The 54,227-nt window shown below is 45.8% G+C and overlaps 1 protein-coding gene across 4 annotated transcripts; it reads right to left on the bottom strand.

Annotated features, from left to right (window-relative positions):
• Positions 1–1,299: 1,299 nt before the first annotated feature.
• On the bottom strand, positions 1,300–48,132 carry PPCDC (phosphopantothenoylcysteine decarboxylase). Of its 4 annotated transcripts, XM_054042118.1 has the most exons (7): positions 47,645–48,015; positions 34,926–35,102; positions 27,746–27,841; positions 11,854–11,982; positions 9,242–9,410; positions 2,914–3,008; positions 1,300–1,856 (listed from the first exon to the last, which is right to left on the bottom strand). In XM_054042118.1, exons 2-6 carry the CDS (start codon positions 35,076–35,078, stop codon positions 2,923–2,925), a joined length of 633 nt encoding a protein of 210 aa, XP_053898093.1. In that variant the 5' UTR covers positions 35,079–35,102; positions 47,645–48,015; the 3' UTR covers positions 1,300–1,856; positions 2,914–2,922. The 4 variants fall into 4 exon arrangements, with proteins under 4 accessions (XP_053898093.1, XP_053898091.1, XP_053898092.1 ...); XM_054042116.1 differs by lacking the exon at positions 47,645–48,015 and adding an exon at positions 48,095–48,132 and having other exon boundaries at positions 1,300–3,008; XM_054042117.1 differs by lacking the exon at positions 47,645–48,015 and adding an exon at positions 46,148–46,269 and having other exon boundaries at positions 1,300–3,008.
• Positions 48,133–54,227: the final 6,095 nt, after the last annotated feature.

Consider the following 54,227-nt stretch of genomic DNA (forward strand, 5'->3'; position numbering starts at 1 on the left):
GTGCTCTCCACGCTGGGCAAACAGGAAATGAAATTCAAAAGTTCGCGGGGCTTTTCCTGTCTACCTAGTCAGTGCATCTGAGTTGAGAGTGCTGTCCAGAGCGGTCACAATGAAGCACTGTGGGATAGCTCCCGAAGGCCAATAACATCAAATTCCGTCCACACTACCCCAAATCCGACCCGCAAAGGCCGATTTTAGCGCTAATCCCCTCGTCGGAGGTGGAGTACAGAAACCGGTTTAAAGGGCCCTTTAAGTCGAAAAAAATGGCTTCGTCATGTGGACGTATCCAGGCTTAATTCGATTTAACGCTGCTAAATTCGACCTAAACTCATAGTGTAGACCAGGCCTAAGAAGTGTTCCCTCAGGTTTCCAAGTAGTGATCATGCAAAGAATCACACAATGGCACACTAATGTCTGATATTGTACCACAGGTAAAACAGAGTGGGGTCCTTTAAGAAAAAGCTCCATCCTTTATTTTTCAAGCAGTTCTCTTTTACTTCCTTAAGTGGTCATCTCACTGTCTGCTCATATTTCCTCATGCTATGGATCAAGTTCTACTTTAATATATATCTATACAACTTCATTGACATAATCTCCACTGGATTCTCTCTTTTGGCTCTGAAATTGTAAAATTCCTTTTATTCAATGATCTGTAAGTGCTTTGCAAGTATATTAGCCTCACAAGATAGTTTTGTGGGTTTTGGGTTTTTGTTTTTTGTTTTTGTTTTTTGTTTGTTTGTTTTTTTACAGATGAGGCAACTGCAGCACAGAAAGGGTAAGTGATTTTTCCAATCCCACAGAGCAAATCAGTCGCACAACCAGGAATAGAACCCAAGAGTCCCAATTCCCATTCCATTATAACCACCAGCAGAACACATTCTCTCTTCAAAGGTTCTGTAGTCACTCAGTGAGGGCCTGATCCAAAATCCAGTCAAGTCAATGGAAGTCTTTTCTAGTGATGTCAATGGGCTTTGGATCAGGCCCTGCGTCAGCATCACAAAGCTATTCTCAGACTAATAGTAAGAGACTTTTCCCACAAATATGGGGAAACCCCACAAGTCAGTCACCCTCACAATATAGCACTGCTAGAGGTAGGTCAGTGCTGGAGGCCAGACAGAGGACAACCACCGGGCCACCTCTATAAAACGAGGATTCTTACTGCTACTGTGGAAGAGTATCACCCAGCCAAACATCCCTGCTACTCTTAAGGCTGTGACATTAGACTCCCTTCTGTCCTTATCCCCAGCAATTCTGGGCCCCCATGGGGCATGCTCTACATCAGTAAAGAAGCCAAAGTGGGAAAGTTCAGAAGCCTTTTTATTTGTGTAGCATCGATAAGGAAACTAAACACTCCATGATAACCTTTCATGCTAAGGAGCTCAAAGGTTGCCTAATATGTAGGTTATGTACAGAAGGCCTTATATTTGATTGTGACTAGTTAAAAATAAACTCTAGTATCTGTAAACAAACCCTGTGGTCTGCTGACTGCAGCACCCTCCCCAGTCCACTCCGGTCCCCTTCAGGTAGAAGGATCGCATTTCAAAGGAGGAGGATGAACTGTGGGACCCTCGCAGGTCTAACGGCTGGTGTCCATGGTCAGGATTTCACAACTTCCTCACATCATGCAGTTAATTTTCAATTTGAAAAGGAGTGTTAAAGTCTCTTGGGAACAGCTTCTCTAGGCTTTCCAGAGTGGCCAAACGTGTTGATTCTAAGACCTGCAGCACACCATCGGGCAGAGCCAAAAGTTCATTTTGGTTTATGTTTGACGTCTGCGTCTCCACACATCAATGGATACAAAAGGGAAAAGGTCAATACAAGGCCTTGGGTGCTCTCTTTCAATATATTTTTTTCTCCTGTGATGTTAAAAAAACAACAACATTCAAGTGATTTAGAAACTGCACATCAGGCACCAAAAACATGCAAAGATGGAGTCAAACCGCCTTCAAATGTAGAATTGCAGCCTTTTCTCATTATAGTTTCTTGGGGAAATATCGATAATATAGGGACTCCTGCTGAAAAGGTGAAGACTAGAGCAGCTTCTGTAGGAGCTTTCCAAAACCAGTGCTCTTACAACATTCACTACAGTGACTTTTAGTGGGAGAGGCTGGGATCATTCCCATAACAAATGTTTTTACACCAATGGTAGGCAACCTGCGGCCCGTCAGGGTAATCCGCTGGTGGACCGCAAGACAGTTTGTTTACATAGACCATCCGCAGGCACGGCTCCCCACAGCTCCCAGTGGCTGCAGTTCACCGTTCACAGCCAATGGAAGCTGCGGGAAGCGGTGGCTGGCGCAGTTCGCCGTTCCCGGACAATGGAAGCTGTAAGAAACGGTGAGGGCCACTGCTTCCTGCAGCTCCTATTGGGCAGGAACAGCAAACCGTGGCCACTGGGAACTGCGGGCGACTGTGCCTGCAGACTGTTGATGTAAACAAACAGTCTCACAGCCGCCAGCAGATTACCCTGACAAGCCGTGTGCGGCCCGCGGGCCACAGGTTGCCCACCATTGTTTTACACCGTTCTCTTCTCTGACTCCTCTTGATGCTGGACCTAGAGCAACTTAGAAATCCTCTTTTCAATGTTTCAAAAACTATTCCATATAAAATACTCAGGATCGAGAGGCCTAGTATGATATAAGTCCCTCACTATACAGATGTTTGTATGTGAACTGTGTTTAAGGTACGGCAGAGGGCCCCCAAATAATCATATACAGAAACCTGACTTCAGTTTTGGAAGATGTCTAATGATGTAAGAGGTTTTAATGTCAGAGCAGTTGATGGCACTGGAACCCAAACATCTTATTCTTTCAGCTTATGGCAGTGTTCTTGGAGGCACATGCCATCTCAGCTCCCTGTTGCTTTCATCCTCACACTGAAAAACTGTCAAGAAGGGGGGCAAATGTGATTTACATCAAGGAATCAGCTCTGTGTCAGCAAGTCCCGCTCTGAAAGGATCGCCTTCACCTTCTCCACAATGGTCCATACTTCTGCCATGGCACCTCGACCTGGAGAGCAAGGTCACACACACAGTAAAACTCAGGTCCCAAGGAGGCTGCACAACTGCTGAGCATTGACATACCACAAGTCCTGCTGAAATTTGGCCTTGTTCCTTCCCGTACACACAGCAGTGCAATGTGCCAGTGCATTTTCTAAGCAGCGCATTGCAGCAAGTTATACCAGAAATGTTGGCAGGATAGAACAAGCCTAGGGTACGTCTTCACTATCAGCGGGTAGCAATCGATTTATCCGGGATCGATATATCGCGTCTCGTTAAGATGCGATACATCGATCCCCGAACGCGCCTACCGTCAACTCCGGAACTCCACCAGAGCGAGCAGCGGTAGCGCAGTCGACGGGGGAGCCGCGGCCGTCGATCCCGCGCCATGTGGACCCCAGGTAATTCGATCCAAGATACTTCGACTTCAGCTACGGTATTCGCGTAGCTGAAGTTGCCTATCTTGGATCGATCCCCCCCCAGTGTAGACCAGCCCCTAGTGTGAAGATCAGCTCCGACTGCCAAAATCCAAGGGGCCAGACACTGCCACAAACTATGGATCCTCATGAATGGCCCTTGTGATTCCCATAATGGCCTGAATATCAGAAAGCAACTGTGTTCCATATGGGCAGGTGAAAAATACCCATAAACTAGCCACAGGGCCTCATCGGTTCTCCAGGGTCTATGTAGATTATGTGTCCTGGTTAAATGCCAATTGGTTGATTACAAATATTGAGTGGAAATGACCAAAACACATTAATGTGAGATAATTTTTTTCATTTCACTTCTCATTTTGAAACCCAGAAACTTTATTTTTGTTTGAAATTTATGCAAAATAGCCATTTTTTTCTATGTCAAAACCATGAACACTTTGTATTTTTGTACGCTTTCAATACACAATGAAATTAAGACTATTTTCAAGTGAAAATTGTCCTGACTTTGTTTTGGCTTGCATCCTGAACTAATTCTTGGAAATGTAACAAGAACAAAATGTAAAAACTCTTCCTTTGGGATTGGTTACTTGCCAGATGTGCACTAAATCTTTCGGTGGAGATGTTGCTTTCACTCCTGAAGTCTTTTTTCATAGATTCATACATTTCATAAATTTTCAGGCCTCAAGGGATCATTAGATAATCTAGTCTGACCTCCTGTTAAACACGGGTCATAGAATTTCATCCAGCTACTCCTGAATTTAAAGCAGTAACTTGTGTTTGACAAAAGCATATCTTCCAGAAAGGCATTCAGTCTTCATGTGAAGACTTCAAAGGTGGAGAATCCATCACTTTGCTTAGTAATTTGTTCCAAAGGTTAATCACTTTCACTGTTAAAAAGTGTGCCTTATTTCTAATTTAAAATCTAATTACCTAATTGCTAGTTAATTACCTAGTTCCTAATTAGAAATTAGTTACCTTAGACTTGTTTTAAGAAGGCCCCATAATTGTCAGCACCTGTTGGTGAATGATGGTTTTGAAAGAACAAAGGAACTATTTTCCTAAAAAGCAGAAAGAACCTTTGTTCTACACTAGGCTATTTCAGACCCATAATTCCGAACAGGTGAACTCCCACAGGTGGATTGCATTGTAGATAAGGAATAGGCAGGTTTGTGTGTTAATCTCCATGCTGTCTAACCCTGAACAGGTGGAACAGCACCCAACAGATATGGACAAGAGACATCCTCTTGGATTGCCTCCTTACCAGAGGCAACGTGTGGGAGGAGGGCACACGGGGTCATGTGCCCCCCCAGATTTCTGCCTTCCATTTCCAGCCAGGCATCCACCAGCACTGAGGGGCTTGCAGGGCAGAGTCATCGCAGTCCAAAGGGCTCAGCAGGAGCATCTGAGTCTGCAGCACACTGGGACTGGGCAAGGCCACTGGAGCAGGTGGTGGCAGCAGGCAGGGCAGGGCTGTTGCTGGTGCCTGGCAGCAGGAAGCTGGGCTAGGGGGGAACCAGCAGATCCATCCCCACCTTCCCTGAACCAGCTGCAGGTGCTGGGCGCTGCAGGGGCTTCAGCAGCCACGAAGCCCAGCCAGAGGTGGCTCAGCAAGGGAGGATGCCCCCTGCAGGAGGAGCGGCGCCACATGTGGCTACTGCTTTGGGCACAAAGCCTATTGGACAGAGCAGCTCCATGCTCCCTGGGGCCGGGGCCAGGGCCAGGGCCCGGGCCGAGCAGGGTGATGGAGGGGAAAAAAGGGCTCTAAGCCCCTGCCCACTGGGCTGCTGGGGAGTCTGCAAGTCCAGGGTGGGAACAGGCTGGAAATCAACTCCCCAGCCCCCACTCCAGTGCTTATCTGAGCAGCAGAGAGGCTCCCCCATGCCAGCGCTGCACAGGGCTGTGGACAGCTTTGGCACATGCAGGGCTCGTCTCCTCCTGGGCTACGCCCTGTGCGTGAGGGTCTTGGGCTTTCCCGGGGTGCTGTCCTGGCCAGAGGCAGAGGGGAAGGAAGGAGTCCGCCGGGCAGGCTGCAGGTGTTCTGAGTGCTCCCATCAGGGGCTGGTTCTCTGCATAGAGCTGCTGGGAGCGGGATACATCCCGCTGGCAATTTATGGAGGAGCAGCAGGGCTGGGGGTGGGGACAACAAGAGAGAGAGCTGCAGGAGGCGGCAGAAGGAGGAGAGCATGCAAAGGGGCGATGGGTGGGCAGCAGAGCCAATGCATGGGGCGGTCAGGTCCCCCCAACAAACCTTTAAATTGTGCCTTCCACTATCAACACCTCTGCTCCTTACAGTTCTGCATACAGAGCTATTCATCTTAATGATCCATAAATAACATTTCCAAGACCTGTCTGCGTTTTCCCAGCTACTTCCATTTCACCTTTGGCAAGTCATATCTGGACTGTTCAGCTGTGCAAAATCTTGGTAAGCAGTATGTCCTGAACCCACAAATTATTCATAAAGGGTGAAATCCACCCCAACACAAAACCTACGCACCTCTGAGAGATAATCACAAACAAAATAAGAAAATAAATAAAATAATCATGAAACAGAAGAGAAACACTCTTCAGTTTCACCACTATGAAAAGCTTAGCTAGATAGGCTCTACTGATAGCTCATGACACAGAATACTGGTTAAGCAGGATGAAAAGCGTAAGCATTAAGAAGTACTTTGCCTGAGCCAGCTGCTGCAGGCCAGTCTGTCTTACTGTCCCAGAAAGATTAAGCAATACAGTGATAAAAACACGTCAGCTCATCTGAGTTTTGTTTATATTACAGGCAGGGCCACCGAGAGCGGGTTCGGGCCCCGGTGAAAAAATTTTTTCGGGCCCCCCAGCAAGGGCGGACCGGCTAAACAGGGCCGACGAGGGGGGAAGTGGGGAGCCAGGGAAGCTGGGCCCCGGGCCCCCTTCCAGACCGCCGGCCCCAGTAATTTTTACCGGCTTCCCCCCTTTCTCATCGGCACGGATTACAGCATCCATTGAGGGAGCGGAATCTGTTGGGAATTACAGATCCAAAAATTTGGGTGTAGACATAGTTAGAGACTTCTTGGGTCTACTAGGGGAAAGAAATTACAAGGGAAAGTAATTCAAGCAAAGACTGTGTGCAGACGCGCTTGCGAATACTGAGGTTTTGTCCCGATTCCAGTCATCAGTGGCCTGTTATCAGTGTAACTGCACCAACACAAACCTGTAGAATAGACAGGCAAAACACTGACTGGTCCAAATTGCAGCTTTCTTTTGCTACTCTATGGGTTTTAACCTTGCTGGCATCAACCACTGGGATCAGAGCAAACTTCAATGTGGACAAGACCTAAAAATCACAACTGTTTCTGGAGATGGAGGTGTTTGATGGATGTAAGATATCAATGGTGAGGGATATACAGGAAGGATGGTCCAGTGGCTAGGGTGTTCACTTGGGTGACCTGGCTTCAATTCCCTGCTCTGCCACAGACTTCCTGTGTGACCTTGGGTAAGTCACGGATCCTCTCTGTGCCTCAGTTCCCCACCGCTACATTACGGATAATAGCACTGTCCCATCTCACAGGGATGTGTGAGGATAAATACATAAAAGATTGCGAGGTGCTCAGATACCATGATGTGACAGGGTTGGGACCCACCACAGCAGCGCCTCCCACTGGTCGTCTCAGGAATTAGCTCAGTCCAGTGGAGCGCCCTCTGCTGGTAGTGTCCTGTCCGTCATCTGTTCTCTGCTGGTGTCTGGACCCGTGTTGCTCCCCGCTCGGCAACATCCATTTCAGGCCACTGCCCTTCAGCAGTGCCCCCTAGTCCATCCTCACCCCCTTCCGGGGGGGAGGTGATCAGCAGTCTTTCTACGCCCCAGCCACTATGTCCAACCACACCCCAAAGTCTAATCCCTCCGGTCAGGGATCTGGCGTAGTCCGTGATGGCTGCTCCCCACGGCCGATGGCTGGGTGTACTGCAAGGAGGGAAAGGAGAGAGCCAGGCTTGCCCTCTACTCTGGGTCCCAGCCCAGGGACTCTCTAGCGGCAGCCTTGCTGTCCTCCTTCTCTCCCCTTGTCTGTCCACTTCCCTGGGCCGCTTCCCCTGTGGCCCCTTCCACCCGCTAGGCCCTTCCCTTCAGGGCCTGCAGCCTGGCAGGCTACGGGCTAGAGCTCCCTTCTGCTTCCCGAGCCTGGCCAGCACTGCGCTGTCCACGGTGCTAGTCTGCCAGCTCTGGAGACAGACCTTCCCCTGTTGAAGGTCTGCGCCAGACTGTCTGTGCCCTTCTTGGGCAGCCTTTAAATAGGGCCAAGCTGAGCCGTGATTGGCTGTCTCCAATCTTGGCTCTGAGTGGCCCCCAGTAAGCCCTTTTCTTATTGGCTGCCAGTCTGCGCAGGCGCACTGGCCTGCTGCAGCCCCCTCTAGCATGGGGGTGGGGCAGACACCCCACCACACATGGTAATAGTGGATCTTAGGTAAATAGATAAAGGAAAAGACAAAAAAGGGAAGGCATGTTGATCCAGATGGCTTTTCCCATTTTGCCAGTCTATTGTGTGGTTTGACCTCATTTGGATGTTTCCATTTATGGTAATCATGAACATGTGAGAAATTTGATGTGACGAGCTATAAGAACCCTAGCAGAACGGTTATGGCCCAGTGTGTTTTTACTGATTTAAATAACTTACAAATGTGTTTATCCAGCCATAAATGTATATTAGTATTAAGTTCCAAAAGGCCTCTCTTTTAGAGATGCACATTATTTAATTGCAACAGAGAGTCCTGTGGCACCTTTAAGACTAACAGATGTATTGGATCTGACGAAGTGGGTATTCACCCATGAAAGCTTATGCTCCAATACATCTGTTAGTCTTAAAGGTGCCACAGGACTCTCTGTTTTTTACAGATTCAGACTAACACGGCTACCCCTCTGATACTTGACATTATTTACTTGAGAGATCAGGAGGTGTGAAAGCCAACCCCTACTCAGCAACCACAAAGACTATTTTTAAACATGTCTTATTTTCCAGACAGATTTCTATGCACTGTGTCAATGCACACCATAGAGCTTGGTATCAAACTATACAGCAGAGTTATTAAAATATTAACACAGATGTGCTTGTTCAAACATGATTCTATATAGGTGCTACAGCTGATCTGTTTTTATGAATAACTTGATTACACATTTGTAAAATATGCCAAGGAAACAGCTTTCCTTCTCTATCCATATATGGCCCTCATTACTATATAGTATCTGAGTGCCTCCATTTTTTAATGTATCTATCCCTTCACAACTCCCCTGTGAGACAGGGAAGTACTATTCTCCTCTATTATCCCCACTGGGGCACAGAGAGACTAGACCAAGGTCAAACAGAAAATCTGTGGCAGAGCAGAGAATTGAATCTGGGTCTCTCAAGTCCCAGGATAGCATGCTAACCACTGGCCCATCCTTCCTCTCTCTCGTGTGCTTATCATGGATTACTAGTTGGCAATATTTACTTTACAAATCTTAGGTTGATTTGAGTTATTGAAGCTAAGTTAAGCCCCTAACCCCAAATTCCAACTCCTAATTCTGCTTTGGATTCCTAGCATTTCACAGTGTCTGCATGGATTTTGAAAATTGGCAAGAAAAGAAATATTTTCTTCAAGGCTGGTCTGAGACCCAATTGCAACACATTTCTGTAAACTTTGGCAATGGAGGGTTACAGCACAAACTGTACTTGTTCACCTCAGCGCAGCACACTGAAGTTCACAGGGTGAGAAGATTGTCTCACCATCAGTGTAACATTTCCATGATCATCATGGGAGAAAGCACATAGGAAAGTAGCCAGAGGCCATGCTAAAGACTGACCTTCATCCCCACACACCAGCTTCTTCACCACACAAGGGATCTCTGTGTAGCCAAAGTCCTTTAGTTGCTCCAGCTGCTGAGCTGTAATAGGATGCTCCCACATGGCTGTGTTCATAGCAGGGCAGAACAGCAGGGGTTTGGTCATATCCCATGCGCGGATGACACAGGTCTGTAAAAAAAAAAAAAAAAAAAGACAACAAGAGATCCAACCCTAGCGTTTGCCTTTCCTATTTGCATCTCCTATCACACTGCTGCAGAAGCCCTTTGCCAAGCCAAAGACCATTAGGGCTGGGGTACCCAAACTTTGCCCAGCCACACAGGAAACTTGTCAGCAGCTTCCAGGCTGCAACGAATTGGCACTAAATGGCATAAGATTGCAGCAGCCTCATTTCTAATAGGGAAAAGGGGGCAGGGCTACAAAGAGGGCAAGTCCCATCTTTTCTTGAGTCAAGTGAGCAGCCCACTCAGATCCAGCTGACAGTCTCTTTGGCCTGCACCTCCACAGTAAAGCTAAGGATGACCACAAACCATTCTGTAGAACTCTCTAGACCGTATTTGAGAGAAGTCAGGTGTACAGTCATTTTGCCTAAGTGCCGTGTCGACTAGATATGCCACTTTTGCCATCAAAAGAAGCATCCCATCTTCCATGGATGTAACTAGCATCAAGTAGAAGAAACATGTCTGACCTATTTCAAAACAAGCCCTCAGCTTCCCAGCCATCAAACAGCTCCTAAACATTACATCAGAATCTACAGTGACAGAGTTTGCAGATCATTAATAGAGGGCGCAGTCAGTTCTCTGTCTGGCTTCTTGAACCAGCAAGATATTATCTTGTCAGATAGGCAGATAGGGTTTGCTACAGCATTCTAAAGACAAAAAAGGACAAGAGGAAGTTACTCACCTTGTGCAGTAACGATGGTTCTTCGAGATGTGTGTCCCAAGGTTGGTCCACTATAGGTGTATCTGCGCCCCTGCTCCTCTAATCGGAGATTTTAGGTAGCAGTGTCCATTCAACCCACACATGCACCCTCCCTCCCTCGTGGTCTGCCTAGAGGCTATCTAGTACTGCGCAGGCGAACCCCCTCAGGTCCTTCTCTACCGCAAATCCCCTTATGGAGAACGCTAGAGGGAAGGAAGGCGGGTTGTGGAGCACCAACAGGGGGGCACATCTCAAAGAACCATTGTTACTGCACAAAGTGAGTAACTACCACTTCTTCTTCAAGTAGTGCCCCTATGGGTGCTCCACTGCAGGTCACTTTACAGCAGTATCCCCCATGGAGGGCCAAGGCTTCGGAGTGGCGTCTGTTACTATAGAAAGTAGTGTGGAGTCGAAGATGGAATCAGAGGCCGAATCTCCAGTGATAGCATAATATTCTGCGAAAGCATGGGCAGAGGCCCAAGTCGCTGCTCTGCAGATTTCCGAGATAGGGACATCCTTAAGGAATGCAACTAACGTAGAAATTAACCTTGCAGAATGCGTATGGATTAAGGACGCAGGCAACAGGGTAATGCTCCTCCTGCTAAGCCGACACTTCTAGAGACATTCTAGACAATCATAGGTGAAGCCTGTCACTCCAGCTGTATTTTACTCATTTACAAGCACTGTGGTTTTCCTTAGCACTGGGGTTCAGCCATTCAGAGTTTCTTGACCTGAATGGCACCTGTCCACACAAATTTCCTTTTGAGATTTTATGTGCCTACATCCCAACCCACCCTCAACTCATTTTTGAGGGGCACTGAACTGGTTTACGCCAGCGCTGTATGTGCAGATTTGCATTCTCTTTGAAGATTCCTTAGGTGTCTAAAATTCTGTGACCTTCCCTATCTAAAGAGCACCAATCTCTGGTCCCAAAGCACTTGGGTGTACAGGGGGCTCTTGGGTAGTCTGTCTTACCCAAATACAGGAGCTGACTCCCTTCTTCCACTCACCCCAAGCTACCTGAGGTACCAGAAAACGGCATTGCCCCCAAAAAGACCTCTGGCTGAAACTGGAAGATAAATCTGTGAGTGTGGGTGGGTGGATGTCCATGTTATGCTTTTAGGTGAGGGAGTGAGGACTAGCAGGAAGTAAACAAACTTATCTGATCTCACAGGTGTCTTTCTATACTGCATCTAAAACACAGAAAGGAAGAGGAACTGGAGAGTGAGAAAGTGTGTGTGTGAGATAGAGAGAGACAGAGAGATGGAGAGGCTTTAAGGTGCAGGAGAGGAAGAAGAATCATGCATCAGGAAAAGGAGGAGGAGGAAATATAAGGAAAGGGATAGCAGGTGAACATCATGAGAGAAGAGCCAGGGAGATGAAGAAGGATGTGAAGAGGAAGAGAGAGAGAGGTATAAGGAGGGAGCCAGGGGAAAGAGCAGGCATTATTTATTATTATTAGTAGTAGTAATATTTTAATGCCTAGAAGCCTTAGTCATGGATCCAGGCTCCATTTCACTAGGCGCTATACAAACACAGAACAACATAGTGCCTGCCCCAAAGAGCTTGCATGAAAAGGAAAACAGAATAGAGGCACAGTGGAAAAAATAGAGGGATGAGGAAAAAGAGCGTGAAAGATGTCCTCAGCCAGTATTCAGGGCAACTAATGGCCCAGATGCGGACAGTAACTCACCAGTAAGTTGTCACAGATGCCATTTGCTATTTTTGCCAGTGTATTTGCATCAAGAGGAGCCACTAGCATCAGGTCGGCCCAGCGCCTCAGGTCGATGTGGAGGACTGGGTCTGTACGCCCTTTCCACAGCTGCAGACAACAGAAGAGGCTGGATCACTGAACCCTCCTGAGACACTAACTCATACACAGAACACTTGACACTGTACCAACCCCACATGCATAAATGCCATGTCAAACCACGGGGAAAGAGTAACATCCACACGGAGCAAGGCCCAATCATAATGGGGCTCTGAGACAGCAGTGCTGCTGCTGCTTCATATTTAACCCTTCTCTTGCTTCACTCTTCCTATAGTTACTATTTATATTGTGGTAGCACCTAGAAACTCCAATCAAAGATCAGAGCCCCATTGTGCTAGGCACTGTACAGACAAACATCAAGGAAATAGACTCTGCTTCAGAGAGCACTCAATCTACATGTCAGACATCTACATCACCCTGCATGCCAGCACAGGCTTCCCCATCCCATTCACCACAGGGCATCTGTGAATCTCAGGAACCGTTAGAAAAGCTTCCTGAAAATTTTACCCTGGTGACTACGCTGCATTGAACAACCCCGGTCAAAACTCCATAGAATAGACTAGATGAGGCCAGCTAGGCCTTTCTCGCTCCATCCTTTGTAACTCTGATCATTCTGGTTTACCCAGAAGGTTTATGCTGCCCTGGAAATTCTCTTTGTGACAGACATGGTGATTTCCTGCAATATCCTGGGCAAACCTTAATTCAATAAGGTTTAACTTAATTCAGCAAGTTTAAGTATCTTTGGAGCCCACTGTATTAAAACCACAAAATGTATGTATTATTGTGGGATTCACTAGGGTGAAGACTTGTAAACCTTGGGAAGTGTTGTGAACTTCAAAGGACTATTTTAAACAAAGTTAGGTGGGGTTCCTAGGAAGTATCTGGGGGAAGGTGTATAGGTCACAGTTCAGTGCAACTGCCCCTGTATTCCCCCTCTATGATTGAGCAAAGGAAACCCACTCTCAGGCTTCCAGATCCCCAGCCACCACCTCTCTTGGATGGAGACACATGTCTCTCTCCCTCCTAACCGGGGTTTTTCCAGATTGCACAGCTCTCTTCCTACGCTGTGAGTTCCCCAGCAAGTCAGACTGCCTAAGCTAGCCTGCTTTGCCTTTGCCTCAGAGGCAATAAACAGTGTAATTGCCGATAGGTATAAATTACAAAACAGCTTGTCCTAAGCAAGCACATTTATTCTTAAGGTGAAAGCACTACAGAGAAAACATATTAAAAAAGTAAAAGAAACTACACGTGTGGCATACTAATCAGCTTACCGGAGATCACCTCAATTCCAGCAAGGGCTCCGACATGTGATTGGTCCTTCAAACTCCACCATGGGGGTTTTCTGTGGTCACAAGTTGTGACGCAGTAGGGAGGAGGGCGGACTGACTCAGGAATGTGGTCTAGTTTAACTGGGACTGTCTGTATTAGGGATGGGATCGCAGGGGAAGATTTTACTTGAGGGTTACCTGAGCTTGTAACCTGAGTCAGGAGGGGGGTGCTGCCATGTGACACCTTTGCCCAGGAAACTGAACAAAGGGAGGGGAGGAGCTGGGGGAAGGGGGAGAGAGACGGGTAGAGGGGGTTTTTGCTTTCAGTTTTGGGTTGGAAGGAGAAACGCAGGGAACCCCAAAGCTGGGGTCTAAGCTCCCTAAACCCCACCCCCAGAAGGACTTGACTGAGGGTCCTGGTTGTACCTACAAGCTCTGCTTGGGACTGTGTTCCTGTCATCTAATAAACCTTCTGTTTTACTGGCTGGCTGAGAGTCATGGTGAATCGCAGGAAGAGGGGTGCAGGGCCCTGACTTCCCCACACTCCGTGACACAAGTTCATATCAACTGTTAGTTCAGAACAAGCTCACCCTGAATCCGAGAGTCACCCTTTACACAGTTTGGTCTTTGATCTGCAGAGACCATGAATACTTAAGTAGCCAGACAATGGTCCCCTCCTCGGGATGAAGCTTCAAAAGGCTGGGTCTCTACACAGCTGGAAGTGGTCATTTGCATTTACCAATCTGCAGGTATTTTCTAGAACCCCACTTATATTTGTTTGTCTGGAACATTGCTTAAAATATTCCTCTGAAGCTCATAACACTTCCCAAGGTTTACACTGGCCAGGTCTCCCCCAGAAGACGTTACATACAAACCCACAATAACACACAAACTTCACATTTTAAATACAATAGACTGTAAACATACATTAATTCAAAAAGGTTTAACTTAATCCAATCAGGTTTGTCCTGGATATTGCAGGAAATTGCTATATCTGTCACTCTGACCTTGATGGAGCATCTGAGCTGGTAAAATGTCAAGAGAAGCAGCAAATGAGATGAGATGTCTTACCTCCAGAGGCCAGGCACAACCACAGGCCACTGAGAGGTGTGCATCAGGGCCACAAACTGCTCACTCTATGAGTCACACACAACCACAACAGAGAGGCAGCATCCGGAATAACTAGTGCTCCCCACCCTTCCCAAAGTAGGGCCTTCACTCTCTTTTTAGTTTTTAAGTACATTAAAGAGTCTCGCCTTCTTTTTAAAATAACTTTTTGTATTTAACTCTTCTGGAGCCAGGTACAATGCAAGCAGGAGATACGCAGGCTCCTCTCAGCCCTGGTCTACACTACGATTGTAGGTCGAATTTAGCAACGTTACCTCGATTTAAGCCTGGACCCGTCCACACGATGAAGCCCTTTTTTTCGACTTAAAGGGCTCTTTAAATCGATTTCTTTACTCCACCTCCGACGAGGGGATTAGCACTGAAATTGGCCTTGCTGGGTCAATTCTGGGGTTGTGTGGACGCAATTCAACGGTATTGGCCTCCAGGAGCTATCCCACAGTGCTCCATTGTGACCGCTCTGGACAGCGCTCTCAACTCAGATGCACTGGCCAGGTAGACAGGAAAAGGCCCACAAACTTTTAAATCTCATTTCCTGTTTGGCCACCATGGCAAGGTGCAGGTGAGTGCAGATCTCATCAGCAGAGGTGACCATGATGTAGTCCCAGGATTGCAAAAGAGCTCCAGCATGGACCGAACGGGAGTACGGGATCTGCTCGCAATATGGGGAGATGAATCCGTGCTAGCTGAACTCCGTAGCAGTAAACGAAATGCCAAAACATTAGAAAAAGTCTCAAAGGGCATGAAGGACAGAGGCCATAACAGGGACGCACAGCAGTGCCGCATGAAAATTAAGGAGCTACCACAAAACCAGAGAGGCAAGCGGAAGGTCCAGAGCAGAGCCGCAGACATGCTGCTTCTACACTGCATGACATGCTAGGGGGTGCAGCCACCACTACCCCAATCCCATGCTTTGACTCCATCAATTGAGAATCACGCAACATGGAAGCGGGTTTTGGGGACGAGGAAGATGATGATGAAGAGCTTGAAGATAACTCACAGCAGGGAAGCGGAGAAACCAGTTTCCCCAACAGCCAGGATACGTTTTTCACCCTGGACCTGGAGCCAGTAACCCCCGAACCCACCCAAGGCGTGCTCCCGGACCTGAGGGCAGACATGGGACCTCTGGTGAGTGTACCTTTGTAAATATTATACAAGGTTAAAAAGCAAGCATGTTTAATGATTCATTTGCCCTGGCATTCGCGGCCAGTACAGCTACTGGAAAAGTCTGTTAACGTGTCTGGGGATGGAGCGGAAATCCTCCAGGGACATCTCCATAAAGCTCTTCTGGATGTACTCCCAAAGCCTTTGCAAAAGGTTTCTGGGCAGTGCAGCCTTATTCCGTCAGCCATGGTAGGCCACTTTACCACGCCAGGCCAGGCCAGTAGCACATAGTCTGGAATCATTGCATAACAAAGCATGGCAGCGTATGGTCCCGGTGTTTGCTGGCATTCAGACAACATCCATTCTTTATCTCTGTGTTATCCTCAGGAGAGTGACATCATTCATGGTCACCTGGTTGAAATAGGGTGCTTTTATTAAGGGGACATTCAGAGGTGCCCGTTCCTGCTCGGCTGTTTGGCTGTGTAACTGAACAGAAACGTTCCCGGCTGTTAGCCACGCGATGGGGGGAGGGGTGAAGTGATCATCCCAGAGAATTGCGTGTGTGTGTGTGGGAGGGGGTATTTGGGTTTGTGCTGCACGCTAACCCGCAAACCGCAGTCTCTCCTTTTAAATTGAAAACCAATTTTAAATGGTCAACCCAATGGCCGCTTGGTATGGGAAATGAGGGCGCTGGTGTTTTAAACCATTCCCACATGTTAAGAAGGTTAAAGAAGCCAAAAGACTGTGGCTTACCATGGCTGCCTGCAAGCCAAATTCTGTTGCCTGGCACTGCGTGAGTGATCTCTCACACCAAACCGGCAGGCCCTCAATATAAATAAGAGGCAAAATGCGACCTTGTAACGAAAACACATGTGCTGTGTAATGTGAACAGCAAGGTTTAACGGGAAAGAGTGATCCTATTGTTATCTAAAATGTATCTTTTTAACTACCAATTCTCCCTTTTCCCCCACCAGCTGCAAATGCTTCTCCTTCACAGAGGCTAGGAAAGATTAGAAGGCGAAAAAACGCACTCGGGATGAGATGTTCTCGGAACTCCAGATGTCCTCCCATGCTGACAGAGCACAGCAGAATGCGTGGAGGCAGACAATGTCAGAGAGCAGGAAAGCACAATATGAACGCGAAGAGAGGTGGCGGGCTGAATGGCGGGCTGAAGAGAGTAAGTGGCGTCAGCTTGTGACAGAAGGCAAGAGTCGATGCTCCGGCTGCTGGAGCATCAAACTGATATGCTCCAGCATATGGTTGAGCTGCAGGAAAGGCAGCAGGAGCACAGACCACCACTACAGCCCCTGTGTAACCAACAGCCCTCCTCCCCAAGTTCCATAGCCTCCTCACCCAGACGCCCAAGAACGCGGAAGGGGGGCCTCCGGCCACCCAGTCACTTCACCCCAGAGGATTGCCCAAGCAACAGAAGGCTGGCCTTCAATAAGTTTTAAAGTGCAGTGTGTCCTAGTCCTTCCCTCCTCCCCCACCCCACCTGGCGCTTCCCTCCTCCCTCACCCCTCCCGGGCTACCTTGGCAGTTATCCCCCTATTTGTGTGATGAATTAATAAAGAATGCATGAATGTGAAGTAACAATGACTTTATTGCCTCTACAAGCGGTGATCGAAGGGGGGGAGGGTGTCTAGCTTACAGAGTGAACTGGGGGGGGAGGGGGTTCATCAAGGAGAAACAAACAGAACTTTCACACCCTAGCCTGGCCAGTCATGAAACTGTTTTTCAAAGCTTCTCTGCTGCGCACCGTCCCCTGCTGTGCTCTGCTAACCGCCCTGGTGTCTGGCTGCGTGTACTCAGCGGACAGGCGATTTGCCTCAACCTCTCACCCCGCCATAAATGTCTCCCCCTTACTCCCACAGATATTGTGGCGTGCACAGCAAGCAATAACAACAATGGGAATATTAGTTTCACTGAGGTCTATCCGAGTCAGTAAACTGCGCCAGCGCGCTTTTAAACGTCTAAACGCATATTCTACCACCATTCTGCACTTGCTCAGCCTATAGTTGAGCAGGTCCTGACTACTGTCCAGGCTGCCTGTGTACGGCTTCATGAGCCATGGCATTAAGGGGTAGGCTGGGTCCCCAAGGATAACGATAGGCATTTCAACATCCCCAACGGTTATTTTCTGGTCTGGGAAGAAAGTCCCTTCCTGCAGCTTTTGAAACAGACCAGAGTTCCTGAAGACGTGAGCATCATGTACCTTTCCCGGCAATCCCACGTTGACGTTGGTCAAATGTCCCTTCTTATCCACCAGTGCTTGTAGCAGCATTGAAAAGTACTCCTTTCGGTTTATGTACTCGCTGGCTTGGTGCTCCGGTGACAAGATAGGTATAGGGGTTCCATCTATCACCCCACCACAGTTAGGGAATCCCATTGCAGCAAAGCCATCCACTATGACCTGCACGTTTCCCAGAGTCACTACCCTTGATATCAGCAGCTCTTTGATTGCGTTGGCTACTTGGATCACAGCAGCCCCCACAGTAGATTTGCCCACTCCAAACTGATGCCCGACTGACCGGTAGCTATCTGGCGTTGCAAGCTTCCACAGGGCTATCGCCACTCGCTTCTCAACTGTGAGGGCTGCTCTCATCTTGGTATTCTGGCACTTCAGGGGAGGGGAAAGCAACTCACAAAGTTCCATGAAAGGGCCCTTACGCATGTGAAAGTTTTGCAGCCACTGGGAATCATCCCAGACCTGCAACACTATGCGGTCCCACCAGTCTGTGCTTGTTTCCCAGGCCCAGAATTGGCATTCCCCAGCATGAACCTGCCCCATTAACACCATGATGTGCACATTGCAGGGGCCTGTAGTTTGTGAGAAGTCTATGTCCATGTCTATTTCCTCATCACTCTCGTCACTGCGCTGTCGTCGCCTCCTCGCCTGGCTTTGCTTTGGCAGGTTCTGGTTCTGCATATACTCCAGGATAATGCGCCTATTGGTTATAGTGCTCATAATTGCCATGGTGATCTGAGTGGGCTCCATGATCCCAGTGCTATGGCGTCTGGGCTGAAAAAATACGCGAAACGATTGTCTGCCGTTGCCTTCACAGAGGGAGGGAGTGGGGGCCTGACGACATGTATCCAGAATCACCCACGACACTGTTTTTAGGCATTGGGATCTCAACCCAGAATTCCAATGGGCGGCGGAGACTGCAGGAACTGTGGGATAGCTACCCACAGCGCAACGCTCCAGAAGTCAACGCTAGCCTCGGTACTGTGGACGCAGTCCGCCAACTTAATGCACACTTAGAGCATTTTGTGTGGGGACACACACAATCGACTTTATAAAAACTATTTCTAAACAACTAACTTCTATAAATTTGACCTAATTTCGTAGTGTAGACATACCCTCACACAGCTCTGTCAATGCACCTCAATCCTGACCTGCAACACCCCTTGCCCAGCTCTGCCAATGTATCTTAATCCTGATCTGCAGCATTCCCTGGTATTTCAGTACTGCAAGCCCATACGGCACAGCCAATGCACCTCAATTCTGACCAGCAGCCCCCCTGCTATTCCAGACCTGGTCCCCAACAGAGCTCTGCCAATGCACCACAATGATCTCTGAAATAACTGGAAAGCTTTCTGTTCATTCCCACTAACATGCCTTTCTATGAAGGAAAGCAACATATGCTCGTGGGTGCAAAAACAGAGGACTGCTCACATGGTGATGAGCAGGTCTTCTTGTACTCATTCAGGGTATGTCTACACTATGAAATTAGGTTGAATTTATAGAAGTCGATTTTTTAGGAAGCGATTTTACACAGTCGATTGTGTGTGTCCCCACTAAGCGCATTAACTCGACAGAGTGCATCCACAGTACCGAGGCTAGCGTCGACTTTCGGAGCATTGCACTGTGCGTAGCTATCCCACAGTTCCCGCAGTCTCCGCCACCCACTGGAATTCTGAGTTGAGCTCTCACTGCCTGATGGGGCAAAAACATTGTCGCGGGTGGTTTTGGATACATGTCGTCAGTCACCCCTCCCTCCATGAGAGCAACGGCAGACAATCGTTTTGCACCTTTTTTCCATGCAGACGACATACCACGGCAAGCACGCAGCCCGCTCAGCTCAGCAGCCGCTGTTATGTCCTGGGGGCTGCTGGCAGCAGACGGTGCAGTAGCGCTGCAAACCATCGTCACGCTTCCGCTGCCACTCTGCTCTCCTGCAGACGCCATACCACAGCAAGCATGCAGCCCACTCAGATCACAGCGGCAATTATGAGCACTGTAAACACCTCGCGCATTATCATGCAGTATGTGCAGAACCAGAACCTGCAAAAGTGGGTGAGGAGACGATGGCAGCGCGGTGACGAGAGTGATGAGGACATGGACACAGACTTCTCTCAAAGCACGGGCCCTGGCAATTTGGACATCATGGTGGTAATGGGGCAAGTTCATGCTATGGAACGCCGATTCTGGGCCTGGGAAACAAGCACAGACTGGTGGGACCGCATAGTGTTGCAGGTCTGGGATGATTCCCAGTGGCTGCGAAACTTTCGCATGCATAAGGGCACTTTCATGGAACTTTGTGACTTGCTTTCCCCTGCCCTGAAGCGCAAGAATACCAAGATGAGAGCAGCCCTCGCAGTTCACAAGTGAGTGGCAATAGCCCTCTGGAAGCTTGCAACGCCAGACAGCTACCGGTCAGTCGGGAATCAATTTCATAGAATCATAAAAGTGTAGGACTGGAAAGGTCATCGAGTCCAGTCCCCTGCCTTCACAGCAGGACCAAGTACCATCCCTGACAGATTTTTGCCCCAGATCCCTAAATGGCCCCCTTAAGGATTGAACTCATAACCCTGGGTTTAGCAGGCCAATGCTCAAACCACTGAGCTATCCCTCGCTGAAGGGAAAGCGCTGTTGTGTGTTCACACTGTCAGCTGCCTGCACAATAGCGTGTTCACACTTGTGGCACTTGCAGCGGTATTCAGAATGGTGCAGTCTGAGCAGCTATCCCACAGATCATCTCTTCCTCTTCTGCCGCTAAGAGTTATGGGACTGCAGAGGGGGTACCGGGGCATCCTGGGTCCTCTCCCAATGCCCCGGGATGCATTGCTTTGCATCCCAGCAATCTCTGGGCTTCTGTCTGCATTTGGCACCATCTTTCAACGGTTTGTGTACTGCGTGCTCTGCCTCTTCGGTCTGCAGGATCCTGCACTGTTGACCAATATGCTGCTCGCTCTCACTAACACATCCCGAGTGGTAGTGGAGTTATTCCTTAAACTACAAAGGCAAGATGACATTGATCTCGCCACGCGTAGTAGCTACAACACGAGATTGCTTGTTTCCTAAGCCCAAAAGTGGCGTTCCACTGTGGTCAGCACATCCATGAATGCCACAAGCACTGAGTGGTGGGATCACATTGTGATACACGTCTGGGATGACAAACAGTGGCTGCAGAACTTTCGGATGAGGAAAGCCACATTCACGGGACTGTGTGATGAGCTCGCCCCAGCCCTGCGGTGCAAGGACACGAGAATGAGAGCTGCCCTGTCATTGGAGAAGCGTGTGGCAATTCCTATCCCCACATTTTCCACAAGCTGTGTTCATTATGGAAGATATCTCGCTGCTGAGGGTGAGCAGGGAATCAAGGGAGGGTCTTCTCCAAGACTGTGGCTTCCACCCTGCCCTTATGCGGCTCGCCAGTGTGCAGCAATGGTCCCGCCCCAGTGACAGCAGAGCGGCGCGGAAAAGTTACCCTTAATGAGGCAAGAAACAAAGCAGCTCTGTCAAAGAACCTGTGGCAGAGGATTGCCCTGTATCTCCATGAGAATTTCCTGGAGATCTCTGAGGGAGATTCCTGTGAAGTGCGGGAGTCAATCAACACCCTATTCCACCACTCAGACAAGGCATGTGGTGGTACACGCATCATACAGACACAAGCCTGCTTTCAGCAACCCTCCTGCCCACAACTCGCTCCAGCGATTCCCAAAATCAAAGCCACTTACCAGGGGCCTCCTCTCCTGTTTGCACTCCACCAAGCTCCAATAGCTGTGACTGGCTAGCCTCCTCCAGGGTAGAGAAGAGCTCCTGGCTGCATGCATCTCTGACCTCCGAGTCATCCTCTGCCTCTGGGTCCCCCCGCCCCACTCCACATCCTCATCCAAGATTTCCTCCTCCTGGCTCGGTCCACTCTCGACTGGCACACAAGCCACCGAAGTATCCACAGTGGCCTTCACAGTGGAGGTGGAGTTGCCACCAAGTATCATGTCCAGCTCTTTGTAGAACCAGCAGCTCATGGGCACAGCACCGGAGTGGTGATTTGCCTCCCGCGCCTTGTGGTAGGCATTCTGCAGTCCTTCACTTTGACCCTGCACTGCAATGTGTCACAGTCATTGCCCCTTTCTATAGTGCATCGTGAAATCTGTCCATAAGTATCATAATTCCTACGGCTGGAGCGCAGCTGGGACTGGACAGCCTCCTCTCCCCAAATGTTGATGGGTTCCAGCAGCTTAGCATTGCTCCAAGCGGAAGATCGCCTGGTGCCTGGAGCAGGCATAGTCACCTGGAAAGATGCGCTGAGACCACTGTGCACATCACCAAGCAAACAGGAAGGGAACTTCCAAAATTCCCAAGGAATTTAAGGGGTGGGATCACAGTTGGTCACCTGAGGGCAGGGGAGCAGAGCTCAAACTGATGGCCAGAGAGGCGAGAACAGGCATTGTGGGACACCCCCCCGGAGGCCAATCGCAGCACTGTAATCGGCCAGGGTGTCTACACTGGCACCGTGGTGTTGTAGCCTCGCCACAGAAAGCTGTATGCCTCTCGTTGGGGTGTTTTTTTTTTTAAAGCGCTGCAACTGCGCAGTTTCTGCGCACTAAGTGGCTTGGCAGTGCGTACACCTCGGGAATTACACTGCAGAAAGCTGCTTTACTGCGCAGAAACTTGCCAGTGTAGACAAGGCCTTGGTTTAACATCTCCTCTAAAGTATTGTACCTTTGATAAAACACCCCTCTCTCACACTACTGCACTAACTCACTACGGTTAGTTCTACACCGCAGCTGGGTGCAAGCCTCCCAGCAAAGGTAGACAGACTCACACTAGCGAGACTTGAGCTAGCATGCTAAGAATAGCTGCGTGGATGTTGCGGCTCTGACAGAGACTCAGGCTAGACGCTCCAGCTCAAACCCAGCCCAAGCCTCTGCAGGAGCTGCCATATCCACACAGGTACTATTAGCATGCTACCTTGAGCCCCACTAGCATGAGTTTGTCTAACCGGGCTGGAAAGCTCACTCCCAGCTGCAGTGTAGACACCTCAGAAGAGTCCAGGTCCTGAAATGGGACTTCCGTCCACATTATATGACTTGACCCTTCTCTAGCAGCTTCTGTCTGAAGATGTCTCAAAGCACCTTGCAAACATTAATGAACTAAGGACTTGTCTATACTGGAAAGTTTTGCACCGTTGTCACAACAAACACCTAATGTAGACACAGGGCACTGGTGTCAAAAGTGACACGCACCAGTTCAGATTATGCTAGTGCAAGCCACATTTTAGATTGGTGCAAGACACTTACATCACTAGGGTTTGCACCAGTGCAACTACATTGGTATGGCTACATAGTACAAACAACCTCAGTGTAGAAAAGTGCATGTGGGATATAGGAAAGCATTTTACAGAAGGAGAAACTGGGGTATTGTAGTGAGGTGGAGTGGCCTCCCACAGACCCGGAGGGGGAGGAGCCCCTCACTGAGCCCTAGTGGGCGGAACCAGAGCATGCTCACCCCTCCCGCCAGAAGTCAGTGGGCGGGACAGGAAGTATAAAAGGTGGGTCTGGGCACTCAGTTGGGCTGCAGCCACCAGAGGAGCCAGATGCCTCTTGCTTGCTCCCAAACTGGGAGACTGCTGCAGGCCCATGGGGAGTTGAGGACTGGCCAGAGCCGCATGCTGACCAGACCACACCACAGAGGAGTTGCCAGGACTACCGCAGGCCTTCTACCCTGACGATCTGGACAATCCTCTACAGACCCAAGTACACCCCGAGGAGGAGTTAGGAAGTGGCCCTAGGACAGCCGGTTCGTTGTTGCCATAGACCCAGTCAGCGTGTTGCGATCAGGATCCCAGCTGACCCAGTGGCAGCCCCCTCTGCCACTGTTAGGGCCCTGGGCCGGGATGCAGTGGGGTGGGTGGGCCTGCATCCCCCCTGCCATCCCAGCCCCTGGGGTGGCAGTCTCCCCCTCTCTAGGCTAAGAGGCCAGTGCTTGTCAGGAATCCGCCAGAGCTAGGATGCCTGAACCCCTTACTGCTTGACCCTGAACAGAAGCCCAAGCTATAGACTCTCATTGCCCCGCCCTGACTGAACCAAACCTGAGCCATTCTTTTTGGGTGACAGATCTGAGGAACTGTCCCAAATTGAGGTTTCATTAGAGGAAGTTTTAGAACAAATTGATAAACTAAACAGTAATAAGTCTCCAGGACCTGATGGTATTCACCCCAGAGTTCTGAAGGAACTCAAATGTGAAATTGCAGGACTACTAACTGTCATCTGTAACCTATCATTTAAATCAGCTTCTGTACCAAATGACTGGCGGATAGCTAATGTGATGCCAATTTTTAAAAAGGGCTCCAGAGGTGACCCTGGCAACTACAGGTCAGTAAGGCTCACTTCAGTACCGGGCAAATTGGTTGAAACTATCGTAAAGAACAAAAGTGTCAGACACATAGATGAACATAATTTGTTGGGAAATAGTCAAATGTTTTTTGTAAAGGAAATCATGCCTCACCAATCTATTAGAATTCTCTGAGGGGGTCAAAAAGTATGCGGACAATGGAGATCCAGTGGATATAGTGTATTTACATTTTCAGAAAGCCTTTGACAAGGTGCCTTACTAAAGGCTTTTAAGCAAAATAAGCAGTCATGGGATAAGAGGGAAGGTTCTCTCATGGACTAGTAACTGGTTAAAAGATAGGAAACAAAGGGTAGGAATAAATGGTCAGTTTTCAGAATGGAGAGAGATAAACAGGGGTGTCCCCCAGGGATCCGTACTGGGCCCAGTCCCATTTAACATATTCATAAACGATCTGGAAAAAGGGGCAAACAGTGAGGTGGCAAAATTTGCAAATGGTACAAAACTACTCAAGATAGTTAAGTCCCAGGCAGACAGTGAAGAGCTACAAAAGGATCTCACAAAACTGGGTGACTGGACAACAAAATGGCAGATGAAATTTAATGTTGATAAATGCAAAGTAATGCAAATTGGAAAACATAATCCTAATTATACATATACAATGATGGGGTCTAAATTAGTTGTTACCACTCAAGAAAGAGACCTTGGAGTCATTGTGGATAGTTCTCTGAAATCATCCACTCAATGTGAAGCGGCAGTCAAAAAAGCGAACAGAATGTTGGGAATCATCAAGAAAGGGATAGATAATAAAACAGAAAATATCATATTCACTCTATATAAATCCATGCTACATCCACACCTTGAATACTGCATGCAGATGTGGTCGCCCCATATCAAAAAAGATACACTGGAATTGGAAAAGGTTCAGAAAAGGGCAACAAAAATTATTAGGGGTATAGAACGGCTTCTGTATGAAGAGAGATTAATGAGACTGGGACTTTTCAGCTTGGAAAAGAGGCGACTAAGGGGGGATATGATGGGCTCTATAAAATCATGAGCGATTCCGTATGAAGAGAGATTAATGAGACTGGGACTTTTCAGCTTGGAAAAGAGGCGACTAAGGGGGGATATGATGGGCTCTATAAAATCATGAGCGATATAGAGAAAGTAAATAAGGAAGTGTTATTTACTCCTTCTCATAATACAAGAACAAGGGGCCACCAAATGAAATTAATAGGTAGCAGGTTTAAAACAAAACACAAGAAAGTATTTTTTCACGCAACGTACTGTCAACCTCTGGAACTCCTTGCCAGAGGGTGTTATGAAGGCCAATACCATAACAAGGTTCAAAAGGGAGCTAGATAGATTCATGGAAGATAGGTCCATCAATGGCTATTAGCCAGGATGGGCAGAAATGGTGTCCCTAGCCTCTGTTTGCCAGAAGCTGGGATTGGGTGACAGGGGATGGATCACTTGATGATAACTTGTCTATTCATTCCCTTTGGGGCACCTGCCATTGGCCATTGTCAGAGGACAGGATACTGGGCTTGATGGACCTTTGGTCTGACCCAGTATGGCCGTTCTTATGACTAAGGGCCTGGCCTCCCTACCTGTGTTTTGTTACTGGGCCCTTATCACAGGCCTGAGCTATAGACTCGAGTGGTAGACTGTTGTCACCTCGCTAATGCACCATGGTAAGTGACGAACAGACACGTGGTGAGGCAGAGTGCCCTCCCACGGACCCGGATGGGGAGGATCCCCCGCCGCTAAACCACCACAGGCACAGAGAGGTAAAGTGACTCACCCAAGGTCACAAGAATGTGTCAGTGGCAGAGCAACGAATAGAACCCAGGTCTCTGTCTCGCAGCCCTAATCATAAGATGATAAAGAATAGGACAGAGCAACTCATTCATGCAGCACAAACTGCTGCCTCCAGCTGCCAGAAATATAATTTGGAACTATTTTTCACCACACACGCCATCTGTTCTGATTGGCTGGATTTCATGTTATGATCCAGGATTAAGAAGAAAGGCTGTTCAGTGCCAAAGTCTCCAATCAGAATCCTAACTAGTACTAAATTACAAGAGGAAAATGAATGGGAGGGACCCATCCAAAACAGCAAAACACTAAAGTTGTGAATGAGATAGAACTCCGCAATGAAACTGGGCACAGATGAACTTTTTCTCCTGGTGCCCAGGCATCGGATCTGAGGCTGGGAATCTAGAACTTCTATTACAGTCCATATGATGTATAATAAGCCTGGGAAATTCAGTGGTGCTGGAGGTTATTGAGTCATATGCTGAAGGTAGATTTTAAACAGGGCTGGATAATTTTATGACTATTAATAATGTCTGTAGATTTGCAAGCTAAGATAAGGATAGGGGTAATCAAGCTGCTGCCCTCTAAGTTGGGCAAGGCATAATGATTGCCTAACATCTGCACCCACAGCTCTTTAGTGGCTTCCTACTCACTTCCGGCTGCTATTCAGGGAGATGGGGATAGCTCTTAAGTCCTGAGTGGTCAGAGACCACCTCTTACCCTACACTCCCTCCCTCGTCCATCTGGGTGTCATGTGGTTCTCTGGCATAGTGAGGGCAACCTTTGTTTTAATACTTGGTTTCTAGTGTAGTTGAGACCATGTAATTTGGGAACTGTGCTACAGTCCTAGGTCATCACAAACAAAAAATGTGACAACATACAGATGTTCCCTAACCATGCCAGAAAATTGCACTGGCACAATTCGACCTATAGTGTAGAAGGAGTGTGTCTGAGAGACCCAGATACAAGAAGTGACCAGTCCTTACCTAGACCCAGCAGTCTTAGAAGCACATGGGATCCAGTGGTTGGGTCTTCTCACAACATACTGGTGTCTGTCCAGAGAGGGGAACTGGGCCAGGTTGTGGCACTACCCATTAACAATCTTTCCTTTCTTCCACACTGAGGCTACATCTACACTACAGGGGGGAGTCGATTTAAGATATGCAAATTCAGCTACGTGAATAGCGAAGCTGAATTCGACGTATCACAGCCGACTTACCCCGCTGTGAGGACGGCAGCAAAATCAACCTCTGCGGCTTCCTGTCGACGGCGCTTACTCCTACCTCCGCTGGTGGAGTAAGAGCGTCGATTTGGGAATCGATTGTCACGTCCCGACAGGACGCGATAAATCGATCCCCGAGAGGTCGATTTCTACCCACCGATTCAGGGGGGTAGTGTAGACCTAGCCTTAGTATTTCCTGTTTATTTAGACTGTAAGCTCTAGGACAGTGCCTGTCTATTATGTGTTTGTACAGTGCCTACCACAATGAGGCTATGATATTGGTTGGGACCACTAAACACCACTGTAATAATAATAAATACCATCTTCACCACCATCCAGAGAGGGCAACATCATATTATTTGCATGTTTTTAATACTTCGTACTTGGATTCAAAGGCTCTGTAAAAGTTAATGAAATCAGTCCATCAGCCTCATGCTGAAAAACTGATCACTTGCAGCAGACCAGGAAGGAATTCTTTGACTACCCCAAATCCAGCATCTGCACAAATGACCAAGTGCATTATGGAGGGAGAGGGTTTTGCCTTGCTCTGAAGTATCCGCTATTGGCCATTTCTGGAAGACTAGGTCAACTGAATGAACAAACAAATCCTAAATAAAAAGTGAAGCTGGCATGGGAATTAGGTGTCCCCAACAACCATAGAGAAAGGATCAGATCGGGTAGAAGAGGGATACTGACCTGCCATTCCTCAGTATCACTGTAAAGGGTTACAGGAATCTCCTGGGGGTTGTAGAAATGTTTTGCCCTCTCGGTTGTTACCACACGCACTTTCAGCTAACGAGAGAAAAGGAGGAGGAGAGACAAACAATTACAGTTTATAACATAAAAGCCCCGAGCCAGGCAAGGGAAGGAGGACTTGGGTGGCAAAGAGTTTTATATCAGGCCCTCACACCAAGACTTCACCCTACTATTCATATTTGCATAACCACTTCCAGTCACTGCTGAAAGGTCAGGTACCAACAGGTGCAATGCAAGCCAGATACTCATTTCTGTTCTTCACATGAACAGGCTGGGCCTTAGTCATTTGGTTCCTACCATATGCAAATAACCAACCAGCAGTTGGGCCAGTGAAGATGACCAAAACAGACAAAAAAGAGACGTGGTTTAGAAAAGAGGGCTGCCAGGAAAAACAAAGCTCCATATAAGATCCTTGTTTGATCATGAGATGTGTATGGAAAGAGGGTGTGAAAGCGCCTGGCTCTGGAAGGCCCTATTAACCAGAGCACCTCATGGCCGTGGACAAGACGACACCATAAGAAAACCTTTTGTTTCCCAAGGCTATTTCTGTCTGGCAGGATTTTTGTTCATCCATCTATGTCTAACTACATCTGCTGCATTTGCAATTAAACTCCATGCAAACAGTCTGTCTACCATGCGAGATTATGGGTGTAACTCAATGGTTTTAACTACAAGGAGGCTTTTCTCAAATTCTCCGACTGTTGTCCTACTACCAATGAGGATGCACACTTACTACCTATTATGGAGTGTGATGCTGGCATACCAGGTACCAGCTCATGCCAAGATCCCCATGCCTCAACTGAATACTTACAAATATATGGTTGAAATCAGTCAGGCTCATCTGTGTGTTAGTATTGTTAAAATAGGTACTAGAATAAGAATGCATTTAGTGTTTAGATTTTATGGAATGCTTGTAAGTTGCTGCATGTATTAATCTCATTTATCATATCTGTATCCCATATCACAAAGTAATATTTGAGTGTTTTCACTGTAACCCTCTGTGTAAATCACCAGACGGGAGAGAGACATTAACTAGTGTAAAGTGCTTATCTCCAACAGAAAGTGGCCAACAAGGCAGGCCCATCAACAGCAGATGGACTAGAGAGGAACATTAAAGAGGACAAAAGACTTTGTTCTTTACTGATGATGGCCAGTATATGCTAGCACTTCCTGCCATTATTTCCACCAGTGATGGGAGAATTTGAAGAAAACCTTTGTGTAGGCACATCCATAGTAATAGACTTGATTATGGGCTAAGTGTGCTCATCGTGCTAGCTGCTATACGCTTCTGTTGTCACCAAAAGCTGCTGACCATCTCCAACAGCAGCAGTTGAGGCTTGGGAACAGGTTAACGCATCTCCCAAACAGTGACTGGTTTATAGTCTGTTTTATCTTTTCAGTCTGTTTTATCTTCCTAGCAATGACAATTCTAGGCTCATCTTCCTCCACCCTTGTTACCTAGGATGACCTGGGGCAGTGGAAAATTCCAGCCCCCAAACTTCAGGGTCTTTGATCACTTTACTGTTTATTTCAGAATCTAAGGAGGGCTGGTCTACATATAGAAATTTACATGTATATACTATGCGGGTATATTTATACTGATACAGGTGTAGCAGTACATCATACTGGATTGACAGTCTTATTCTGGAATAAAAGTGCTTTTTTCCAGTTAAGTTTATGTGGCTTTGAAAGCGGGAATGTCAAAGCATAGTTGGGGCACGTACCTATGAACTGCAATCTAACAAGCAAGAGGCTAGCTGGAGTCAGCCAGCACTATCTGAGTGCATGTCTTTCAGCTCTTCCTCCTCCAGGCTGGGTTCTGCGGTTGCTTGTTCTTCACAGCAGGGCACTATCCAGTTATTCTGCATCATACTCTGGGACATTATGCTCTTTCTGCAATGTCTGCTCATTTTCCATAGCTTTCATTTGAAATCACACACATTTCTGGCCCTTTCCAGTGTCAAAATCATTTTCAGAGTAACAACCACAGTTTCCCCATTAACCTCACTTTGCACAAAACTGTTTCCAGCCAAACAGCAGCAGCAAAGGTGCTAACTGCACTATCTGCTACCCTATTTGCCTCAATGAGGTGGTTACCTCAGAGCCTACACAGCCTATTTAAATGCTGATTTTATACAGCAATTGCATTCTTTAGGTTTGTCTACAAGGTGTGTCAATGTGCACCGAAGGGGTGGAAATTGTAGAGCATTCTAAAATGTTGTGCTGAAACTGCCCCATGTAGACTGGCTGACACACTCTAAAAGGTTCTTAGCATGTGTTGATGTAGTCCCAATGTTAACATGCACTAGGAATCTTTTGGAGCGTGCTAGCATAACTGTGGTCAGATCTATACTATAGACTTCAGCCAGAATACTAATATTGGATGACATTTCTATATTAATAAAAGCCCTAGCTTAACCACAAAATATTGGGTTCAATGCAGGAATCACTGGGTGCAATTCTCCTTGTTCAGTAACTGGTATAGACTATACCAGCAAAAGCACTGTTTTGCTGCTATAAGCTGCAACTACACTAAGGCTATGTCTACACTGCACTTTCAGCAGTAAAACTTTTGTCAGTCAGGGGTGTGGGGGGAAAAAAAAAAAAAAACACACTCCTGACCGACAAAAATTTTACTGACAAAAAGCGTCGGTGTAGACAGCACTTTATCAGCAGGAGACGCTCTCCCAACGACAAAGCTACCGCCCCTCACTGGAGGTGGTTTTATTTTGTCGGCAGGAGAGTTTTTTTTTCTGGCTAATGAAGAGTGGCTACACTGCACACCTTAGAGCGGCACTGCTGTTGCAGCACAGCTGTCACTCTAAGGTGCACAGTGTAGACAGAGCCTTAGAGGGTTTGCCAGTATAGCTATAACTAAACTTTCTAGTGTACACAAAGCCTACACTGGTTAGGGGTGTGATATATTAATTATTATTATTATTGCCCATTTAGTTATACCAGTAAGAGATCTAGTGTATATGCAGTTATACCGATATAAAGGTGCCTTATAGCAATATAGTTGATTTCAGTTCCTGAACCAAAATAAGCTATATAGTGATATAAGAATTTTCATACTGATATAATTGTGTACACAACCAGAGTTTTTTGCTGCATTAACTATACCGGTACAGGTAAGGCAGCAAACTTTTATAGTGTAGACAAGCCCTTCGAAACACAAACATAACTGCAGCCAAGGCACTTAAAAACCACTCTCTTTCTGCCATTTCTTTCACAGATTTTAAGGCCAAAAGTGACCATTCTGATCATCTACTTTGACCTCCTGTATAGCACAGGCCAGAGAAGTGCACCCAGTGATTCGTGCATTGAACCCAATATTTTGTGGTTAAGCTAGGGTGCATCTTTTCAAAAGACATTCAATCATGATTTTAAAACTCAAAGTGATGGAGAATGTAACACATTCCTGGGTAAGCTGTTCCAATGTTTAACTATTCCCACTGTTAAATTTTTTTCTGTAGCGATGGACTCCTTGCTTACTCATCTTAAGTGGGACTTTCATGTCCCTTTACCTAAGTTGGAAAGAAATCAGTATTCTTTCCTTTCTATATATCTGTAACAGCCTCTGTTTGCCTTCATAACAGTTGTGTTGCTTGATTTTAGGGGATTAATATTATTATTTATATAAGTTAAAAGGCATGCCAATTGATCTGATCAGAAGATATGGTTCTTGTCCCAAAATCAGGTTACATAGAGTCTTGCAAGAACCCCGCAGGATGTATGACAAGGACACTTATGCTGAGAACACAATACAGCCGTAGAGACTTTTACTGACGTAAGTGGAAAAGTAATCAAATGGAAAGTAATCAACCAGAATTAAAAAGGAAATAGTACTCTTTTGGAGGTACAGGTGGTATCCTTTACTATAAAACTTCCTAGATTAACATACTCTCATCCTTCCTTGAGAACCTGGTGGTAAGAGACAAAGGACCAGCCTCATTTCTGGCATGCCAAAAGAGTCCCATAGTCCAGGTTCCTCAATGCTTGAGTGGAAGGTGAAAAATTTAGGGGAAGCTAGAGAACTATAAAGCCAGAAAACTAAGCCAAAAAAGACCCAAGAAAAAAACTAACCTAACCCTAATTATGGTGGTTTGCCCTCTTATGTGCCCAACCTTCCATGTCCAATTTCTTCACCCACATCAAATCGGGGTGTTCATTGTCACATCTGTTATTTCTGGCCTGAATCAGTTTGGTGGTTATTTCCATGTTCTTTGTGGTGTACCTGTTAAATTTATAGAGCACAATCGCTTGGCAACTTCTCTATGCCAAAGGTCACAAACATATGTACGCTAACATGCTTTAGCTCATCATACAGGATGTGGCCTATAGGTTTCTTCCGTTACTGCAAAAAAATACTCTAATACAAACTTATAAAGCTATAAAGCTATTATCAACAAACCCATAAGAAAGGATATAATCAAGCAAGCAAGCAGGCGGGCTACAAAAGACATTCAGTCATGATTTAAAAACTCCAAGTGATAGAGAATTTAACACATTCCAATGATTAATTATTCCCACTGTAAAATTCTTTTCTGCAGGGATGGGCTCCTTGCTTACTCATCCTAAGTGGGACTTTCATGTCCCTCCACCTAAGTTGGAAAGAGATCAGTATTCTTTCCTTTCTATATACCAGTAACAGCCTCTGTTTGCCTCTATAATAGCTAAAATAGAAAATGAGCATGTGACTCCTCTGTTTAACTGCTGATACAAGCTGACGTACACGTCACCTGGTAAAAGAAGCGTGCTGGAGTCACAAGTTGTGTGTTTTACATGAGGAGACTCAGCAAATACCCAGAGGCTAGTGGAGTGCAAGACTTCATCCAGGGCTAAGCTTGGATCTCCTGCTTTGCTGTCTCTACGCAGAGACCACTAGCCAATGCTCTGCCAGCCTGATTTTTGCCCACGTTTATGTGAGTGCCATTTTAAAGAGTCAAGAAAGCAGTGATTTGACTTGTATTAGTAACCCTGAGCAAATACATAAGTGACCATCAGAATTTTCCACTGGCCTGGATAAAACAGCACTTTTTTTCTGCTTCAACAGCCATGTTTATGAAGAAAACCTTTACAATTTTAACTGATGCACTGTTAACTTCCTGAGTCTGCAGAGAGCCTAACCTGATGGCTATGAGATGTATTAACTACCTCATTCATCTCAACGAATGGTTGAATCTGAAACCTAATGATTACGACATTGATATTTAAATTGTCAACTATTTCACTGCTGATCGTTTTAGCACAAACTTCTATCTAACATGCTTATCCTACAACCCTAAACCTCTCAGCACATCTCCTAATGATCCAAAAACTTCAGCTGTTTTCTACCCAAGTTCCTCTGACAACTGTCGTAAGACAGTTCTCTGTTGTCAGCACAAAAATCTGCAGCAAGTTAAAACTGAGGGCCTGCTTTAGAGTAACTGGAAAGACTCCCATTGACTTTATTTGGCTTTGGCTCAGGCCCTGAAATTGTCCAGACAGTAGGAGATAAATTGAATTTATTGCCAAAATAAATAACCGGGGCTTCTAGACTGAATGGATTCTTTATATTTCATTCAGTAAAAACCTCTATTTTTAAATTTAAATGAAGCTGCCACAAAATCTGCAGACTCCTGCACAGGAGGATCACAGAATCCAGGAGCCTTGCTATCAAATTTGGATCCAGCTTGCTGAAAAGTTTATGATCAAAATATTCACAGAGAAGGGATGTGCTTTGATCTAGACTCCTACAGAATGGGTAGTTTTCTCTCTTCCTGTCACCTACAGAGTGGAGGGAAGTCCTTCAGATACCAGTACAGGATGGGGGTGAGGAGAGAGAGAAAGTATGCTGCGGGATCTATGATTCAGGCATCTCCTGTTGCTAAAATGGAAATCCAGAAAGCTGGGGATGAAGGCTGGGGGAATGGACAATCCCTGCATAACCTACATTCCATACACGTAGCAGCACATAACCTAAGGTTCTGACATGACCTCTTCCTGTCTCTGCATCACTTTCTTCTGTCCATTCCCACCCCCATCCCCCTCCCAATCTGGTCTGGAACCTTAAACCTCTTTCAGTTACTGGAACTGAAAAGCTTAACTAAGGCCCCCCAACATGCCAGCTGAACTTTCTTTCCAACAGCTGACAAGATACAGCACTGCTACCCTGACAACTCTGTGTACCTTCAACAGCCTTTCCAGATTTGCTATTGCCACCACCAATCAGTTTCACAATTTCCAAAATATCGTCTCCTATGTCCAAATCTCATGGGGTACCCTGAGCTCTGGAGTGAAGGAATCCCAAATATATGAATCATCCAAAGGATATTAAACCAGGCCATCTAGCAAACCAACAAGCAATATAAATGCATTATGTATTTGGCCTATGTTTAAAAAAGATGGTGCCACAAATTCTCTCTCTCTCTTTTTTTTTTTTTTCAATGAACCACGATAATTGGGTTGGTTCCAAAATGTGAGAGCATTCTGAATTTTCCTTTTACTTTAAAGCAAAAGCTATTATAGTTCCCTTTTTTTTGGAATGTAAGTCTATTCACTCCTGGCTAATACTGCCATCTGCTGGATAAACTGGTTACTCTAGGCAATGATACATTTTTTAAAATGTGCATACAGATGCTTTTATATTTTTATAGCTTGTCCTCTTCCGTTTTACACTAGCATCCAACTTTTAAGTTCTATGTCTCAACTACTGAGACTACTTATATTGCACAATCTGAACTACAAATTTGGAGTTTCAAAGAGCACATGGCACTTTTTACTATATGTATCTCATAAATTCAGGTTTGCTGACTTTACTGACATCTACATTTTTACATCGGTGAGCCCTGTAAAGCCCACATAATGATGAGAGACAAAGCTGGTTTCCATCATGTATTGTGTGATATCAACAAAACGGTCAGATAAACTCTTATTGTGAGAATCTTTATTACTGATCATGGTGAAAGAGACAGAAAAATGCTCAGCTTAATTTTTAGACCCCAGGACCAGCATCTAGAATCAGCTTTAAAATTCTAACTGACCTAATCTGATCTCCACTAAGAGAGGATAAAAAGGAAACAGGAAGATATCATATTTACAGTTTCTATTCTAACTCACTGGAGCATACGTTACTCACCCCAGGAATCTCCAGCAATTCCGAGACAAGAATAGGCAACTTCAGGGCAGCCACACTTCCAGTAACACCCACCAGGACATGGTGGTACTTTTGTGGTGTGGGCAAGCTGTTTTGTGGGGAAGGCTGTGGCTCTGAAAGGGTTAAGGGCTCCATTATGCACCTTGGCGACAATCAAATCTACAAACAAGGAGAAACAGTCTTCAAACTTTGAGCTGGATTTACCTAGACGTGCAGAGAAATTGCTGATTTGCTTCCCTATACAGAATATCAGTAAGTGGCCTCAAAACACTCTTCAGTTCAGAACAATATAAACTGATCCAAGAAGTATCACACTTCTTTCAGTAATCAGGTGGGAGGGTCACCATAACATTCTGCTCCTCCGCAGTTACCTATTATTCTAAAGGCCACATCAGGGTTAACTGTGAAATTAACTTAACAATTTAAAAAATATTAGGTATTATGGCTCAAAGCACTCAACGTGCATTCACCAGAAGTGACTCCTTGTGATCAAGGTTATATGAATGATGGCTGCCATTTTGGATGACTCCAGAAATTGATCCAGAGCTAAATGGATATGTTGCTACAGCATGAGCTAAAGAGTCAGATTCTGTAGTGTGGGGTACATTTGCAACATGCAAATCCTCAGAGTCGGGAATTCTGATACCCCTCTCATTGAAGTAAATGGGATCCTTTCCACATCCGGAATAGCCCAATTGGTGAAAGTGAGCTAGCAAAAGTACTTACAGGATACCAGGAGGTAAAACAGGTGGTCTTGAGGTAACATTTCAAAATCTTAAGAGGAATCCCATATTATTGTCAATGAACAGAGAGGCACAATGGAAGGGATCCCTTCCAGTGTTAAGGGAAGCAAAATTATCAACATTACTGAAAAGTGGAAGGATCCTAGTAGATCCTAAATCAGGTCACCCAGTTTTAGGCTCGATCCTGCGAGGTGATGAGCAATCTGACCCTGATCCAGAAAAACCCTTAACCACTTGCTTAACTTTAAGTACATGGAGTAGTCTCTGGCCCCCACGGCTTGGGGTCAGAATACTCAGTACCTTGCAGAATCTTCACCATTAAATAACAATAAGTTTTTAGCTAAAAGACTTGAAAATAGACAGCCTAGATTCATGCTTCAGGACATGTCAGGCTTTGTTCTGGAAGGTCAACAGAAATAAATGTAAAGAGGCTACTTCATTTGTCCAAATTGGTACAGGATTTAGAGTCTGCTGTTCTCACTTAATATGGAAAAGGCATGTGACTCAGTCGAGATGGATACGTTCAGTCTCTAATAGGAGTAATGAATGCATGTTGTTGTTTTTTAATAAATCAGTCACATGTATGCACCTTGGATCTCATACAAGAGTTATCATCATCATCATCTGCTTCATAGAGTACCAAGAACTCAGTCAGAGATTAGGCCCCTGATGTAATAGGTGGGCAAAACAGACCAGCAAAGTAGAGGATGAGATAGTCATGAAGCAAACATAGTTTAGCAGAAAAGCAGAAGTCACATCTTGCCACTTGCCTAACCAATGCCAGTCAAGAGTGTTAATATCTTGTGCATCACAGCAGAAGCAGATTGGAGTTACCACAAGCAATTACACTTCCTGAAATAACTGATGTATGAACTTATGTTTAAGGCACAAGACTGGGATTCAGGTCTGAGTCAATGCCCAGTTCTGCAACAGACAACCTGTGTGACACTGGGCAAACACTTAGACTCCCTGTACTTCTGATCTATAAAATGGGGAGAATAATATTTCCTTTCTCACACCCTTTGTCTGGCTTGGTCTACACTTAAAATTTTAGGTTGACATAGCCACATTACTGAGGGGTGCGAAACTATGCCAACCTAACTCCCACACGGGTTCAGCTATGCCAACAGAAGAATGCTTCCATCAACCTAGCTACCATCACTTGGAGAAGTGGTATTCCTTGTCCGATGAAAAAAACCCTTCCGTTAGCATAAATTGCATTTACATTACAGGGTTATGTCGTCATAGCCACAGCACCATAGCAATGCCATTATACTGTAGACCAGGGGTCGGCAACCTTTCAAAAGTGGTGTGCCGAGTCTTCATTTATTCACTCAATTTAAGGTTTCACGTGTCAGTAATACATTTTAACGTTTTTAGAAGGTCTCTTTCTATAAGTCTATATAGTATATAGTAATATAACTAAACTATTGTTGTATGTAAAGTAAATAAGGTTTTTAAAATGTTTAAGAAGCTTCATTTAAAATTAAATTAAAATGCAGACACCCCGCCCCCCCAGGACTGGTGGCCAGGACCCGGGCAGCGTGAGTGGCACTGAAAATCAGCTCGTGTGCCGCCTTTGGCACATGTGCCATAGGTTGTCTACCCCTGATCTAGGTATTTATACCACACTAAACACCATGTCTGTAATGTTTTTAAATAAATATATAAAGCTAGTGGTGGAAGCTGGGGGACAATGTGATATACAACTTCCCAGACTAAATGTAAAATGCTAGGGATTTCTGGTTCTGATCCAAATCAACTGAAGTCAATGGGAGTCTTTCCATCGACTTTAGATAAGGCCCTTTATGCATGTGGTTTGGAAATGTAGCAGATTGCAAAACTTTAGTTACAATTATATACAAGATTTGCTGGATGCGTTTGGTTTATTTAATCCAAATGTTTGAATTATATATTATTTTCCAAATGCTCAAAGTGCTAAGCCCCTATTATACGTGGAGTTAGTAGTGACATCTGTAGTTAAGGTTACCATATCCCTTCCACTTTAATCCACTGTTTTCAAGTATTTATAACCTTGCCAGACTTCAATCATTTGGGCTGGAATGCTTGGTCTTTGCCTCAAACTGATTTTTGTTTAAAAAAACCCTGTTCTTCAGAATAAGGTCAGAGTTTTACATATGTTCAGCACAGTTTAGAGAGGCTTGCAGCTAAAATCTCTGAAGATTTCATCTGCATTTAGCATGCTCCCTAGCCTCACAGACCTTGAGTTCCCAACAGAACACTGCAACTGCAGCAAAAGCTGCTGTCCCTTTGGCCTATGGGAAGGCATGCTAAACAGAGCCAGAAGGGCCCATGAGTTCTTGTCTCAGCTCTTCCATTAATTGGTGTTGATAATTCCACGTTCTTCACAGCCCTTATTATTGAGCAAGGCCTCATTCCCCTAATTTAGAAGGCAGATAAGTATAACTCCCCCCATTTTACAGATGGGGAAAATGAGAGGTTTCACCAGGCCACTTCAGGAAGAGCTGGGAATAAAACCCTTGTCCAGATCCTCAAAGTTATTTAGGCACCTAACTCCCATTTGGAGGTGCATTTTAGAGACACATTACAGTCCCATGTGTGTCTAACATCTGACCAACATCTCAGTTAGCCATGGTGACAGGTTTCAGAGTGGTAGCCGTGTTAGTCTGTATCAGCAAAAAGAACGAGGAGTCCTTGTAGTACCTTAGAGACTAACAAATTTATCTGAGCATAAGCTTTCGTGGGCTAAGCTTATGCTCAAATAAATTTGTTAGTCTCTAAGGTGCCACAAGTACGCCTCGTTCAGTTAGCCATGTTACTTTCAGAATAAATGTGCCAATCTATGTGCTTGGCTGTGCTTTCTGTAACCATTAGACCTCTCTCATCTCCACAGACAAGAATGCAATCCAACAATATTGATGTCGTCAGATGCCACCGGTGTGGTGCTCTGCTCTGTTCAATGATGATAACAGTCGGCTGCGTGCATATGTTCCCTCTGTGTGCTGCCCCGGCTCTGCAGATCGCTGACACAGCAGGCCCCGAGAGAACCCACAATGACTACAGGCTCTGATAAGGTATGAAGACACCCGGCCAGGTTTATTGTCAAACGAAGTACAGTAATAGTTTCCTGCAGACTCTACAGGACATACTACGAATATGTGCCCCCTGACAATGGACCAGCTCAGTCAGTGGTGGACTCTCCACTGCCCCCTAGGCCAGACAAAGATATCCACTCAGGGATGCGTTCTTATACACAGGTACAAACAAGTTACACATCACTCCTGACCCACTGAGGTACAACCCCTCTACGCGTTAGGGTGCTGCCTCTCTCCTGGTACATGTTGGTTCGAACAAACAAGTCTATCCATCATATTATCCTTTTGACCCTGTCTTTAGGATGGGTCAGCCTGTTCCCCATTATCTCTGTGGAATGTGTTCGTACCGGGACGTTCTGGTGCCATCCTGGCACATGTATGCATGCAATTAGCAGCCTTCTTCTTGCCAACTTCTGTGAGCAGGGCCTGCCTCTGACTCACAGCTTAACTTTGCTTTATGTTAGCAAAGTCTTGACCATTACTTTAGTTCAGGCCTCAGGCCTCATACCAGGCCTCTGATACAAGGGTTTAAGTTTCAGGGCCTCATCTTACTACACTCCCACACTTTTTGTCTTTTTATGGGGAGGATGTTTACCCATTGTCCCGGAAAAGCATAATGTATGGACTAAAGATAACCCAGTAGGCTAAACACTGTTATATGGTTACCTTATTTTGCCATCCATATACTCATGCCCGATCTGTCTTTAGTCTGCACATTCCCTCGTACGACTGATGAACAGATTTTATTTTCCAATTGACTGTAGTCCCTTATAGTGGGCCTGGGAATGTTAGGTCTGGGACCATGACTGAGGAATGTAGTATTCAGGTGGCACGTATTCGTAGTATGTCCGGTAGAGTCTGTGGGAACTATAACTGTCCTTTGTTTGGCAATAAACCTGGCCGGGTGCCTTCAGACCTTATCAGAGCCTGTGGTCATTGGGGGTTCTCTTGGGCCTGCTATGTCAGCGATCTGCAGAGCTGGGGCAGCACACAAAGGGAACACATGCACGCAGCCGACTGTTATCATCATTGAACAGAGCAGAGCACCACACTGGTGGCATCTGACGACATTGGTGACCCCAACAGCTGATCTGGTGAGTAAGCGAGCTGTCCGCTGTAGGAATTGCTATCTAACATGACAGAGAACCACGAGCTACGGAACCCCCTTAACTCCTCCCTACAATTCCCCAGAGAGTTTAAAAAGTATAATGGGGAAGAAACATGTAATGTAATTTTTAAAGCTAGGGCAGAGACTGTAGCCTTAAAATGTAAAATATTGCAAACTATAACCATGGCTGTTAAATGGTTAAAACAGCATGCCACGAAATTGGCGGGGCAAGAAACAGTAACAACTAAAGAGTTAAAAGAATCAAAAGAAGCTACACAGCCCTGGAATGCTCCCACCCCCTTGCAGGGTGGCAAGCAGCCCAGAGACAACCAGCACAGGAACAGAATAAAACACTGGAAACAGCTGCAAGGAACCTACAAAAAAATACATGTGCCGTCCTGTTATAAATATTGGTGGTAAACAGCAGGCTTCAGGTAGCTACCCTGTGCCTGCAGAATGGGGACAGAAATGGAAAAAGGTGGCCCTAGCAAAATTAAAAGATGAAACGGGGTCCACTGCAGTGCAGCCACTACCTTATGATAAAAGCCAGGTTCTGGTACAACCTAAACCAGGACCTAGACTGGTGCCTGTCAAAATGGGACAAGTAAGTGCACAGATGGAAAAAGTAGCACACAATACTTTCACTGAATTGGTAAATCAAATGAAGGAAAAAATGGAACGGTTCCCAGAGCACATTACAAGACAGGAGCTGCGACTCAATCACAGGGGAGTGAAAGAAAGGAATTTCAAAGTCAAAAACTAAAATTGAGCAGGTTAACACCTAAATTGATGCATTAACATATGGAGTTGCCCAAACACAGTTAACTTCAGGAAAAAAAGGTCACTCCTGCAATCTGTTTGGCATGCAGACAAAAACAGACACCGGGGGAATAAATTCAGGTTTTACAAGAGCAGATAATTACCCCCACTATCATCTCAGAGCCAGGATAAAAACCCAGTTTCCCAACTGCTTTTACCCACGGAACCACACTCCGCATTCAGCTAAAAATATAACCTTCTTTCTCAAATATTTTTACATACCAGTATGTTTTCTTTATATCCTTTATCAGTTTGCTAAACTTGCTGCTGCTGCCTGTACCTTAAGAGTTAATCTCTTTTGGCTCAATTCTCACTACCTTACTAGGTAGCTCTTGACACACACACCCCTTTTTCCCTGCCTCTTCTCCCGTCCACTCTTTCTCTGTGTTAAAAGTTAAAAGTTATAGTTTTTACAGAAACCTCCAAAAGATAAAGAAATTGAAAACAGAACAAAGCAAGAAACAAAAAGAAAACAAGATAAAAATCTTTACTTTAAATAAATCCAGTAAATTAATTATTTTAACCCTTTAGGAATGCAACAGCTAGAATTTTTCCTAACTTTCTTGAAGATATTGTTGCCAAGCAACAGAAATGCACACCCTGCTTCTAATCCTAACCACTCACTAATATTTGACATATGGACTTTTCTTATTTCCATATAGCAGAGATTTAAAATAATGTTAAATATAAGTAATTCAAAATTCCTTGTTACCAAATTAATACAATAAATTTGGCAAATATTAATACATTTTTATCAATTTTTGTTAAAAGTTTTAAATAAGATAAACATTTGAATAAATAAGTTAACCCTTTATATTTTTTATTTTTGTTTGTCTTATTTTGTATAGTTATGAATAGAATTTTGGTACTATTTGTTTTTAATTTTAAGTTTGTCCTGTATGTCATGTGTGTTGTCCTGCGTTGTAAGTTGTGTGTGTCGCGTGACTATTCTTTATTTTTATTTTGTTGCAACAAAAGTCAATTTTATACTCTTTTAAAAATATATGTATATGTGGTACCACACTATTTTAAGATCATGGTTGGGGTATAATCGTAATATTATTAACACCAATTTTTGTGTGCAAAGTTCAAAAAAGTTTCAGTTACAAATATATGTACATATATTTCTGCCTCAACAAATAATGCAATTGCAAACAAAAAGAATTCTCTTTTACTAATCACAGTTTTGTTTTGTTTTTTAAGTTTTTTTAATTTGTTATTCAAAGAAAAAAATGTAAGAGGAAACCCCAACATTAAGGTAAAGATAATATTAACAAAATGTCAATTTCTTGTTTGGGTTTTTATAAATTTGTTTGCACTTTTAAATATAGTTATAAGAATGTGATAGCAAAAATGTTTAAAAATAACAATTTATGCATAAAGTTAACCAAACAATTTCAACAGGTTTCCACGTTTTCAACAGGTTTCCTCTTTTGGCTCTCAAACACAACAAAGCATCCTGAATGTTTAATACCCTCAAAGTATTTGCATGGACCTGTATTTAAAATTTATTTTGGTTTAATTTTATACGCTTTTCTTTTGTCATGTTATGTTAATGGGAAGCAGTGGTTGTTAATGTTTGTGCTTCTAAATCAGGGGTGGCCAACCTCAGCCTGAGAAGGAGCCAGAATTTACCAATGTACATTGCCAAAGAGCCACAGTAATATGTCAGGAGCCCCCCATCAGCTCCCCCACCCCACTCCCGGTGCCTCCCACCCACCAGCAGCCCCACCGATCAGCACCTCCCCTCCCTCCCGATCAGCTATTTCATGGCATGGGGGGGGGGGGAGAGGAGCGAGGGCATTGCAGGTTCAGGGGAGGGGGTGGGAAGGGGTGGAGTTGGGGCAGGGCCTGTGGCAGAGCCAGGGGTTGAGCAGTGACCCCCCCGCCCCGCCCATTGGAAAGTTGGCGCCTGTAGCACCAGCCCTGGAGTCGGTGCTTATACAAGGAGCTGCGTATTAGCTTCTGAAGAGCTGCATGTGGCTCCGGAGCCACAAGTTGGCCACTGCTGTTCTAAACAGTTAACAAGAGTGAAATTGGTATCACAAGCAAACTAACTCTAAAAAGGTTGGTAAAAATTATGTTATTAACTCTTTTGCTAACACAGAATGTTCAGGGAAAAAAAGCAATACATCTTTTCACAGAAGATTGTAAGCATTTATTTTAGCAGTTAAGCATTACATTAGTATAAAATATTAGTAATGCACCTCAAATGAAAATGAATGTTTATACAACAATTGCAAAAGTATAGCTTGTGTTATAAGAGACTTGGTCCCTATTACATTGTCCCTATTACATTGTAAACAAACTAAGTTAAACTTTGTATTAAGTTTGGGTGACTGAAAACAAAAACAAAACAAAAAACTTTACTATGTTAACTAACAAAAGTAGTTTAAGTTGCATCCCACAGACCAAAGACACCCTGAAGACACCAGAAGATATCAGTACACAGTGAAGAAACCCCCAAGGATCAAGAAAAGAAAAGTGAAGTGCTTTATAAATCAGAGACTGGTCAAACACACTTCTATCTACCATATATGGACAATTAAGTTAACAATCAGCTAAAAACAACTAGCTGGACCAGGATAAACTGTCATTTAATTTCAACTTGGTTACTGTGTAAAAACAACCGTATAAATAAATAAATATTTTTATTTTATTTTATTTTATTTATTTTTAACTTGGTTACTGTGTAAAAACAACTGTATTATTGCTGTACTACTGTATTATCGTTGTACTGTATTATTGCTGTATTGTATTATTGCTGTGCAACATTTACAATGTGCATAACCTTGCTAAACTGTTTAGCCAACACACAGGTAAAAAGCAACAAACTAATGACAGCAAACAACATGAAGGCAAGGAGAAACAAATTGGTTAAAAAAAATTGTTATACAGTAATTACAAATTAGCTATATAAATTCCCCGTTAGTACTGGTCACAATTTGGGATCAGTAACACTGCATCCTAACTGAGGCACATGTTATTCAAAACAATTTTGTTCAGTGTCTGGGTACCAATACCAAACCCTGACACAGCACTATTTGATAAATTGGTTACTGTCCATTCACTAGGTTTTCTGAAAAACAACATCCATAAAAACAACTGGATCTACATCATCTACTGGTGTATCGTGGGGCAATGCTATCCATGGAACAGAGCATCTAGCCATTCCTGTTTCCTGCCCAGCAAAGCTTACCAAAGAGTGACAACCAGCACTAAGGGTAACCCATAACATGAATGCACAGTACCGGCCAGTAACTAATTACAAGACATTTATATATAAAGACCTCATCTGTAGTCTCACTACTCCAAATTTCTGTTTTACTTCTCATATACATAATACTGTGGAATATACTATAACAATGCCTATCCCAGTATTTCAAAACACTCAGCCTATTACTAATGATGATACAGGTGATAACTGCAATTGCCCTAATAGGAATGTGTTTCTATCTATGGCACCAAAGTAAAAGGGCTAGAGTACAACACCAGATTGGAAAAACATGGTTATGCTTGGCTATAAGGTGGGTCTGTTTTGGGACCAGCTCTGTTCAATATCTTCATTAACGACTTAGATATTGGCATAGAAAGTATGCTTATTAAGTTTGCAGATGATACCAAACTGGGAGGGATTGCAACTGCTTTGGAGGACAGGGTCATAATTCAAAATGATCTGGACAAATTGGAGAAATGGTCTGAGTTAAACAGGATGAAGTTTAACAAAGACAAATGCAAAGTGCTCCACTTAGGAAGGAAAAATCAGTTTCACACATACAGAATGGGAAGAGACTGTCTAGGAAGGAGTACGGCAGAAAGGGATCTAGGGATTATAGTGGACCACAAGCTAAATATGAGTCAACAGTGTGATGCTGTTGCAAAAAATGCAAACATGATTCTGGGATGTATTAACAGGTGTGTTGTGAGCAAGATACGAGAAGTCATTCTTCCGCTCTGCTCTACTCTGCTCTGGTTAGGCCTCAGCTGGAGTATTGTGTCCAGTTCTGGACACCGCATTTCAAGAAAGATGTGGAGAAATTGGAGAGGGTCCAGAGAAGAGCAACAAGAATGATTAAAGGTCTTGAGAACATGACCTACGAAGGAAGGCTGAAAGAATTGGGTTTGTTTAGTTTGGAAAAGAGAAGACTGAGAGGGGACATGATAGCAGTCTTCAGGTATCTAAAAGGGTGTCATAAGGAGGAGGGAGAAAACTTGTTCACCTTAGCCTCTTAGGACAGAACAAGAAGCAATGGGTTTAAACTGCAGCAAGGGAGGTCTAGGTTGGATATTAGGAAAAAGTTCCTAACTGTCAGGGTGGTTAAACACTGGAATAAATTGCCTAGGGAGGTTGCGGAATCTCCATCTCTGGAGATATTTAAGAGTAGGTTAGATAAATGTCTATCAGGGATGGTCTAGACAGTGTTTGGTCCTGCCATGCGGGCAGGGGACTGGACTCGATGACCTCTCGAGGTCCCTTCCAGTCCTAGAATCTATGAAATCTACATATACATACTACACATATATACCCATATATGCTACAAATATATGCCATATCCATATTATTCATATATATTAATTATTTGGGAGTGCCTCTAAGGCTCAATCATAATACTACATTCCTCAGTCATGGTCCCAGGCCTAACATTCCAAGGCCCACTATAAGGGACTACAATCAATCGGAAAATAAAATCTGTCCATCAGTCGTACGAGGGAATGTGCAGACTAAAGACAGGTGGGGCATGAGTGTATGAATGGTAAAATAAGGTAACCACATAAGAGCGTTTAGCCCACTGAGTTATCTTTAGTCCAAGCTTTATGCTTTTCCGGGACGATGGGCAAACATCCTCCCCATAAAAAGACAAAAAGTGTGGGAATGTAGTAAGATGAGGCCCTGAAACATAAACCCTTGTATCAGAGGCCCAGTATGAGACCTGAGGCCTAAACTAAAGTAATGGTCAAGCCTTTGCTAACATAAAGCAAAGTTAAGCCATGAGCCAGAGGCAGGTCCTGCTCACAGAAGTTGTTAAGAAGAAGGCTGCTAATTGCATGCATACATGTGCCAGGATGGCACCAGAACATCCCGGTACAAACACATTCCACAGAGATAATGGGGAAAAGGCTGACCCATCCTAAAGACAGGGTCAAAAGCATAATATGATGGATAGACTTGTTTGTTCGTACCAACGTGTACCAGGAGAGAGGCAGCACCCTAACATATAGAGGGGTTGTACCTCAGTGCATCTGCAGTAATGTGTAACTTGTTTATATCTGTGAATAAGAATGCACCTCTGAATGGATATCTTTGTCTGGCCTAGGGGGCAGTGGAGGGTCCCACCACTGACTGAGCTGGCCCATTGTCAAGGAGCACATATTCGTAGTATGTCCTATAGACTAGAGTCTGCGGTAAACTATTATGGTGCTTCGTTTGACAATAAACCTGGCCAGGTGCCTTCGTACCTTATCGGAGTCTGTGGTCATTGTGGGTTCTCTCGGGGTCTGCTGTGTCAGCGATCTGCAGAGCTGGGGCAGCCCACTGTTATCAACATTGGATAAAGCAGAGCACCACACTGGTGACATCTGATGACAATCGAATCCCAACATTCCACTGCTATTTAGCAAATAACTGTTCAAGACACTGGAAAATGTGTCATATTCCCCTCTACTTGTAGGTTCACATAGAGGACAGCAACCTACTAACACTATCTGGTAACCCTTTAGTTCAAGCAGTAGAGTCTAAAAATCTTGTGTTTAACCCGTGCTGATGCCCTATGCAGGTGGGGGATTCAATATGGTTCCATAAAATGGAATTTTGGGGGAAGGAGGGTGTTATACCTAGGAAATTATGGATTCAAAAAACTACCTTAAAGAATATTAAAATCACAAATTCAATCAGTCAAAGGTTAGGAAATGCTAAGAAACAAGAGCAGGAACAGAAATTGCTAAACAAATATCTATGTGAAAAATGCATTAAAGAAACAACAACATTCTACAGGAAGGCCCTAATCCTGCAATGAGCTCCATGGAAGGCTGAACCTATGCAGTGATCCAGTGACTTTAATAGCACTCTACATGGGTGTAGAGGTTGGCTTATGCAGAGTTCATTGCAGGATTAGGACGTAAGTTTCCACAATACAACATGTAATAGGAGTTTCTGCAATGTTAGGGACCATAATGTTATTATACTAGAGCATTTTTATTTTTTAAAGATGGGAGTATCTTCAAAGAAAAGTAGAGAAATAAAATATGAAAGTGAAGCAGAACTGGGTATAAACATAGTGCCCTTTGAAGTTATTTTTATTAGATGTCAGTATCTGTTTAAGAAATTACAAGCATAAATAATTTTCCTTTGTATCCCTCTCCATGTTATTAAACTACCAGTTACAGAACAACAGTGTTCATGTTACTGAAGAATCCACTGCTGATTTCATCTACCCTTTCTTCTCAACAGGGCTGAATTTAGCAGTAAAATTTGTCACAGCAGAACTTAAAACAACCTCTCGTTATATCCATGTTTAGCAATGTAAAAACACTGGGCCAAATTCTGCTTTCACTTCCATTAATGACACCCCATACACATCAACAGAATTACACTAGTGTAACAGAAAAGAATTGTGCCCTTTTTCAATAATCTTTGCAAGCCCTCTTAAAATGTGTCCATTCATCTGTTTATCCGTGTGGTGTGTACACTGCAAACACATTACAGTACAGTCACATGTGGAACAGAAAGAAAATGGAGAAAACAGTGTGTGCAAAAGGGCAGCATGTGTGTATTATAGTTATATATTACTTGTATTCTGATAGTGTCCACAACGTGCTCCTCAAACAGCACAGGAAAGTACAGACTGAACCCTGAAGAACTTGCAGTCTAATAGTATTCTGCTTCAAGTGGTGCTTTGTAAGTTTCATGGGCGCCTGTAGCGTTCACACTACGTCCCTTTAAACACAGCTTCTTACCAGGAGATCACGCCGGACCATTCAGCGTCCTGCACATCGGTGATTACTGCTGCTGGTAGACGCCAGTGGGCAGCAGCAGTAAAGCACAGGGCTCCGCTTTTAGCCCTGCACCCAGCACCTCTCCAAAGAGTGTGTTGGGGTGCGCACGTGGCCCGGGTGCTGAGGAGGTTGTTTTGATATCACCTAGATCGTGGCAGAAGTTGGGGGCGGGGCTGTCACCCCGCAGGGGGCCGCGCGCGCGTGGAGGCGGACACGTCGCTGCTCCCGCTTTTACACGGCAGAGGCGCCGAATGCCCGTGAGCCCCCTCCCCCACACCCTCCTGTACCCGCGGCAGCCCGACACCGGCCAGCCCCCCGAGTTACTGGGGCACTGCCGGACAGACCCATGAGAGCGGGGTAAATAGCTGCGGCCGCGGATAGCCCCCACGCCCCGAACCTCGCTCCGCTCACCCAGGCGGCTGCGCTCGGCCCCGCACTGCCGGAAGTGCTGCCTGCACCGGAAGCGGCCGCGCGAGCAGAGCATGGTGGGAGATGTAGTTCTCTCCTCAGCCCGAAGCGTCCCACCTCCTCTTCCCGACCTGAGCCCCTGACAGCCCCAGCCCGCAGGTAGCTGAGTCCTACCGTGGAGGGCCGGGGCTGCATGCCACGCGGGAGGCCTTTCCGCCCCCAAAGCAGTGACGTCACGGGGTCCCCGCTTGACATCACCAGGGGTGACATGACGAGGAAACCAGAGTGGCTCTTGTCCCTGTACCCAGGGCCGGCTTTAGGCCAATTCCACCAATTCCCCCGAATCGGGCCCCGTGCCTAAGAGGGTCCCACGCCCAGTGGCAGGGCCGCCGGGGTGGGGGCAAGTGGCCGAGAATCCCTTCCCTGGCTAGAGGCTCCTTTTTAATTTTTACTCACCCGGCAGCGCTCCGGGTCTTCAGCGGCACTTCAGCGGCGGGTCCTTCACTCGCTCTGGGTCTTCGGCAGCACTTTGGCAGCAGGTCCTTCAGTGCCACCAAAGACCCGGAGCGAGTGAAGGACAAACCGCCGAAGACTACGAGTGCCGCCCGGTGTGTACAAGCTCCACATGTTTTTTTACGTGTTTTTTTTTTTCAGTCATCCCTGCCGGGCCCCGTCAAAACTGTTCGAATCGGGCCCCGCACTTCCTAAAGCCGGCTCTGCCCGTACCTCCACTCTGCACCCAGCTCCGCCCCGCGCTCTGGCCACGCGCAGGAGCGCCCGGCTCTGGGCTCCCGCTGTGCACGCGCCGTGGCTGTGACGTAACGGAGCCCGCCCGTCCCATGCCTGCATCGTTCTCCCCCGCCCGCACCCCTGCTCCTCTGCCGGCCGCAGCCCAGCCCGATGGGCCCTGGGCCGCTCCCTGCTGCGCCTCCAGGTCCCGGGCCAGCTCCCCCAGCTCGGACGGCACCCCCGAAATGCTCCCTAGGAGGGCTCAGCGCTGCCCCAAACCCTGCGGCAGAGCACTAGGGTGGCCAACGCTCCAGGATCGTCCAGGAGGCTCAGGAATTAAAGATTAATCTTTAATTAAAGATTCTCTCCTGTGATGAAAGCACCAGGAATATGGCCAACCGAAATTAACAACCCCACAGAGAGCAGGGCAGGACCCTACCCTGGGCCTGGGGATGCACCTGGCAGTGGGGGCAGATTGCAGCAGAGTGGTGCATGGAAGCACCATAGGGTCCCCATTAGTCCTGCAGGGTCTCATCCCACCTGAAAATGGTAGGGCTTAAGCCCCCTCTTTCTCCTAAAGGGGGAGTTACCCAATGGAGCAGTGTTGGGTGCTCTGATGCTATGGCAGCTTCAGTTTCTGTCACAGACCTGAGCTTGGCCTCCAAGAGTTCTTCCCTGCAGAGCCCTGCTGCTAAGGGCTCCCTCTGCTCCAGCAGGCTTGGAGGAGAGGGGGACAGGTGGCTGAGGGGTGACAAGTACAGAGCTAGCTCGCAGTGCCCAGGAGGACTGGGCAGGGAGGCAGTAGGCAAGGTGACTTACCAGAGGCCACTGGGAAACCAGTGCTTCCTCCAGACCCAATCTGTTGATGAGCAGGGCAATCTGACCCCTCTTTGCCGAGAGGAATATTTGGTGAAAGAGGCTTCCTCATAAGAGGTGGGGTGTTGGGTAGAAGTGGTCCCCAACCAAAGTCCTGGACCTGAGCACCCTTAAACTTTGGATTTGGATCCAAACATCTCCACTTCCCCCTGCAAGTGGATGGGGGGAAAATCACCCTGGCCACAACCACAGTAATTGTCCTTATGAAGTCCCCAGTGCACAAGGCAACAATGAGGTCCAACTGTGCATTTCACACCATACTACAAAGCAGCCCACAGTTATTCCATTGTTACTGACATCTTTTCAGGATTAGACACAAGAAACAAGCGTCATTAGCTTCCCCAGATGTAACATGGGCACAGCCAGATTCTTGCCACCTCTTCTTCACAAGGACTGTGTAATCATCTGCGTTTGAGCAGTGCCCAATGCAATCCTGGGGCCTGATCCTGACAGACCTGTGGGTACGAACACAATTCAAATAATGGAAATATGTCCACTTTGTCTACATACAGGAACTGTTACCATGATATTGAAAGGTTCAGTTCACACTCCCAAGCCCACAGTGAACTACCACATAGGAGAGGCCCATCTGTGAGCAGCAATCCCACGCCTAGGTTCACTGTGTCATTGCTGGACATTCATCTCTCACACAAACATACACATGGTCCTCAGTGTCTGCTCCTCCAGGAAGCTGTTCCTTTGTCCTGGAACAGACACACAATGGAAAAAATGACCCACCAGCTCTGAAGTTGGTAAAATTCAGAGAAAACATTAGTAATAACACAGTAGCTCCTCATTCTCTGCTTCCCAATCACCCCAACTGCATCCAGCTCACCCTAAAAGTAGTAAAGTATAATAAATAATTTATAATAAAGAGAAAAAATAGGGCTCAGAATACCCTGAAAGGAATAATATAATTAAAAATAACTAATAAGCAGTTACGGCTAAGAATAAAGAGCAAATGCTAATTACAATCTATGGTAAATGCTAATAATAATGATGAATATTGAATGATAATAGTAAATAGTCAATTCTAATATTAATGCTCATAATAAAAATACATAGTGAATGCTAATAATAATAAAACACAGACTTGAATCCGATGGACTATTAATAGAAATCAGGGCAGCCTTGCAGGTAGTCTCTGTCCTGGAGGTGTCAAGGCTCTGTGTTCCTGTTTGGGGATGGGGACATGGGCAGCAGGGGGCTCTTAGCAGGACTGAGGAAGATAGAAAGCCAAATCAAGACTCTATCTTCTGGGGCTCTGGACCTCTCATCTCCCATTTAGGGGTTTGCACATTGGCTTCAAAGGGACAGGAAAATCTCTCTCCCCAGGAACAGGCTCCTTTGTAAACTGGATCCTCAAGAAGAGATGGTCCCATATTCTTAAGGGGATCAGTTGATCATGACTAGGGTCTAAAGTGATCCACCTCACTTCTCATAGGTGCATCATGAGTTCCACCTCACCTGGGCATGTGTGGCTCTGCTAGGAACCGGATCCCAGTCTGAGGGGCCAGTGATCCAGCCTGTGATGACCATTTCAGGGAGGGAGGCCTGAGAGCCTTTACTCCACTTCTCCCAGGACTGTAAGTGTGAGTCATCGGTCACCACCCCTCCACCATCCTGGAAGGACCAGCCAGCTCCTCTCCGTGCTCCTCAGGAGTTTGTGCTGGGCCCACCCCCCAATCCTGCTTCCACAATGGGGTTCAGGCAAGAAGTAAGCTACTTCTCCCCCAAGGCCTCAGCTCCTTTTGGGGGTGGCCATCCCATTCTACAGCAGTGGATCTGGCACAGCCCCTCCACTGCCTCCCAGCTGGCTCTTGCCCTGCCCTTGGGACTAGGGTGCCCCCAGAGGCTCTGTGCAGGGCCAGTTTTAACTCTCTCTCTCTTGATGGGTAACAGCTAATTTAGACCCCATCATTTTGTATGTATAGTTGGGATTATATTTTGCCCTATGCATTACTTTGCATTTATCAATCAACATTGAATTTCATCTGCCATTTTGTTGCCCAGTCACCCAGTTTTGTGCAATCTCTTTGTAACTCTGTGCAATTTGCTTTGGACTTAACTATGTTGAGTAATTTTGTATCTTCTGCCAATTTTGCCACCTCACAGTGTACCCTTTTCCAGATCATTTATGAATGTTGAGCAGCATTGGTCCTAGTACAGACAGCTGGGGGACACCACTATTTACCTCTCCATTCACACCATTTATTCCTACCCTTTGTTTTCTATCTTTTAACTTGAGTGCCTGGCACTGCTTTCAGAATCATCTAACAATCCTTAATTTACTTTAATAACAAGCCTTTTGTTATCTTAATCACCCTCCCTCTGTTTATAAACAAATTCCCTGCCCCAAAGGCGGAAGTTGGGAGCAGCACAGAACTCATCACATATCACAAGCAAGCTACGTTGCAGTTAAGAGCTCCGTCTAGTGCTAGGGTGTGCGCTGTGAGCAGACCTCAGGTATGAAACTCAGAGGGGGTTAGAGCCCCCCCTGCCCTGCCTAAATGGTGCCCCTGCCAGTAAGTGAACATTGTGAAAATGTTACACTCAAACTGGTCCAAGGCAAGCAAGTTAGCCCTTATCACTGCAAGACCTAATCCCATTGCTTAGGCCAGTATGAACTGGGAGAGCTACAAGGCAGCATGTTTAACTAGTGGTGGAGGCAGAAGGAGTGGCTGTCAAGAGACCCCCTAGAATGGATGGGTATTGAAGAGTAGTAGAAGGAGCTCCATCCAGTCCCTCTCAGCCAGAAAGATGGAAGCTACAAAATGAGTACTCCATGGTGATCAGCATTAGAGAGTAAAGTGGGAGATCCTGAGGGATGCAGAAATCCTGCTAAAAGCCTATGCATTCCTGAAGTCACCTCTAACGTGCTGGCAATTGCCAGGCATTGTTGACTGTTCCAGACTCAGCCTGGCTTTTCACAGACATATTATTTGTTATAGGTGGATGCTTTATGATGATCACAGTTCTTATGCAGGTGGTGATGAGAACACAGACGCCTACATACAGACACTGGAGCCTCATGGGGTGGAGGGAGATCCTGTCTCTTTCCCAGTGTTTGTTTGTTTGACTGTGGGCTGGATGCATGAGAGTTGGAAGCAGAATCCATTAGAGGGCACTGAGAATGGGAGCTGCAGTATCTGACATCCCTAAAAAATCATAAAGCTCAAGACAACTCCTACCTGAGTATTGCAGGAACCCAGTTTGGCACAGCGAGGCTAAATCTCATGCTTCTGCAGTCGTAGCAGGCACAGGCTGTGCACTCAGTAGTAAAAGAACAGGAGTACTTGTGGCACCTTAGAGACTAACAAATTTATTAGAAATTTAGTAGAAAAGGAGATAGCACTAGGCCCAGTGGACAGTGATGTGGGATTGCTGTGAGGAACTGAATGGTATTGGGTGGGCAGCTGCCACTAACATGAAACCAATGGAGGAAATTTTTTGTCCTAGCTGCCAGTGATGTTGTGAGGGAGCCAACGCTGCTTTAACTGCACGAGTAGCAGAGGCAATAAGTACAAGTGGAAGACAGCAAAATTCAGAGCGAGTTGATGTATTATATATTCTCTATGCCACAATCAACGTATAAAGCTCTCAGCTAATTGAAAATACAGCTGGCCTTCAAAACCCAGAGACAATATTACACAGGAAAAAGCAGGAGTAAGATGACTGGGTTGCTCAAATTGTGAGACATTTGAAAACAGGAACATAGGACTTGCTATACTGGATCAGACCAGTGGTCCATCTAGTCTGATATCCTATCTCCAACACTGGCCAGAGCCAGATGATGGCATAAGAATCATAGACTTTAAAGCCAGAAGGGACCATCATGATCATCTAGTCTGACCTCCTGCACATTGCAGGCCACAGAACCTCACCCACCCACACCTGTAAATAGACCCCTAACCTCTGGCTGAGTTACTGAAGTCCCCTAATCATGATTTGAAAACTTTCAAGTTACTGAGAATCCACCGTTTACACTAGTTTAAACCTGCAGGTGACCATGCTGCAGAGGAAGGTGAACCCCCCCCCCAGGGTCTCTGCCAATCTGACATGGGGGAAAAGTTCTTCCCAACCCCAAATATGGCAACTGGTTACACCCTGAGCATGTGTGCAAGACCCAGCAGCCAGACCCCTGGGAAAGAATTCTATGTAGTAACTCAGAGCCATCCCCATCTAGTGTTCCATCCCCAGCCATTGGACATATTTGCTGCTAGCCATAGCAGATCAGCTACATACCATTGTAGGCAGTCTCATCTGTTCCATAAACTATCCAGTTCAGTCTTGAAGCCAGTTAGGTTTTTTGCCCCCACTGCTCCTCTTGGGAGGCTGTTCCAGAACTTCACTCCTTTGATGGTTAGAAACCTTCATCTAGTTTCAAGCCTAAACTTGTTGATAGCCAGTTTATATCCATTTGTTAGTAGGCATATGTGGAGCAGGCGAGCTCCAACAGTTAGATTGCTTTAAGCATGAGATTTAATCTCCCTTTAGCTCTTGACACTCCACAACTTTATGCATCTCCATT

The sequence above is a fragment of the Malaclemys terrapin genome, chromosome 10 (genome assembly GCF_027887155.1).
Source record: "Malaclemys terrapin pileata isolate rMalTer1 chromosome 10, rMalTer1.hap1, whole genome shotgun sequence".
Classification (NCBI taxonomy): domain Eukaryota; kingdom Metazoa; phylum Chordata; order Testudines; family Emydidae; genus Malaclemys; species Malaclemys terrapin.

What these genes read in the sequence shown, in the direction of transcription:
- PPCDC (XM_054042116.1), bottom strand. Translation starts at nt 35,078, where the DNA reads ATGGAGCCCTTAACCCTTTCAGAGCCACAGCCTTCCCCACAAAACAGC. An exon ending in AATTGCTGGAGATTCCTGGG is followed by an intron (nt 27,842 to 34,925) that starts GTGAGTAACGTA and finishes TTCTCTCGTTAG; the next exon opens with CTGAAAGTGCGTGTGGTAAC. An exon ending in GCATCTGTGACAACTTACTG is followed by an intron (nt 9,411 to 11,853) that starts GTGAGTTACTGT and finishes TTTTTTTTACAG; the next exon opens with ACCTGTGTCATCCGCGCATG.